The sequence below is a fragment of the Camelus dromedarius genome, chromosome 1 (assembly GCF_036321535.1).
Source record: "Camelus dromedarius isolate mCamDro1 chromosome 1, mCamDro1.pat, whole genome shotgun sequence".
NCBI lineage: Eukaryota > Metazoa > Chordata > Mammalia > Artiodactyla > Camelidae > Camelus > Camelus dromedarius.
In genome coordinates this window covers 52,801,509-52,862,456 of record NC_087436.1, presented here as the reverse complement: position 1 = coordinate 52,862,456, position 60,948 = coordinate 52,801,509, and the positions used below count along the sequence as shown (strand labels likewise).

The 60,948-nt window shown below is 40.1% G+C and overlaps 1 protein-coding gene across 1 annotated transcript; it reads left to right on the top strand.

The window, feature by feature from the left end:
• Nucleotides 1–830: 830 nt before the first annotated feature.
• Nucleotides 831–19,918, top strand: LOC116156332 (uncharacterized). The gene is made up of 5 exons (XM_031462452.2): nucleotides 831–1,112; nucleotides 14,269–14,410; nucleotides 14,569–14,614; nucleotides 18,040–18,126; nucleotides 19,368–19,918. The coding sequence occupies exons 1-5, from the start codon at nucleotides 831–833 to the stop codon at nucleotides 19,498–19,500; spliced, it is 690 nt and encodes a 229-aa protein (XP_031318312.2). The 3' UTR covers nucleotides 19,501–19,918.
• Nucleotides 19,919–60,948: the final 41,030 nt, after the last annotated feature.

The following is a 60,948-nucleotide window of genomic DNA, read 5'->3' as shown; positions in this document are numbered from 1 at the left end:
TTTGGGGAGTATGGTACCTCACTAGCAGTTCCTGAGGGATTTGGGGCAAGAGCAAGTTTTTATAGAGCATTGGAAGAAGGAATTCAGAAACAGGAGGTTGGGGATTTCCTGGCAAGGCCAGCAGGCCCTATTTTCTTAGCTGAGCTTGCTAAAGCTGAGTTGCAGGATGGTGATCATCATACGCAGGGTTTCCTTGACAGGGGTTTTCCGTAAGTGCAGGTTCACTTAGGTTTAGATTTGTGACATGGGCCGGGCCCCTGGGGTGACCTCCGTTTTGTGGGTCCGGAGGCACAAATCACTTCGTTTCTATGTATTGAATTTATGTATGACACTTGCTTCATGATTTCTAGCTTACTTTAACTTTGCTTTCCACTTTTCCTTGGTGTTCACAGTTCGTTTTCTTCTGATTCATCTTTTAATCCTATCTTTTATCTTACGTTTTTGAGCAAAACCACCTCCTTACTATTATACAACTTTAATTCTAACTGTTACTAAAAATGTAGAAGATTCTAGTTAGTCACCTTTTATATTTATTACTTTGGTAAAAACAGCTTTTTTTCCTGTTTTATTTTCCTTCCTGTGAGGTAGTTTGACTTGGGTTGTTCAAACTGAGGGACAAGGGAAATAAATCTGGGTGTTCAGCATGAAAAGAGCTAATGAAACAGCTCTTTTTAGGGAAAGGGGGCTTTTTGTCCTTCCTAGGTTATTCTTCATGTCTGTTTGATATCTCTGTTCTCTGGTTCTTATCTTTAAAAGACAGCTGCTTTACCCCAGGCATAAATCAGAGGAGAAAAACCAGCTACCCAGTGAAGCTGGGGCCTGGAGGGAGGATGAACGGGAAGAGGCATCCGCAGAAGGTAGGGGCGGAGAAGCAGGGGCCCCTGGACGGTAAGCCCTCAGGGGGCCAAACACGGCAAACAGACGTCCACTACCCAACCACTCCCGCCAGCGCGCAGGCAGAACAGAGACGCCAACTGGGGAAGAAAGAGGTGAAGGCTTTGCTGTCTCAGAAGCAGAAAAGAAGACCCCAGACGAGTGATATGTATGCCTTGGGAGCAAATCTGCCCCGGAAGAATAAGGTGCACACTCGGGATTCGTGGCACACATGGGAGGTAAGGGCTCAATTCCAGAACACAGGACCGAACCGGAAACGAGGGAGAAACGCTGTCAATCGTAAATGACAGTTACATAAAACAGAGACCACACTGTGTTTTTCCACAATGCTCCAGGTTTAAGAGTGTATAGATGAAATATTTCAGTTTTCTTGGAAAATATATTGAAGATAGATTTATTCAAGATTATATGCATCAAAAAATTTTCAAAATTTATATGTACACACAAATTTGGACTTCCTGAATTAACCTGTTAATTTATTTGAAAGCAAGCAAACACATAAAGAACTCGCAAAACAAAAACTCATTAAAATTTAGTTGATTATTTGATATCGGAGAGCTAGCTTTACATTTTTCCACTTTTTAGTCAGCTGCTAGAAATCAAATATGTACAGTCTAATTTATACAAACTTAGCTGGAAAATTAGAGGACTAGTATAAATTTCAGTTAATGTATAAAAATTCAGTTAACTTCTATCTTGAAAATTTGTTTGGTACCGAAAATTTAGAGCTTAAAAAAAATTGGAACTGTGAGAAGAATAAAAATCTACTATTAGACTTGCTTGCAATTAGTGTTCTCAGCTCACTAATATTTTGACATACTGTTACCCTGAGGTATTAGTGGATTATTTAACCACAGGTAAATAAAAGTGATGGGGGCTGCAGAGGTGTTGGAGGAGGGAATGCCAGAAGTTTTGTGATGGGAAAGCAAAGAAAACGTATTTATGAATAGATGAAAAAGTGCAAATTCATTCTTATTTTAGACATCTACTGTAGCTAGAAATACAACTTTATTTTTTTTTTATTATTTTTACTTTTGTGTTTATCCACTGTTTTTATTTCTTTTTAGCAAGACCTTCGGTCAGTTTACTCATAACATACTGCTGGATATGGAGGGCTGTTGCTTTTATTTTTAATTTCATTATAATCAAGATCGTTCATGAATATTTTGTATTTTTATATAAGTTTAGAGATCAGGGCCATGTGGAATGAACTTTAAATAAGTGCAAAATTTTACTTAAACTTTTTTCCTTTTTTTTAAAAAAAATGAATTTTAGCTATTTTACAATGTTGTATTAGTTTCTGTACAGCATAGTGATTCAATTATATATACACAGATATATATATATATATATATATATGTATATGTACACACACACACACACACATATAGAAATACAACTTCAGGATCTTTAATGATACAGGTCTCGATTTGTATTACTCCTCACAGCTCCATTTAAATCTACCACTCTGCCTCTCTGCATTTCTTTTGTCTTAGTTGATAGACATTGCACACTTGATAATCCCTAAAGCAAGAAACCAGAAGGATGTTTAGAGAGCATAAAACTTCAGCTCCCAGCTGTGAACTCACACACACACACACACACACACACACACCAGAAACCAAAGGAAGTTAGGGAGAACCTGTAATGTACTCACAAGAAGAAAAGCTATGGAATATGTTAATGTAGGACTCAGTTGTATGGAATATTCTTGAACAGAAACTATTGTAATTTATATGAAGATTATAAGACTATAGATATACCCTCACATATCATGTTTTTAAAAATTAGTTTAAAAAAAAAACTTTTACACCATATGCATATGGTGCAAAATTCAAGAATTGCGTAGTAAGAGGCAGCCTACAACTCCCTAGCACTGGCTCCTACCCGTGACTCCTAACCCACTCCCCAAAGCCTCCTTGTCAGACACAACCACTGTTATCATATCTTGTGTATTGTCCAGAGATATTATGTGGAAGATTTTAAACTCTCTCTTCTATCCATTAGTTGAAACATAAGTAAGAAGTTCAGTTTTCCATTGACTTACAATCTAGTCTTTGATTCTGACCTGAAAACGACTTCTATGGATCAGTCCAGATCACTGAGAACTTGCTGGATATACCAGGAGTGGACCTGATCCTGCCTCGGGAGAGGGCTCTTTTCTCTAACGACAAGATAAGTAGATGATTCCTAGGAAGCTGTCCTCCCTTAATTGGCCTATTTCATTAATTCATTGCTGAGTAATTACAGCTGAACCCAAATGAAAATGTAAAATGGCTGTGATTTACTTGTACAGATTGAATGGTATGGGTGGCCTGGACTGTGAAAAGAAACAGATTACTCTTTGTTTTTTGTTGTTACATCCAAGCTTTCCTATCTGCTTTGGGTGAATTATCACCAGCCACATGAAAATTCACTGATGAAAAAAAAAAGACTGGGAGAAACTACACATCTCCCTCTTGTGCACAGTGCTGATAAATTTATATTGTCTGTATAAAATACTATCTTGTCTTGTATCTAGTCTGTATAAAATACCAATTGTTAATAATTCAGCAGTAGATCTTTTGAGTTCTCAGCACTTTAAAATTGATATTGTCACCAAAATACCTATGATTTGCCACTATTTAAAACTGACCAGAATGGTACAGCAGAAAGTTCTCATCAAAATATCCATGGCTCTTGGCATTTATAGCTGAGTTAACTAAATGCCAGCACGGTGTTAGTCCTCATTGCTATAAATGTGAGATTAAATCGGAACAATTGTGACAAACATGCCACGATGACAATGAACGATGAAACACTCTGCTCAAACCTGAATTGGTCCATGTAGCAGCCGGCAGGTGGGCTGCTGGGTGCAAGTAGGACTCTGTAGCTAGCAGCACCGTTTAATTTTGGCAGAACAGTTACACAGGGATGGTATTCAAGATGGGACTGTCGTATCTCGGAAAGTATTCTAATAGTATTGCTAACTGTGACTCGTTATATCCTTAGCATGTGCCAGTAGGAAGTCACAAGCGTCTAAACTTGTTCAATACTTATTTTCCTAGGTCAACCCATCAAAGAAATATTCATTTGTCATTACTGATAAATTAAATTGGAGTCTCTGAAGATAAAGTGATATTTTTCTTCTTTTTAAACTCAATTTTTATTTTCAAATCGATACAGAAACACAGGTTCATAAAAAATCAACTTTTTATGAGGCTTATAGCTCAAAAACAGCGCTCCTCTCCCGCTTCCTTCTGATTATTGCTCTTCAGAAGCCACTTTCAACTTGTAGATTTTCTTCTGGCGTCACCGCTGTATTTCTAAATAACAGTCATTTAAGGCTGTTTTGTTCAATTTATACACTATTGATCAATTCCTGTTCCTAACCCCCGCCCTCCTGCCCCTCAAACACAAAGTTACCCTTTCTTCTTTCTAATATAACTACAGCTTCATCTTTGACTAAATCAATATTCAGTTTTCATTATTACAGCCATTTAAATATTTATCACAGCTGACCCCTGTAGTCTATTGTAGGGGGAGAAAAACTTTTCCTTGACCCTTTTCAAGTCCTTGGTTGAGTCTGAAAATTGAACTCACAAAGACAGACTAATAGGAGAAAAAGCATGCAAATGTATTACATGTTACCTGACATGGGAGCCTTCAAAAGGAAATAAAGACCTGAAGAAATGGTTAAACCTGAGTGTTTGGATGCTGGGTCTGATGAAGAGTAGACAGTGGTGGGGAAGCATGAGAGGACAGAGGGTGGGGGTAAGTGTAGTAACTGGGGGAAACTGAGCCGACCTGTTCACTTGGATTCTGGGTCTCAGAGACAAGGATGCTCCTTTCCTGCAGGCATAGGGAGGGCGCCTCCCACATGGGGGTCTCATCACCTGCTTCAGCAGAGAAGGGCCGGGGAACGTCAAAGAGACTGTCCTGCTTCTTCTGTTTTCTCAGACTTTTTTAGCTTAAAATATTCAATATGCCCAGGTGCCATATTTTGGGGTACCCTGTCCTGAACTCCATCAATATCATGATTATAATTCCTTTCTCCCACAACTTTGTTGTCTAGGTAGTTATAATTCCATCTTTTTTTCCCTTTTTGGCTTAGTTCTCCATATGCCCATGTCTAATTCATCCTGTGCGTCTTCACAAAGTATTACCTTCCTCTGAATATAGTCAAACACTTTGGATAACCTCTCAGTTTCCCCATCCTCCTGGAGACACACTTTCCATTCTGCTGCTCCACCTTGACCTCTCCACCTGCCTCTCAGTGGCCTTCCTGGGATTTCTCATCACATCATCCTGGAAATTCCCTCCGCCTTCCTCCTGGCCTGGAGCTTTCATTCTCAGCCCCTGAGACATCCTCCTTCTGGGCTTACTCTCCTGTTCTGGGAGAGCACATCCTCTAGCAGCTGCCTACGTGGTTGCATGAGAGGTAGACTTCCAGACCTCTGAATATCTGAAAATGAAAGGGTCCTAATTCTTCCATCACACTTGTTTTATATTTAGACTTGGTGTAGAATTCTAGGTTTCAAATAATTTATTCTTAAAATTTGAAGAGATTGTTCTAGTGTGCTTCAGGTAACAGCTTTGGGGCTGAGACATCTGGTGTACTGTGATTCATGCTTCTTGGTATGTGACCTTCTTTTCTTATTTACTTTCTTCCCTTTTTTGTCTCCTCTCCTCTTTTCTTTTCTTTTCGTTACATCCCTCTCTGCCCTCAGAAATTTTTAGATTCTTCTTTTCTGTAGCCACTGTTCTGAAGTTTCTCAGTGATTTATGTATTTATGTAATTTTTTTTCTTTCCCTTAGAGCTAGACACCTTCTTTCATCACAGTGTGACCTTTCAGTCTGGAAACTCCTGTCATTTCAGATTTGGGAAATTTTCTTGGATCACTTACTCATACTTTTCTCCTTTTCATAGTCTCTTATTTCTTTATGGAATGCCTATTATTTGGACATCAGATTTCCTGGAAAGACACTCTAATTCTCTTTTATCTTTTTGTTTTCCTATCTTCTCTCTCTCATTGGTTTCCTGCCAACTTAATGGGGTTTCAGGAGGGAGCATACATGATTATATATTTATTGCTTGATATTTAACCATGAATCTGACAATTAGGAAGGAGCTGAAGTTTTGCAGAAAACGAACTGCTCTTTAAGAACTAGTGGCCAAGCATTAGTGGCTGGTAATTAAACAGGCAACGGATATGGGATTACCCTTTTCATCATTCAAATATGAAATTAAAATATGAAATTGCCTTACATGAAAGTACCTTTGAAGCTGCCTGACTAAATACCTATTAAATAGTCCAGAAATGCACCCACATAGTTTAAGATAGGGAAATGATTTCAATCCCCAAGGGAGAGAACAATAAATAAATCCCTTGTATGAAATCTCTACCTTGTCCCTAACATTAAACTGGTCTCAAGTATCAGTGTCACTCCCTTGTAAAAGTACCCAACAGACAAAATACAAACATGCTGGTTTTGGTAAGATGAGGCTGGAAAAATATGAAATACAGACATGTCCTTTTTACTACTGAACCAATTTTAAAAATACGACGGTCACTAGAATTACTTAATTGATAGGAGAAGAAAATGCCAAATTTCATCCTAGTTTGGACTTATGTTTTTAGCCTTCTTTCTGTACAATTATGATTGAAGGGGCACTCATGAATGAATGCTCCTGTAACTGGCTGTTGGATTTCTCTTTTAGCTAACAGGGGTTTTCAACATTCCTGGTATGTTCCCCTAAGCTTTCACTCCCCCGATGTTAACCAGGACCAGGCTTCTCTGCCACACAGACACACACGTGGGTTACAGACGCTGTTATCAGCTTCCTCTTCCAACAGGAAGACCACATCTGTCACTCAGGAAGTCTGTGCAGAACACCTCCCATTACTCCCGGGCTGAACACTCTCAGGAAGGGTGAATACATAGGATCACGTAGGAGACAGGGCAGCAGCCAGGAGAGAAGGAGGCACACACTTCATTGGAGAAGCTGCACGTCCCCAGGATCTTGTCTTTTAACTCCAGAGTATCTTTTCCCTCCCATTTACCTGCTGATTGGTTCCTTACTAGAGTCGAGGATGTGAAAGGTAGTAGGATGTGAGTAAGGGGTTAACAGCAGGTTAGGGCTGATCCAGGCCCGCCGAGGGATGTCTTCTCACAGCACCATTTCCTCGGCCATGGCAGAGTTAACACAAAATGTGGACTGTTGTGTCTGTCTTGCCTTATTTACCCTTGGTCTGTGCAGCTGCACCTGGGCAGGGGGTTCTGTGCTTTGGGCGGCAGACTTTAGGCTGATGTGACTGGAACAGTTTAAAAGGTGGGAAAGGGAGGGCGATGTGGCCTGGTGACCACACACACCTGCTCTGTGGCGGCCCGACACACTGCGGGTGAGGGGTGGCTCTGGGCCTCCGAGGAGACGCGGGAACTGTACTCACTGAATTTCCTGTCCCGTTTCCTTCCATAAAGCTGAGCAATATGCTGTTAGATTTCAGCCTTTTAGTGGCTCACGAGCATGACTGTCGAGTTGGACTAGTTGGACCAGCAGCCACGGTGGCACTGCAAAGGCAAAGGCGAAACTCTTATCTCAGGTTGTTACGTGTTTTTTGTAATTGAAGCTATTTTCATTTCATACATTACCAATGTATTTTACGCTTTTGTGTATTTTACATTTCTCAGTAAATACTTGATTGTCATAAACTGGATTCCCTTAATGGAAGCTGAGGACAAACTAGAGATAACCGGTACATTTTGTAGATTAAGAATTTGCCCTCTGTCTCCTTTTCCAGCCTCATCTTACCAAAACTAATCCTTGCTCTTTGATACAAAAAAATGAAGAAATGAACCTCCTTATTTTACAGTTTCCCTCTAGTACTTACCACAGTTATAATTTTACTTCCATATGAACCCAGATAAAAGAGGGACATGTGAAAAAATTCAAGTGTCAATCAATAAAGGGGAAATACAAGAAAGTAGCATTTATGTGCCTACAAGAAGAAAATGGAGACTTCTTAAAATGGAAAAAAATTGAAATGGTCATAGATTTATTGGGGGAAAGACATAGACTCATTGCTTTGAATTGATGGCATAAAACTACAGATGACAGTGACAAAGCCACAGTTTGACTTTGATTTATCAATCTTGCCATTTGGGTATGCAGATTGTGGGAAATGGCGTAGGTGTTCTCTATAGGTTAACCTGCATACGCTTTTGATCCAAATGAATTTTACATCTAGAAACAGAAAAAGCTTGCAGATGAGATTAATAAACCAATTCTCTCTCTCTTTCTTTCTTTTCTATCTATTTATCCATCTATCTATCTATTTATCTATCTATCTATCTATATACATATGTATATACATATCTTTAAAGAATTCTGATTTATTCTATGTTTAAAAAAATTTGGGGGGGATTAGTTTCAAATCTACAGAAATGTTGTCAGAATAGTACAAAAGCTCATTGTCTGGGTGAGTGGTCAGATAACTCTTCACTGTATTTGTTCTCTCTCCTCTCTCTTTCTCCTCCATTGAATTGATGCCCCACCACTTCCTAAATACTCCAGTTATATGTCTCCGAAACTGGAATACTCTGCTACTGTAACAACAGACAGTTCAGCCAATGAGAAAATCAACATTGACTGAACATGGCCAGGAAGTCTACAAACTTCATGTATATTCTGCCAACTGCCCCCTGCCATGTTTCTTTTCCCTTTTTGGTCTAGTATTTTGTCTAGGAACTTGCATTACATTTAATGGTCATGTCTCTTTGGATTCCTTCAATCTGGAACGGTTTTGGTACTGCACTATCTCTCAAGACCCTGATTTGTAAAGAATATGTGACTTTTATTTTACAGGATGAACCTAAACCTGGGTATGTCTGATGTTTCCCCGTGACCAGAAATGTCTGGTGTTGCATTCTCAGCAGGAACATCACAGACACGATACCATGGTCGTCTTAGTGCCTAATATCAGAAGCCATGCAATGTTGATCTGTTCTACCTTTTGATCTTACATTTGTGTCTACTGATTTCCACTGTAAGGTCCTCAATTTTCCTTTAATAATCAAGTCACATTTGTATGCAGGGATTCTAAGATTCTACACTAATAGTCTGTTCTTCATCAGGTTTCCCACATCAGCCTTAGTATTTGTTTGTAACTTCTACCTCAGTCAACCATCACACTAAGGGCTGCCAAATGGTGACTCCTTATTTGCATCACTCTTTTTACATTTATTAGTCGGCATTCTCCTGTAAGGAAGAGATTTCCCTTCTCCCTATTTGTTTGCTTCAGGATGGACTCATGGATTCCAATTTTAGTTAGTGGTTTTAAATCTGATCATCTCATTATTTGTTGTGATGCAGAAATGGTCCCAGATGTGGCCAGTGGGACTCCTTCTTCTGTCTTCTTCAAGCTGTCTTCTGTATCCTTTTGACATGTGCCCATCATTTGCTAAACATTATTTTCAGGGATAACGATACACTCCATATTTTATTAATCCCATATTCCAGCCCTGGAATTAGCCATTTCTTAAAGGAAACTTGGTTTCTTCAGGGGAGGATAGTATTTAGAAATAAATATCTGAGTGCTCAATGTGGATGTTCAATGTGATCATTACTACTGAGATGTCACTGCATCCAGGCCTTTTCAGTGAAGAGAGCTAGAAATTTATGCATATATATATATATATATATATATATATATATATATATATAGGCATATACATTACAACTATATATATACACAACTATACAGCTTTACAACTATATATATATATAGGCATATACATGTGTGTACACATACACATACAATTATAACTGTGTGTGTGTGTATGTGTTTTAAACTTGATTTCAAGTTGAAATTTTAAGTTCAATCCTATGCCTTGGAATTCTTTCCAGCAGGCTGTTTATATGTTGTAAATTCCTCTTTGACAGTAAGAAATGTGGTTTTTGTTATCTTCAATATATTTCCTTATATGCTCAATGCTTACAATGTTTCCTCATTTTAACCAATTTTCTCATTGCAATCAATTTTCCAACCATTCAGTAGCCTCCTCTGCGCCCACCCCCTTACCACTGGTCTTGCTTGGACTCTGGACTCACTGACATCTCCAAGGTGGGAAAGGATGGGAGGGCAGGGAAGAAAAGATAGGAAAAGGAAGGGGAGATGAGAAGGAGAGGGAATATCCAGATAAGATATTTGATAATTCACAGAACTCCTATAGCTGGAGTTTTAATAGCCCAATTTTTTAATGTGACATGATCTGTCCTTACTGGATCTTAAAGCAGCAAACTCATTGGCAACTAACACCATTGATAAAGGTAAAAAAATCAAAGCCACTTGACCACAGCAACTTTAAGTGAATTTCTGATTTATTGATCATGATATTTAGTGATCAGAGTAATCAGAAAGAGTGGTATTACAACATGGGTTGTAAATGCTTAAGACAAGGAATTAGTGACCATATGTGCCAGCAGTGCACCCAAATAAAATTGCAGACGACAAACCTTGTTTTTTTTTTTCTAAATGGAATAGCTATGAGATAGATTTTAATAGATATGATGTAGATATGTTGCTTTTGATTTTTAACAAATGTCCAAGCGTCATGTTTGGGAGACAACATAGAGAAATGTAAGCTGAGTGTTAGAACAGTTAAGTGCACTGCGGGTGCTGATTTAACTATACAGAGCTTTCAGTAAGTTCAGGGAATAATCAAAGCACAGAATATGAAGATACGAGATGCCTCTTTCCCCCACACTCTGCCCCATCTCAGGAAATAGAACTGCTATTCACCCTGTTGCTCAGGTCATGCACCTTGAGATTATCCTTGATTTTTCTATTTATCTTACTCTTTGCATCAATTCATCAGTTAGTTCTGAGGGCCCTGTGAAGATCTATAGAGTCTGAGATTTTACCTGTGTGTAAGATAACAAGTCAACCTTCCACAGTTTCATGGATGCTGGCAAAAGCCATGAGGCTGTTGGGTCAGAGATAAAGGGCTGTTTTTTACAGCGATAGCAGTATCCAGAGTATCAGTATTTGCACCAGTTTCCACGGGGTGATGGCAGTAAAGTCAGGTTACACTGCACGTGCTGCAGGTCAAATTACAGCATAGGAACCCTGATTTGGGGGAATCCAAATCTTTTATAACAAACAGTAAGCCTGCCTAGCCTTTGTTGTGGAGGGTGTCTTTATTTCCCAGGGCAGCCGTAATAAAGGTTTGCCACAAACTGAGTGGCTGAAAACAACAGAAATGTATTCTCTTACAGTTCAGGAGGCCAGAAGTCTGAGATTAAGTCAACGGTAGGTTTGGTTATATCCAGGGGCTCTAAGGGAGAATCCACTCCATGCTTCTCTCCTAGCTTCTGGTGGCTCTGAAAATCGCTGGTGTGAATGAGGCTCTCCATATATTGTTCCTTGAGCACAACTCCCTGAATACAGTTTCTATCTGTGACCTATGAGACGATAGAGACAAGGCATCTGACTCCACACATCCAATATGGGTGGGACGGGCATGGAAAACTCCCATAAACATTTCAGTTCAAAAAGGGGGAAACATGGGAGCCACAAAGGAGTTCTCAGTCCAAAGCAGTTCTGAGGTCTAGCCAGGCAAAGACTGGAAGTTCCTTGGTTGAGGTCTGGGGATGATTCTCCATGGCTTTTGGGTCCATCCTCTGTGCTCTTGGTTCCACTCTCTGATTCATCCTTCCTTTCTTCATGACAGGTAGCATGTGTTTGCAAGTGAGTAGTTTTCTTAGCCTGCATCTTGCAAGTAGGAAACTGGGGGTCCAGTGACCTCTTTTCATTTTGTATCATCTCTGTCCCTTTGGGTTAAAGCTGGCAGTATTTTTTGCTGATATACTTCTCTCAAATCTTTCTGGACATCCTGTGATGCTCATTGGGGTTCACACCATTAGACAGAGCTGCAACCACACATCCCTTTTCTATTTTTCTTGGCTCACCATTTTCATCCATCCTTTTAAAACCTGTACGCCCTGCCTTACATCATTCCCTAGTCTCCTTCTGTTCTTTCCCTGTGCACTTATTACCATCCAATACATCACATTTTACTTACTTTTAATTTATTGTCTGTTCCTTCATTTTCCACCCTAAATATAATATAAGCTACAATAGGCCAGTGAATTTTGCTTCTTTTGTTCACTCTTTTATTCACAATGATGAGAACAGTGTCAGACACATTCAAAATAAATACTGAATAAATTAAATAATTTCAAAAAGGATTTGAGGAGTTTCAAAACAGACACTCATCTGCTGTGAAACCTTGTAACATATAGAAATATGTGCAGGATCATCTGTTCATGAAGCAGAATCAATAGAGATGATTTTGGATGCCCTAATAAGAGGATAAAAAATTTAAAATGCCCCTTAAGACACACACATACACACACACACACACACACACACAAAGGTTGACCCGAAGACTTTGCCATACGTTCTTGTGAATGACCAACAACTCCCTAATGACAGAAGAGACATGTTGTCAAAGTTGAAATTATATTATGGAAATTATTTAGAATAATATATAATATACATAATAATATATAACTTGTAAGTATGAAGTTATAACTTATATTAATTAATATAACTTATATTAATTAATATGGACAAAATTATAAGTTATAACTTCTATTTATAACTTATAATTTTGTCCATATTGGATTATGCTATTTTCTTCTCTCTTGTATCTTCAATGTGACAATAAAAATATTTAATGATCTTTGTTTCATAGTTACAGTGATTCTAAATTAAAGTCTGCAAAACCCCTTCTGTTCTTCAAGTCTTCAATCCCTGATGGGTTTGTTTGGCTGAAAGAGTGAAGTTAAAAAGTCTGTTTCCAAGCTCCTCTCTTGGTCTTGGAATCAGTGATAGAACTTTACCTTTCACGGCAGCACTGGAGAGCTGGGGTTTCAGGTTTGAAGCTGCACTCTTATCTTCTCTTAGAAGCAGAATCACATCTGAAAGGGAAGTTGTCAACCCCACTGTACTTTTTTTTCTCAATGTATAAGCTCCTTCCTACTCAGCTGAGTGTGGCCAGGAGATGGCCTGGGGCCCCTGCACCGTCCGTGCTGCTGGAGCACTTTGTGGTCTTGCTGCATTTCAAGTCTGCCCCACAGGATGTAGTTCCCTGTCAGGCATGGATACCTGCTGAACTGACATCTCAGAAAGTGTTTGCCACGTTTCTGGAACCAGTAATGGCCATGCTGATTCAGTTGTTGGACAATATAAACTTGTTTGGGCATCAATCCATTCCTGGTGTATAAGCTACTGATGGGAAAGGACTTCACTTAGGAGGGCTTCTTGAGGAGAGCTGAGTGGCATGTTAGAGCTGCTAGAGAATATTGATGTCAAAGCTCCTGCTAATGCACCAGTTCTTTCAGAATCTATCCCCCTACTGCCAGCCTAGGCTACCGATGTGGGTTGAGTTTTGTCCCTCCTAAACTCATATGTCAGAATCCTAACCCCAAGTACCTCAGAATGTGACTGTATTTGGAGACAGGATCTTTACAGAGGTAATTAAGCTAAAATAAGATAATTAAGGTGGGCCTTAATTCAACATGATTTGTGTCCTTATTAGAAGAGGAAATTTGGAGACAGATGTGCAGAGAACAAATGATGAGAAGTGACAGGGAGAAGACAGTCATCTATAAGTCCAAGGGAAAGAAGAAACCAGCCCTGCTAACCCCTTGATCTGGAATATCCAGCTACAGATGCGGAGGAAATCAAATTCTGTTGTGTAAGCCACCTGGTTTGTCATATTTTGCTATGGCAGCCCTAAGCAAACTGTGAGTTCCCAACTTCCTTCATCTTCTGAAGGCCCGCTGGCTCACCCAGACCTCTTTAGGGAGGAAGCTGGAAGTACCATCTGACGGTCTTTCACTTCTGTAGAATCAGCTGAGAGTATTGCAAAAATGGACCAGGGCTATGGGTTCTCCAGACCGTGGCAGAGCAGGGCAGGACCTCCCTCCCATTTTAGAACTGCCCCCATATTTCTGCCGAAATGGCAAACATATTCTATTTTCTACACCCTCTTTTGTTTCTGTCTCCATTTTTTCCCTTTTATAAACAGCCAAGATCTTATTGGTCAGCTTGCAATCCTAGTTAATTACCCAATCCAGTTATATTGCACCACTCAGAAAAAGTACATGTCAGAATGACTGAAAATAAGTTAAAAGACTAGTGACAGTACATTTTTCCCCTATACAACAGAGACCTATAAAGGACACCCTTCATCTTTAAATCACATGCATCTCATCCTGAAATGCCTTTCTCATAGAATATACTCATTCCTCCTACATCTGAACCATATCTGAAGTATATCCTCACACTATTTGTCTTCTTCTCTCTCTCTTTTTTTTTTTTGCAGCTCTTGGTCATAATGGGAAGCGTCATTTCTCTGCTTTACATCTGGCTGTTTTCCCAGAGCTTCCATTTCCATGTGGCACATCTTTATGCTCACTTTGGGTACCCCAGTGCTCAGCATATTGTTGGCCAGAGATACTTGAAAGGTAACTTCTTTGTTCCTCTGGTGCTCATTCTACTAGTTGAAAGGGACAGGGAGGGGTTTACTGGTTAGGTTTCTGTATCTATAGGTTCATAGAAGATTTTAGTATCAAGCAGTTAACTGAGTCCCTTTTTTTCTATGATACTTTTTGGTTTTTCCCAGGAGCTGGTGTGGTGAAGGATGAAGAGATGGCAATGCATTGGTTTAGGTAAGAAAGACGACATTTGCCAAAAGCAAAACTCTAGAGCTATCACTTGAGAAAGTGCTGAAATACAGAATCTTATGATTTTGGTGCTTTTCCCCTATAATAAAAATAAGGTAAAGTTTCTTAATATTAAAGTCTTGGTAACTTCTTTACTTTTTCCACTTGATGGTGAGGTAAGAGTAGTGATGCAGGTGATGTGGCTGATGCATTTAAAAGAAGCCTAGGAGTTTGGGGTTTTCAAGCATGAGCCACCCATTCTTCTTGCTTAGCCCTGCAATAAACCTTCTTCTGCTCCAAAAAGTAAAAATTAAAAATAAAAGAAGTCTACACAGTGTAAGCAAACAATAGATTAGCTTTAAAGGAACTAATTTGGAGAATATGTACCGTCTAGGTCAAGATTCAGAACATCAATAATTTAACAGTGCTCTGTATTAGCATTACCTTGTTTATTAAAGTTTTGAGCTCCTGTGATCATAAGAGACATATTCACATGAAATTTAAAAGTAGAAATACATCTTACCTTTCATTTATTCCATCTTTTGCTCTAAATTTTATTCAACTGATTTGTATTCAGTGTGCAAAATTTTCCCCAGGCAGCTTCTGTGGCTCTGATTGTGTAGCATCGGCTTGTTGAGTCCTCACAGAAAAATAGTTCATATTATATCTGCAGTTTCAGAAAGTAGGAATAACTTTGGAAACATACACTTGAACACTCTGTCTGACACTCCAAATGTTAGAGAATGGAAATAAATAAGCTCTGAGATGTTAGAAACTCCATTCTACATGGAGACTGTGGCAGAAAGCAAGGACAAGTTAGGTCGAAAGCCAAAGTCACTTAATATAGAGAGCTGGCTTTGGGTTCATGAAGTCTCAATTTAATCAAAAGTGGAAACCCCCAAGGTGGCATTTTGCTGCAGTGCTCTCTAAAGCTATATTGTCCAATATGCCAGCCACTAGTCACATAGGCCACTGAGCACTGGAAATGTGACTAGTCTGAATGCAGATGTGCTGTGCATGTAAAGTACATACTGAATTTCCAAGATTTCCTAAGAAGGAAGGAATATAAAATATCTCACTAAGAATTCTTTATATTGATTTCATGTTGAATGGTGGATATAATTATGTGTTGGATATATAGAGTTAAATAAGATATATTACTTAAATTAATTTTAGTTACTTCTTTTAAAACTTCTAGTGTGGCTATCAGGAAATTTAAAATTACACACAGCTTGCATTATATTTCTGTTAGGTAATGCTGATACAGAGTCTCATGATTCTGGGAAGTGTCTGGTTATCTGCGAGAAAAGTGAGCACGGCTATGGTTTTGGCATTGCCCGTGTACTGACGAGACCATCCTTCTCAGATGTTCCCATTTTTCTCGCTAGACCAGTGGGTGACACACTTGGCTACACAGCAGAATCCCCTGGGGAGCTCTTGAAACATGCTAACGCCCAGCTCCAGGTCGGCTGAATTGTGCAGAAAAAGCTCCTCAGGTGACGGTGCTGTGCAGCCAGGTCCAACCACTACTCTAGAAGTCTACACTGGTTTATAAAGTGAACGCAAACCAGCAGAGGAAACTGTTTTAGTAACACACTTCAATATGAAGTTTGAAATGGATATTCTGATCAAGATCACCTGCCAGCAGAAGAAGTACCTTTGAGAATCATGGATGGAATGACACAGCTCCAGAGTGGCTACATGAGGTTTGTGCTCACGTGTACCTAGCTGAAGCCCTTGCTGCTGAGTGGAGGCCACACACCTGTGGCACTGGCTTCCCCAGGTGGGCACTGGTTAGAAATGCAGCACCTGAGGCCCTACCCTGGCCCTACTGAAGCAGAATCCTCATTTTAACAAGATTCTGCATTAAAGTTTTGGAAGTGTTGCCCAAAACAGTAATTTGTAAGCCGGGCCTTCCTTACATGGGACCTTACAATTAAAGAGCAGTTTGAAAATTGTTCCATCTTTCAGTGATGGATTCCACTGTCAGAAATGGGGTGGGAAAAGCATCACAAAGGCAAGATCCCCCCCCCAGTGTATTTTAAAAATAGATTTTATAGTTTATGACTTATAAAATAACTTATGCCTAATGAGGAAAATATTGAAAACACCAAAAATCACCTGAATCATAGCACAGTAAAAAATACTTTTGACATTTCAGTGAGGATTCTTGTAGACTTTTTTCAATTAATGTATGTATAATATACCTTAGTTTCCTTGAATATTTCACTGTTTTTGCTTAGTCCTTTTTCTGGTTTCTTACTATCACAGACTGCTGCTGGGAAGAGCCTTTCATATACATCTTTTTGCACATCTGATTATTTCTTTACTAAACAAAAAAATCACTAAAAATGGAATTACCAGGTCAGACAAGCATCATTTCTAAAGCTTTTGATATGTGTTACCAAACTATCCTGAAAATTGTCCAATTTCACTCTAGTATAAATGTTCATCAGCTTATGAATATTATTTTTAATTATTTGTTGTATTTGCCAACTCAAATAACAACAAAAAGTGCCTCATTCCATTTTTTTCTTGATCAGTTGTGAAGCTTTCTTTTCTAAATATCTATTGTAATTTAAATTTTTTCTTTTTCCTGCAAAAAGCCTATTCATGCAGTCTGCCTGCTTTTCTACTGGATATGGTTATGTTCCTACTCACTTTTCAGAATGTTTGTGTGTTAAAAATAGTAAACTTTGTACATTTTTTTTGTATTTTGGGCAACTTTTTTTCCCCCAATTACAATTAATAGGAAAAGAACTGCAAAGTAACAAGGCAATAATTATATAGTTTGTACTGTCTGACATGATGGCCATTAGCCACATGTGGTCATTTAAATTTAAATGAATTACAATGAAAAATTCAGTTCATCAGTTGCACTATCTGCATTTCAAGTGTTCAGTAGCCCCATGTGGCTAGTGGCTACTGTATTGGGCAGCACAGACATAGAACATTTCCATCTTTGGGGAAAGTTCTGTTGTAAAGTTCTGGCATATTACATTTATAGTTCAGCAACTGGAAATAGTGCTTAAGAATCAGCTACATGTTACTGAATTCTTAACATTCCCAGATGGTCCTCTGATTTCCTGTATCTTTTGGAGAGAAAAATTATTCTAATATTTGGAAAAGCTGATGAACAGGTTTGGAACAAATAAGTGATTTAAGTATTCTAACAACATCAGTTTTTTAAAAAGTATTGTATTTGTTTCAAGTAAGATACATTGTTCTTAATGAAAGAGGCCTATTAACATTTGTCCAGATATATGGTATGATGGAAGTAATGGTTTCCAGTAATGGTTACATATCTGTATTGGCACTGCCCTTGGTTTTATTAAGGGGGTGCATCTTCATAAGATTATTTCCTTGTTTTTTACTGCATACTCCTCCCCAACCCCATCACCACTCCCCTTTCCTTTTCCTTTCTTTTTCAGACAAGCCTCCCAGCAAGACCATCCTCATGCTTCCTTTAACCTTGCAGTAGGAAAACTGAAAAACATGACTGGATCCATGGCAGTAGGGTAAGGAAACTAGCTGTCTTCTCCCTTCCAGCTGAGATGACATTCTTTCTAAACCTGCCCCCATATGTTACCTGCAATTGACAGACAAAAGCATTTTATATATAGTTCACTTCCCACACTTGCCTTTTTATCTACTTATATGGCTATGAGTTATAATAAAAGTACAAAGCAAATGAATCCAAGATTCATGCACATGCATAAAGCCCACTGAATACATTCTTAAGGTCCACAAGCACGAGATGAAAGGCCAGGTTATTCCATGATCCTTACGGTCTCCTGTGAATTTCTCAGCTCCCTGGAGTACCATCTTTACAGCCTTAGAGCATTTTCTTATAAACAGCATGGAACAAGTAAGAATATGAAGATGGACAGCCCTCCTTGGGTACAAATTCCCCTTGTGTTTGTTGGACTAATCCTCTTCTAATTACTCACAGTTATCAGGAGAAATACTTCTATTTTCTCTGGGGAAGTTTTTCTTAATGTTTTCGAATAGTTCATAGTTTGTGATATTTTTATGCAGCTATTTTGAGTCAGAGACATTTGATAGGGCCCATCAAATAAACCACTAAACCTGCAGCTTGTTTTTTTAAGCAATGTAACTGACATATACTCCATTGCCAAGTAATGTGTACAACCCCCTCCCGCAACTCCATCCCTTAATCTCCTTCAAGCTGAGGAGGAGGCAAGGTTCAGAAAGAGGGAGTCTCGGTGAAGGGCTGGAAGATGGGGTGAGTCTTGGAAATTGGTATAATACTCAGGGCTATTGGTTGCATGCGTTACTTGGTAATGAAACTTTGAAATGACCATTTTGAAACCACCAACTCAAAATGGTGCAGTCAATATGTTCTCTTTTACAGCTGCTGGTTGGCAGTTTTACAACTGACTGATGGTAGGTTGAATGGAGCCCCTCTCCAGTTACCAACCCCAAACCAAAATACAAAATTTGCTTGCAAGAGAGGAGTGTGTCAGACATTACCTAAGAGTCTTGGCTAGGAAAACCTTTCCTAAATAAGGCAAAGTGTCCAGCTGGACTCTGATGTTGTAATACAATTTCTTAGGGTAGCTTTGATTTTATTATGAAGACATTCATGATGAAACCCAGGTGAAATGGCATGTGTTTCCCTTAGTACCTTAGAATGAGTCTAAACAGGTGTTAACCTGGCCCTTAGCCTAAACACTTGGACATGCAGGTTCTTTTGGTGTACTCTTTCTTTACACTACTAAGTAACTGCCTTTCCTAGGGACGTAGAGATGCTCCTTAATGTTGCTGCAAGACAGGGGATCCAAGAAGCCCAGGAACTTCTGGAGAATGTTATCGGGACAAAAAGCAAGCTCTTGCCAACTAAAAGAACGGGGAGTTTTTATAAACACTAATGTGTATCCTGCATACTCTTTCTGGAATAGAAAATGTGACTCTCACTTGTCCATTGTGGTCCTGCACTGCTTTGTGGAACTGTCAGTGGAAGTGGCTTTTAGTTAGTTTTATACGCTGCTGCGCCTTCAATCGGCTGTTCAAAGTCCTTTATGCAAGGTGTCGTTTACATGTTTTCCTGAGACCCGAGTTTGACCTCTTCTGGATGGAGGAGTATTTTCTTTGGATTTCGTTACTGCTAAGTTTCAAGCCAGTAAGCATTCTCTGAAGTGGTGGGAGGGAAAGAAGGAAGAAACCTGTCACACCAGAGATCTGGCTTCTTGGATGTGAGAGTTGGCACCCACAGATCCCCTGTGAAGGAACTAAACTCATCATTAGCTTCATCATGTGATATTCTGCTTAAAATAAACTTGTTTTCATCTCTCCACATTTCAATTTTCTGCTCTATTAAGTTTCTATGGTATTTTATTGTATGCATTTTTTTTTGTCTTACAGAAAGGCTTTTATGGGCAAAAATTAAAAGGCTGTGAATATTATCAACAAAAGGGAAAAGGTTGAAGTATTAAGAGCTCACAGTTATTGAGCACCTGCCCTGTGGAAGGTATTTTCCTAACTGCTTTACAAGTATGTCAGCCTTCACTCGTTGTAAAAGCCTTATAAGGCGGGTAGTATTATCATTCCCATTTTACAGATGTGGAAACAGAGGTGTGGAGAAGTTAAGTAATACGTGCAGGGTCATAGAGTGAGTGGTAGAATAGGGTTTTGAACTTCTTAACTAGTTTGTCTAACATTATTCCCCCGAATCATTAATATCTCCTTCCTAATAAATTCAAAGATGCTCCAAGAGCTAGTACATGGGTTTGTTACTAGTACACAGTGAGAACAGCCCTTACCCAACAACTCAGCCCTAATATTATTATTATTTTTTTAAGCACAAGCTACATACTCTTATCCTTTAAAGGGGTATTTTTAACCATAAATATAGTGAGCTGTATTTATTGCACTTAGGTTGTAGCAAAATTCTCTCCTGGGAATATAAATTCAGAAATAATGTGAGGATGACAAAAGTGCCACATTAAAATTCAGCAAAATGATTCAGCTGTGTTTAAAATACTTGTTTTGCTTTGAAGTGTCAAGTTTACTCTATCTGCACATACACGATGACTGAATCTCAAGCTCTTTGTCCAAACTTGAACACATAAACTTTTAAAGGGTGTAGATAAAATGGTCAAAGGTGTTTTTTTCTCCTGATTTTATATTTTATGAGGCAATTTGAAACTCTTCAATGTAGAAAATCCCAAATCCACAAACCAAATTCTTCACTGGGATCTTGGTAAGTATTCCTGTCAGGTTCCCCTTACATATTCCAGGACGATGTAGTTGTCATTTCAGCCTATTTTGTTTGAGACATAACTTTGAAAATTTTATCTTGAGCCATGAATTTGCATAATATTAGGACAATTTCGACCATCATGTAAATGTGCATTTTTTACCTTCACAGTGATACCCACTTTACTGCATTGCATTCTACAGTAATATTTCAAAGGCTTCTGACAGTGACAAACAAAACCTGCCACTGTGAAGATATATCATAAAAATCACCTCTAAATTAGCATTAATTTATTTTTCAAAAAAAAACTTTCAGATGACTTCTATAAGCATCTCCAACTATTATTGATTTTGTTTACATTAGAGTGCAAATAATGTCTTTTAATAGTTCATTGTTGCTGAAATAAAGCAAGTAAAATAATTGAAAAAGTGTAACAATTAGAAAGGCTATATAAGGACTTGCTATAAAACCACTTTTATTTTGACTTTTACATCACTTGAGTGTTAGATAGGACCTGACCGGCCAATCCATTAGGGTTGAAGTCGAACCCTTCCTGCAAAACCAGAGAGAAGGTAGGATCAGGAATCCCCTGAAGCCAAAGCAATGCTCTACCTTTCCTTTCTGTAGCTGGGGAAAGATTCAAGTGGGAAAAGCAAGAAACAAGCAAGGGAGAGAGGCAGGTAGGGAGAGGGAGTGAGAGAGGGAGAGAACTTGTATATTTTTGTTGGCTCAGAGACACTGTGACTCTACTGACCTCCTTCCTTCTTCCTGTATGCTCCAATCATAGTGGTTGAAACTTTGCTCCCTTCTAGATGCTCCCAGATTCCTTGTTTAGCTGTTTTGATATCTTGATCCTTTTTCTCTTCAAGGCAGGTCTTGTTACAGAGCAAGGGACTGTTGCCCAGTGCACACAGAAGCCAATACTATGCCACTTGCTTTTGAGAAAAGAAAGAGCTTTATTGTGAAATTGACCAGCAAGAAGACAAGAGGCAAGGCTCTCAAATATGTCTCCATAACCCAAGGTTCGGGGTGAAATTTAAAGGGTTAGGAGAATTTCAAACTTGGAAGCTGACTGGCTAGTCTTGAGTCTATGAACTATTCGTGCTGCAGGAAGCCAGGTTTTCCTTACTGAAGAACTTCTCGCTTTGTAAAGAGTGGCAATACTTCTATTCTTTAAGCTCCATAGACTGAAGATTCTTGGTTCCAGGGTCATCCTGGAGACAAGGGTACCCATCTTGCACATGCACGGTGGTGCCTCTGTAAAATAACTCAGAGTTTGATTAACCTATCAATGTATTTTAGGATGCAAAACTAGTTTAAGCTGGTCAATGTTTTTAGTGCTGTTTCAGTCTGCCTTGTTGTCAATATAAAAAACATTTCAAAGTATACATTTGTGGTACATAAATCTTAAGTCTACAATCAATGAATTTTACATGCAGAGCACCTGCCTAGCCACCACTCTGTTGAAGATGCAGATTTCCTTCCTAGTCAATACTTTCAGGTAACAGTATTATCCTGTTCTCTCTCACGCAGAGTAATTTTACCTGCTTGTGAATGCTGTCATATTTGCTTGTAAATTTAGTGTAAATATTATGCTATATAATCTGTTGTGTCTGCATTCTTTCATCATGCCTGTCTGTGAGATTTATCCTGTTGTTGCCAGCAGTTGACCAAGTTCATTCTCATTTCTATGTAGTATTCTATTGTATGATTATACCACAATATACTCTTTCTATTTTTGATGGGCAGTAGTTTCTTTCCAGTTTCTGGCTATTATGAAAAAAGTGCCTATGAGCATTCTTGTACATGACTTTTGATGACTGTAAGCACTCATTTCTTTTGGATGTTTGCCCAGGAATGGAGCTGCTGGGTTATACAGAATATATGCATTTAACTTTAGTTAGCTCTGCCAAACATTTTTGCAAAGTGGCTGTGCCAATTTTACATTCTCCCCATCAGTTTTTGGGAGTTCCGGTTTCTCCACGTCCTTGCCAACACTTGGTTCTGTCAGTCTTTAAATTTAAGCTCTTCTAGTCAGTGTAACAGTGCTATCTTATAGTAGTTTCATTTTGCATTTCTCTGATGAGTAATAATGGGGAGCACATCTGTTTGGAAGTATTTGTGAAGGGGTGTTGGGCACCTAATGCGGCATGTACTGCACTTAAAGCCCCCAAAAGAGCCTGTCTGTGATTTCCTGGAGGTGAACTATCCCATGTGGCCACATTCTCAGAGGGATTTAGGATAGACTAATAGCACAAGTCTAAACAGTAAATAGGCAGCTTTCAATGATCCAAACAGAGCTGGTCAAACCAGAATGGCTTCTGGGAAAACTCCAGCTGCCCACTGTGATTTGTGCAGATGTAAAGCCAGAGGCGTTGTCAAGCTTTTGAGTGTGTGAGCAGTATCCGGCCTCAGAAGTATGTGAGTAGTGGAGGACTAGTTTTGATATGTACTGAACTGGATGCAACTGGTAGAAAATTCTTTTAAGCCCTAGAGCTCACATTGAAGAAATGATCAAAGCTTTGATCATAATCCTAAAAATTCATGGATAGTCACCAATAATGAGGGTCAAGCCTGAAAGCTTTTCTAAACTATCAATAAGGTGAATTTTGAACAATCCTGCTTATAGAGATACTGAAGTCCTTCTATTTTCTCTATGGAAATCATAAAATAGTTGTCATACAAAAGGTGCTTCAAAAGTATGAAGTCCAAAAAATAGAAAAAAAGGCTAACAGAAGTATGTCACAAAGTCAATATAATTATGTTATGTTTTTATGGATGCTTATGCTATGCGTCAGTTTCTAGTGTGTTACTTGCGATTTTCTTTCTTATTTGGTGATACATTTTTAAATTCATAAGTTTGAATTTTTCTTCTAAAGGAAACCCTCAAATTGCACAAGCTTCTGGGGCACACTGCCAGAATCTGTCCCTCTTTGTGATCATCTACCTTGTGACCAATGACCCAGAAGGACCTTGATGGAAACACCTCAGCTTGTGGCTTTTCTAGGCTGCGTGCCGCAGCACCATGACCCCGTGCAACCGCGGGTTCTGCATGCGCGCATAAAGAAGGCTGACTGTACTACGCCTTTCATGTAAGGCGTATATGAAAATCCGCAGATTGTGGTATCTCGTGGGGGGCCCTGGAGCCAGTCCCCCGCAGATACCAAGAGACGACTGTATTTGTAGGGACAGGATTTTTAAAAACTTCATTCTGCTCTCCCATTGCTTCAGTTCCTTTTGGCAAGCCATGAGTATTGGCTTTGCGTGACTAAGGGAGAAAATAGAGGTTCTTAGTCCCCTTCTTTCCCTGTGTAATCACACGGAAGACTTTGAATCTATAGATTCCTAACCATACGTAAAGAGATGACAAACTATATGTCAGATAAAGGGATCATACCCCAGAAATAAATTGGAGAGAGTATAAGATAATCATAATTACTTTATGGGTAAAGAAATGGAAGCATCAGGAGGTCCCGCCGATTTATCACGGACACACTGACTGCGATTAAACCTAACAAACTTGCCTCTCTAACTCCTTGCTACCTTGCTAAACGATTCACTTCAAAAACAGGAGCAAGAAAGATTTACCTTGAATGTGCTTAGATATTGATGTTTCCTTGGCAACAGATTCTAAATTAAAAGCAAAACAGTGATTGAACATATGCACTTTTGTTCAAAAATCGTAGGCGCTGAAGCAGCAGTCTCAGAAGCCCTTTCCCATCCTTTGTTAATTGAGAAGAGAAGTTCTTTATCTCGGATGCTGTCACGCGGCAGTTGTTTTAGAAAAGCCTGTCTTCTAGACATAAAAATAGGAGGCCATTTCCCTTTCCCTCCGAATCTCCCTTGGCTTTGGCCTTTTTTTACTTCCTCACAGTCACTCAGAGCCCTGTGTGTAATTAGCACTTCCGCCCACCTCACTGAGATCTAGGCAGCAGTACCAGTCTCTAGTTGAAGTGATTAGTTACAATTTTGTTGCAATTAAAGACAGACTAGTAGGAACATGAGGTATGTATATTATTAGTCTATTATTACCTATTTTTTTCTCTAGATATTTTAAATTCCTGGGTTAGGATAAACCATTCCAGTCTGCATTCCTTGTATACTTCTGTTGTTAAAAAGAGATGCTTTTATTGAAATGCTTTGTTCTCGGTCATTCCCTTCTTTAAAGGGGTTCTGTGTGCTAGAACCCCTCGAACCTGTTGGTATATGGTTCCCTACAGCCTTACCCGTCACAGTGTGGTCTGGGCCAGCAGCATAGTAGCTCCGGGGAGCTGGTGAGAAATGCAGAATCTCAAGCCCCAACCCAGAATCTACTGAATCAGAACTTGCATTTTAAGATTCCCAGGTGGTTTACATGCACACTGAAGTCTGAAATGCACTATTCTTCACCGCTTGGTCTATTTTCTTGTGGACTTACAGGGAAATTTTATCTAAGATGTAGCAGCCTAGTGGTTAGTCCCTGGGCTTGAGGTAGGCAAGGAATTTACTTGATCGGAGGTTGCCAGCCCTTACCGATGAGATGATTTTGGGAAATCTGCTTCAATTCTGTAAGGCCTGGTTTTCTTCTCTGTAAAATGGAGACTATAATAGCACTCATCTCGTGGGGTTATTGTGAGCAATAGATGAAAAACTATGTATAAACCAGTCAAGCCCATATTATAGCTGTACATGATAACCAATAAATATTAGCTATTATTATCATTACTCCTACTACCAGAAGTTAATTTTTGTTTTTATTTTAATTGAATGGCTTGTTTTGTCTTATGGGACCGTATTGCTGGTGATTTTTTTTTTTTTTTTTTTTTGGACGGGGGAAGGATTTGACTGCTAGGAAGTATAGAGCCAAATTTACAGCCTTTTGCAACAGGTATTTAACTTTTTGACTGCCCATACCTCACCTTCTTATTTTTTGTATTTATTCTCTTCACTCTAATTTCATCCGCTTTTTACATTTTGTTCCATTCAATATGGTATCTTTGTAAGCCACTTCAAAAGCATTTTCTATTGAGATATGACATAAGAATTGTCATCACCATGAATAAATTTATTAGTTCACAACTCCAAATTATGTTGACAGCCTTGCCTTTTTTTTTTCTCTCTCTCTACCAACTTCTTGTTATAATGATGTTGGTTAACCTAGACCCTGTAAGGCAGGGGTGCTTAAAACAATTTTCAAAGCATGTTCTCCTCACGTTATCTTCTTGTTTACCACTGCATCTCCAGTCTGGTGCCTGACACATAATAGGTGCACAATACATATGTTATTAAGTGGATGGTCATGTACAAATTTACATCTTACCTCACTTACAGATTTACATCTCTTCATGTTTGCTATTGCGTTCAAACCTGGAATGGGCTTTCTTCATCCTTTGACTTATCCAGGACAAAGGACTCAGATCAGCTCCCACCTTGCTGTGAAGACTTCTTTGACCTTTCAGACCAAACAGGGGTCTCTCTCTTCCCCAAACTACGGGACTCACTGTCTTACCCCACTGGCCCTTGATATTCCCTCTTATGTTGGTAGCTCTCCTCGATTGATGGCACAAGCTTTGGAATCAGGAAGTCATAGATTCAGTTCTGCTTGGGCCACTTACCAGCTGTGTGACTTTAGGAACATGACTCAGTTTCTCTAGAGCTGTCACCTCACCTGTGAAATGGGAAAATTACTGTGTTGTATCACTATAATCGATAATATATGTGGGTGATTAGGCTATTACCTGGAGATACTGTCCTAATCGTGTCTTTTTTCCCAAATTAAATTCAGTAATCCTCTCTTGTGGAATCAGCAGGAAATTGTCCTGGGGCTTATGGGTGAAGCCGTATTCTTATAACTCTGATGGATTCTTTTTGTCTTGGCCTCCCGGCTCCCAAGGCTGACAGAAGCTGCCAGAGTTGTGTCTGTTGATGATTCGTGGTGAATGTGGCTGTGATTCATTATTGTCTAGGTTTCCTGTCTAGGTTTCATGACTTGTCAGTGGTGGCTGAGGAGGAAGGTAGGAAATATTTACTGTCACCTAGGGATCACTGCACAACAGTTTCAAATACTCCTTGAATTCCCTTTTGTTGTTTTTCTTTATTTCCCCTCTTTTTATTCTGTAGCATTATTTCCCTATTTCTCTTCCTAAGAATAAGCTGTAGATATCAGAATTAATTTATTTCCAAGAGAGTGCTGTGGGGTTTTTTGCTGTTTGTTTTTGGTTTTCTTTTGGAAGTCTTTAAAATAATCTCTGCTCTCTTTGAGCTCTAGGCAAGGCATATTTTTCGAGGTTCTGAAATGCAAAATGCATGAGAGTCAAACAAACAAATCTTTTAGTCTAAGAATTCTGAAAAAGAGATTAATTAAAACTGTTCTCTTATTAAGAGACTATACCAAGTTACATGAGATGCTTTTTCTATCCACAAAATCCTGGGGGGTATGGGTGTTCTACTATAAAGTTGATATGTACATTTTCAGAATTTTCTTTATTATAAATACCTACTTAAGAAAAGAAGAGGTCTTTGAACAACAAAGAAGCTGGTGCATCAGACCAGTGTGCTCATTATACTTTTGATACGGGTCTCTAACTATTCTAGTTCTTTCTCCATGTGGCAGCAGCGAAGACGTCTCAGATTAAATTTGATCATCTTACTTTCTGATTAAAGTCCCACTGGCTCCCTGTTGCCTGCAGTATTAAATCCAGTATGAAAAGCTTTGCTTATTTAGACTCCAAATAACCTTCCCCACTTCTGCTTTTGCCCGTGGAGCGTGCACTCCCCGAGCTCCCACCACAAAGGTCTTCTTACCGTCACTGCCTACAGGTGGCGCTCTTTCCCAGCTGGGACTGCGCAGGCTCTATCTTCCGGCTCCTCTGTTAAGAAACAGTTCACTGTGACCTGACTATACTTAAATCGACAAAAAAGGAGGGGGAGGGGCAGGGAGGAGAGGAAAAAGGAGAAGAAAGAAAGAGAAAAAGAAAGAAAAGAACCCGTTCAAATGTGCTTTGCATTCAGAAGCCTCCCTGGAATTCCCTAAACAATTATTCTTTCCTCTTGGGTCCCCTAACAATTTATAGATTACATTTACATAGCACTTATTATGCTGCCTAGTAATTTTTCTGTTTACAAATCTCTGATTAGTTTATGGGCTGTTTGAAGGTGGAGATGTTACCTCTTTCATTTGAATCACCCACAACATCCAACACATGTAGAAAATACCCAATATTAGTTAGCTGTTTGTGGACACATTCAAGTATACTTATGTATTTTAAGGAACACTATGCATTCTGCTTCTATCAGGTTTAATTTAATTCTGTTAATCTTATATACATGTGATGAATATCAATGCAAATTACCCTTCTATACATATTTATAATGAATACTTTATCTTCTAATTTTTAAAATAAGCCAAAGTTCACATTGATTTTTACAATTGTAAGTATTGGAATACACATTTTTCCCCTTCTGTAGACCTGTTATGTGAAGCCATATGTCAGCTCCCAGATGTCTCAGGTTGCCTGCAAGCTCCTCTGCTGTTATCAGCATGTCAGTGCAGCTGCAGTTCAGAATCCCTGTTGGTCACTTAGCTGATCTTTTTGGTTGGGAAGGGACCAAGACTACCCACAGAACTCTGTAACCATGGTGATAAGATGCCCTATTTTAACTTTTCAACAGAAAAGATGAGATGCTCTAGCACTTCTGTGCCTATGCTTCCCAGTGGAATTTTGGGGAGCCATTCAAGCAGTTAAGCTACAGAATCAGACCTTGAACAGATAATTACTTTTTCCTTTATACTTGGTACCTTTTAAATTAGGGATGGTGACTGACAGCACATACAGGCCATGACCAGGCAAATGTGAGGTCTAGGGCAAATGTGGGAGGCTTGTTATTCTTATAATACACCAACTGGGAGAAAGCGCCTTTTAAGCCAAGGGCTTTACTTTTTAAATAAAATTGAAGTGCTTACCAAAATAATGACTGTGTGCTTTTTCATGGGTGATGAAATAAAACTATTATGGAAGATGGATGTGATTCTTGTAGAAAGTCAAAGCGTTCATTTAGACTATGTTTTCCAGCCAAGATTAGTCTTAGACCTTGTTAGAATGGGCAGTTCTGTGCATCTGAGACTTAGGGGGCCCTGAGAAGGTACAATGTTCAATATCCTCCCCTTTCTTTAGTCTGAAAATCTAACTTGCCAGAATTTTTCCCTTTAAAGGTTTACAAGCCATTATAATATAAGTATTTCTGGGAAAGGCATTGCAGTAAAGGACAGGCTGAAATTCAGTGGCCTATGCAATACAACTGGTTTATAGCCATATTTATTTGGCCAGAAGATTGTTTTATATATTGTTTTGAACCAACATTTAATCATAAGAAGACTTCACATAAAAAATCCTACACTACCCTATTACCATTAAGCAACAGGAAATGCACAAAACTAAATTCTTAGAAGGCTGGAGATGAACGGTGGCTGTCTTATTTAAGGGAGCCAGATTCTCTCTAATTTGTCACAGCCACCATTCCTCCCAACTTATATTCAGATACAGCTCTGTAGTCCTTCTTCACTCACTTACGTTCCTGGCTCCTGTTGGTAAAACACAGAGTAGCCTCAGTAACTAACCATTTGGGGACTGACAATAAAGCATCTGCTTTGTGTTTGGCTTAGGATTGCCTTCATCTCAAAGGTATCTGTAAGAATATTAAGACTTTTCCATGCCTCTTCCCTGGTGGTGTTCCTGCTTGCTCTGGACTAAATGTTATGTACCCCCTCCAAATTCATAAATGTTGAAACCCTAACCGCCCCTGTGATGGTATTTGGAGATGGGGATCTTTGGGAGGTAATTCGGTGTAGATGAGGGTGGGGCCCTTATTATGGGATTAGTGTCCTTCTAAGAAGAGACCTGAGAGCTAGTTCCCTCTGTCTGCCTTATGAGGACACAGCAAGGAAGCAGCTGTGTCTGCAGACCAGGAAGAAGGTCCTCACCAAGAACCCTACCCTCATCTCAGGCTTCCAGCTCCAGAACTGTGAAAAATAAATGTTTACTCTTTAAGCCATTCAGTCTATGGTATTCTGTTACAGCAGCCAGAACTAACATACTGCCCCCATCCTCCCCTTGGGATATTATCAGAAAACAAACAAACCAAAGAAAACCAACAAAATATGCATTTCTAATACATTTTCCTTCAAGCATTCAAAGACTCTTATTATTTATATTCCTAGCACAAATACATACATACGTACCACACACATACATAAATGTGCCAGAAAAATTCCACTTTTACCTGAGGCTGACTTGAATTGACCGAGTTTTCTCAAACTGTTGAATATTACCTCAATTGGGAACATATTTTAGTTGTACCAGAACAGCACAGCAAATTTGAGTTGAGGCATGGAACTTGGTCTTTAAATTTAATTGGTGTGAAGAAAAAGTTGAATAATCTATTCTGAAACCACACCCTCCACAAGACTGGCACTGTTTAGGTGGGAGGTTGGCTTGACCCTACTGCACAATGCACTTGGTGAGTGAGGGCATACTGAAGAGCGTGCGAAGGGCAGAAGCACGGGGAGATGGCTGAGGCTGGGAAGGGAAATATGGGAGGATGCTTGCTTTCTTCCTTGGCAGTCTTTAGGGTCTTAGGAGTTGATCAAAGGCCTCTGATTTCCTTTGTCCAAATTTCTCACAGGTTTGATGATTTCTGAAATACAATGTTTTATAATTTGTAATAAAATATAAAATGCAGATATCTGTGCAAGAGTTTATAAGCAAACATCCTTGGAAGCATAAACACTTGGAGTTTTATAGTCATTTACATTAAGCTGTATGTGGTGGCCATGGAGGTGCACTGCTCCAGCGTCCTTTTCAGAGAATCTACAGTGGAGAACACAGTGAACTGACAGCCAGCTGTTACCTTTGTTTGTTTGTTTGTTTGAATTTTATTTATTTCTGTGATTTATTTATGTATGTATTTAAATTTTGTTGGGGGGGGGTCATTAGGATTATTTATTTATTTATTTAATGGAGGTCCTGGGGATTGAACCCAGGACCTTATGAGTGCTAGGCATGCACCCTACCACTGAGCTATACCTCCCCACCAGCTATTATCTTTGGATCCGCCTTTACCAGGATGTGAGGTTGCACTTTCCCCAGGCTGCTCGCCACCAATCCCCAATCACAGTGTATTTACCAGAGCTGGCCCGAATTCAGCTGGGGACACCCATTGGCTGGCTGAGACTTTGAAGAACTGTGCTTCTATATGAGGCTTTTCCTGCCCCATCTCTCCTTCCCTTTCTCTTCACAATGTCAGACCTCTGTCATGGTCTGGAGGCTCCCCCTGCCTTCTCTTGCTTTTTTCCCTTCACAGACATTTCCTTCAAGAAATCTCTTGTGCCTCTATCTTATTTTGACATCTGCTTCTCAGAGGATCCAACTGACACTTTATAAATGACTAATTATTATTGGCAGAGTCAAAAGGAATTATAGAGCAATATCACACGAGAACCTGAGGAGAACTGTGTGGGTGCCTTAAAAAGAGCACAAAATGATCAAAAATGACAAACTCTCCTATCAATCAGCATGGATATTACGTCTCTAAATACTGTGAGGTTCCAAATACATTTTAGAACAAGATGCTGGTTACTGCTCTTTGGAAATGGTAGCAGAGCTCAAATCTAGTGGTACATTTGAATGTATTGCTTTTTAGTGTTTAAAATAGAATTTGTAAGTTTGACTTGGCTTTATTATTATGTAAAATGTATAAGCATAAGGAGTCTATACTCATTTTCACATACAATATGATTCACCTGTGAGTGTTTTCAGCCTTTCTCCGGCCCTCCTCCCCAAAAGGGAGAGAACTGTGTGCTCAGTTAGCTTCCCTCTGCTCCCTCCCTGGCAGTCCTGAGGAGCACCTGCTTCTGAGCCAATAATTGGAAAAGAATCTCATGGTAGGTGAAGCCCAGCTGACTTGGGAGACCCCAGTAGACCTCTGGGTATGAGAGGAGCCCCAGTTGGAAATCATCGCCTGCTTTAGCCCTTGACCTGGGTGCTTTTGGGTCATCTACAGACTCCTCAGCCATGCTGGCAGTCTTGCACAGGACCCCTGACTTAGTTAAAAAGAGAAGGGAAAGGTTCTTAGTGAGAGCAGCAAAGTCTATATAATAAAGAGCAGGGAATGAAAAAAAGAGAGTGGAAAGAGAGTTTTGGGGGATTTGCTTAAGAAAAAAGGTATAGAGTAGTTTGAGGAGGCTAGAGAATTTGGGAGCAAAGCCATCTGAGAAACGTTTCTGGGGATTATAAATAAGATTCTTTCAGTGTCTTTCCCGGAGTCACAGGTAAGTTGGAATTCCTTTTTCAGAACTGTGAGGAGGAAGGCCTGCACAAGCTTTATGGCCAGGAGGGAGGGTATCCTCAGGGTTGGGTCTTTTGATATCCCCACTGATGGAGGACGCTGATACGCTGCTTCCTCTAATTATGGACCAATTGAGTTGCAGGAAATTTCTCAAGGACAGACCTTACATTCAGAGGGAGGTATTGAGAAAGGAAATAGTCTCTCAAGTAAAAAGGCACCCAGCCCCAACCCAAAGTCTGAGCTGCTATTATTGTCTGAAGTAGAGGAATTAGCATTTGGTTTCTTTCCTGCTTTGCCTGGGGAGCTTACCAGAATAATAAGAGAGGGTACATCAGTCCTGAGTAGCTCCAGGTTCATAAATTCTTCAGGGTCACAATCCTCCCACTGCATTAGCTCAATGGAGTTTTACGGTTAGTGCTGTTCTGTAGGAAGAAACCCAGGCCAGAGAAGGCACTGAGCAGCCAGGTGAAATGCAATTAGCCCAGCATGAAAATATAGGAGCATGCCGTCAATTGTGCATTCCGAAGAGCTCTTGTAGCTGTGCATTTCTCTCCATCTCCAGTCTCTTACCTCATCTGAGTTGCGGTCATAGTTTTTCCTAGGAACCTGTGCTTCCGGAGATGTGTTTTCCGTGTTTATGTCCGCTCCTGGAGTATATTGCAGCTCGTCGGCGCTCCTACTGGCCGCTCGCGCGTTAGATGATACGGTGAGGCCCCACCAACCGTCTCTGCCTCCGCGTGGGGACAGAGAATTTATTTTTTGATGAGAGGAGGTAATTCGGTTTATTTATCTATTTGTTTATTTTTATGGAGGTACTGGGGATTGAACCCAGAACCTCGTCCATGCTAAGCACGACTCTACCACCAAGACTTTAAACGAGTAACCATTCAAACGCTGAGTGTGATAGGGCTTCTGGGATCTCAATACATGGGAAGGAAAGTGGGAGCTCAGAGAAAGGCAGCATGAAGAGCCCAGGGGGTCTCTAACCTAAAGCCAGAAAGACAAGGAGGGATTCACCAAGCAGAGGGCTGGCAGAGGGCAGTGGCAAGAGAATGTTCCCAGCACCACCCAGGCAGAGGCGGGCTGGTGCCCAGCAGACAGGAGAGGACCGGCATTTAGGGGTCAGGTGGGTTGGGTGGGAGTTAGCCCCGGTGAGGTCTGGCCTTAGCCTTAGAAGGGGCCTGGAAACCAGAAAAAAATTTGCTTTTTTTTATTCCAAGAGCTGTTGGAAGGCAGTTAAGGTTTTTAACCTGGGAATGATAAGATTGGCCGCAGAGTGGGGAGTTCATTCCAAAAGGCAGCTAATTTTTGAGCGCAGTCTGATTACGTCACTCTTGTTTTAAAAGTTTTGGTGACTTAATGCCATCAGAATGATATCTAAATTTTTAATGAGATGTGCAAGGCCCCGCCTGAACTAATTTCTGCTACTTTTCCAGGCTCATCCTCATTTCACTGCCCTCACCTCACCTCCCCCGACCTCTGCTCACACCACACTCCTCCGGCTCTAGCCTTTCATGCTTCAGTAACCTTAACCTAGTAAATAATTGTCAGCGTTTGCACTGTGATCCAGTAAACATACATGCACACATGTGCATAATATAACCGATAAAAATGTTATGGAAAAATGGAAGATACACACTAATATTTCCCTTCTTTTTTTCTTTTTTTTAATAATGTGGATTAATATGCATTACCCAGCTAATTTTATGACCCCTAGTTCCTCCGTGAGCCAGGTTCTCCCTCTTCTTGTGGGACTTCACTTCCTTCTGAGTAAAGCGTTCTCTCTTACTCCGTTTGTTCCCTGGGGCTGTCCTACTCTGCCTTTCCCATCTCAACTTGCCCAGGGAATCTTGGCTGACTGAAGTCCAGCTCCCGAAGTCTTTCTTAGACCTCTCATGGCCCCCTCTCTGCCTGCTCTTCTTCCCTCCTTCCGTTCCTTTCTTTTCACAAATATTTAATGAACGCCTACTGGATGCTTGGCACTGTTTTAGGCATGGGGCGGGGGCGGCCTCACACCCTCTGAACTCAGCAGGAGTCCCACATTTGGCTGAATCATTTTCTTTTTAACAAGGAACCCCACAGTTTCATTTTGCACTGGGCCTCACAAATGATGTAGCCATTCCTGCATGGGGGTAACGAACAAAACAGACCCAAATCCCTACCCTCTGAGAGTTCACGTTCTAGTGCCCACTAGGAACTGACTTTCTACCTTAGCAGTTGTCACTGCCTCGTGTTTGCCTATTTACCTGTCTGTTGTCCCAACTAGACGTAGGCTCCTTGAGGGTGAATACTCTTTCCCACCACTCTCTCCAGCACAAGTCACACTGCCTGGCACCTTGCATTCATGGAAAAATTTATGTAGAACAAATTAATGAACATGCATCTTGCGCCCAACCTTTGTCCCATAATTCATGGTTCTCCTGATCAAGATTATCTTTGGTATTTCTTTAAAAAAAATTTTTAACAATGTTTTCATTTAATCTGATATGCATAAAATATCATAATTTCTATTACAATATGCAAAATATGAGACAATTTACAGTCCTTTTTCCATACAAAATCTTTGAAATCCAGTGTGTGCTTTACATATGTAGCACATAGTTGATAATCCTTTGATAAGAGTTCCTTTGTATTAAAGCTCCTTCACTGGCTGTTTGCACATCAGCTCTGATGTGATGACTTCAGAAGAGTTAAAATTGGGAGTACATTAGTGAGCTTCATTTACATTTATGAGTATGAAGATTTCACCAGGCAGATGATTTAAGCCAAGATTTGGAATCCAAGGATCATTTTCAAAGTGAGCAGAGGACCTTTAAAAATGTGTTTTTGAGCTGATTAATGACTTCGATTGGAAATAGGATGAGGGCAGAGGAAGAGCATCCAGGGTGGAGAACTCAAGGGAAACTGAGGTGGAAAGCTTGCCATAGACTTTTGAATTCCCTTTAAGACATAACTTAGTTACTTTATAATTTACTTGTAATAATATTGGTTCAAACTTTAAGATAGAGGTATAAGAGGCATGGAATCTTTAAGGTGTCATCATCATAAATTGGGCATGGAAAACACTCGAGGAAACCAATTTTAGTCGAAGAATTCTAGTATTTAGGAGTTTTTGTTTGTTTCTAGATCTAATTCTAAGAATAGTACCCAGGTTATATTCAACCACTCGAAGCTTCGTATATCTTAAAACACTTTTAAGGGCTTTTAAGGATCCGTGAAAGACATGGCTTATCCTTATCGCTTACCTTTTACTGCCATCCTGTGGCCATTTCATTCTCTGGATAAAAATCCACTTGCAAAACCTATTTTCTATCTTTATCACAGATTCTGGTTTAGATTTTATCAGTCCTCAATGAACGTAGCTAAACTATAACACACATAGTAGCATTCTGCTGCATTAAGATGTTCCATCATGCAGTACAATAGAATCATTAAGGAATTTCAATGCTGAGTGAGAGTCCATGCAATGTTTTTCCAAAGGGCTCTCTTCAGACATCGCCATGTTTCTTTCCACCCCTCCTTCCTGCCCTGGTTTTCAGTGGATGCTTGGTAGCAGTTTGATGTAGTCCCAAGGACACAGTCCCTGTCTCTATTTGAAATGCAGATACATTCTTCTGGAATCCAGGTTTGAATTTCCTTTCTTGGATATCCCATATTCTGATTATCTAGACTTCTACTAAGTAACAGTGCCCTAAATCAATTTGCTCAAAGTCATATAGTTTGAGTCAAAATCCAGAAAAACTAATATATATGTGTAATAATTATCAATTCCTTCTAAATCAGAGCTGTTTAAAGAATCGCAGACTGCGGAATGAGCAGTCTGTCACCTCATCTTCGGGGTCTCTGGGTCTGACCGCCTCTTTTGCCTCTCTGCACGGGGATCCTGTCCCAGGAGCTAACAGCGCCTTTGTCCTTGAGCCATGAGATTGATTTTCTCCTCCTCCTTTAAAGTGTCTTGACTTTCCCTAAAGATTTGGACTCTCTGGCTTGAAACCTTTCACTGTAACTTTTTTTTATTTCCAACTTTTAATTGTAAAACTTAACACATAGAGTAGTAGGTATTTTGTACAATTTGATAATGTTAATAAAATGAATGCTTGTGTCCCCACCACCTGTCTTAAGAAAAAGAACATTCCAGTGCCTTAGATGTGCCCTGTGTGCCCCTCCTTAATGCTTTCCCCTCCCCACTACCCACCAGAGGACACCAGTACCTTGAATTTTGTGTGAGATGTTCCCTTGCTCATCAGTGTAGTTTTGCCAGTATGTCAGTCAGGGTTTCGTCAAGAGGCAGATCCACTGTGAGTGATGCGGCGTAAAGGTCTCTTATAGGAATTTCAACTTTTCAGTGCCAATCTTCAAGGGGCCTTGGGAGAAATGGAGGAAAAACCACTAAGCAGCCTCCTGAGGCACTGTGGGCCTGGGCAAGCTAGACCGCCAGAAAATCTAAGGATCCAAGATGTCCACCAGCCATAGCGTGGGGCCACAGAAAGAGGGCTGGAGGCCATTAGGGAAGTGACTGCCTCTGCATAGCTGCCCTTCTGTGGGGCCACAACCCACTGTCTGCCATGGTTCCCACATGAGCAGTGAGAAAGAAGGGCTGGGGGCTGAAGAGAGGAGAGCAAGTGTAAGTTGGGACTCCTTCGTCCCTCTGCTCTGTCCATCACCACATCTGACTGCCTACACATGTCTATATACAATAGAATACTACTCAGCCATAAAAAAGAAAGAAAGTTTTGCCATTTGCTGCAGCATGGATGGACTTGGGAGACATGCTAAGAGAAATAAGTCAGAGAAAGACAAAATACTGTATGATAGCACTTATATGTGGAATCTAAACAATACAGCAAATGAGTGAATATAACAAAAAAGAAGTGGACTCACAGATAGTGGTTCCCAGCGGGGGAGAGGGGCAATATAGGGAACAGGGAGTGGGAGATACCAACTATTGGGTACAAGATTGGCTACAAGCATGTATTGTATACACAGAGAATATAGCCAATATTTTGTAATAACTGTAAATGGAGTATAACTTTAAAAATTGTATACAAAATAACTCAAAGTGGCTGGAAATAAACTTTATAAGAAACATTAAGAAACAAGAAAGAAAGAAAGAAAGAAAGAAAGAAAGAAAGAAAGAAAGAAAGAGAAGAAAGGAAAGAAAGAAAAGGAAGAAAAGAAAGAAAAGAAAGAAAATGGGTTGCTGCTTTACTTCTACCTCCAACATTTTGCTCAAGTGCCTCTTTTAGCCAAGTCTAACCTTAAGCCATACAAGGAAGGGAACTCTGTGATTTGTAGTTTCTAGCTTAGTCAAATTGGCAACAGAAGAAAACAGCTCTGCCCCCTAGGAGTGACTCCTAAGACAATACACTGTTTAGTTTGGGCTATACCTTATCGTAATAGGAATCACGCCGTATTTTTTTTCTATGACTTCCTTTGTCTTTGTTTTGTTATTGTTGTTAACATCATTTATGAAATTCCTTTCTGTTGAGTCTCTCACTTTTAACTACTATATATAGAATTTCAAAATATGAAAATATAACTTATTTATCCACCTAAATATTATTAGCTGTTTATTTTCTCCTCTAGACTTTGCTCTTATAAGATGGTTCTGTGAATATTGTATGCGTTTCCTAGTGACTTTCTCCAGCGCATATACCTAGGAAGGGAATTGCTGAGCTAGAGAGTGTGACACGGGCAGCTTTATTACGTTTTGTCAAATTGTTTTCCAAAAGGGTTGTGCTTCCACTGGTAGTGTATGAGTGTCTCTGATGCCGAATGCCTTCATCATGAAGACATCTGGCTTGTCAGATACTTTGATATTTGAGAAATCAGGGAGGCGTAAAATGCCATCTGATTCTGATTCCAATTTCTTCCCCTAATGACGAGTGAGTCTGGACATCTTTTTATATATTTATTCATCATAAGTATTTCCTCTTCTCTTAAATACCCATTTGTGTCTTTTGTCATTTTTTTCTTTGTAGTAGTTGTTCATAAATTCTAGATAACTATCTTTTATTGGTTACTTGCGTTGCAAAAATTCTTTCCCAGTTTGTGGCTCATAACCAGTTTGAGCCACTTCTGCCTTGCTGTTCTATTCCATTCATTTATATTATGATCCTTCTCCCATTTCCATACTGGCTTGCCTTGTGCTCTTTGTAGTGTCTTTTGATGAACAGAAGGCTCACATTTGACTATAGTCAAGTGTGGCCTTCTCCTCCCACCTATGGTAGCTTTGGGTCTTACGTAAGGGATCCTTCTTTTCTTCCAGATCGTAAAGATACTCTTCATTGCCTTTTGGAATTGTTTTGGTTTTGCCTTTCACATTGAAGTCTTTAGTCCTCAATTTTCTACAGATACATAATACATACTCACTTATAATTGAGTTTCAGTGCATGTGTGGGTTTGTTTCTGGCTTCTAGTCTGTTCTGTTGGTCTTGACATCTGCAAGGCAAGTGTCCCCATCTTAGTGGGGTTTTTTTTTTAGCATTGTTTTAGCTCTTCTTATATAGAAAAACTACTTACATTTTTGTGTACATTTTAGACTCAAATTATCAAGTTCCCCCCAAAACTCTAGGGATTTTGACTAGAATTGGGGGAAACTGAAATCTTTACAAGCTGCTAATTTGTTCTTACTAAGTCTTTCTTCCTACTCACAAGACACTTCCCCTTCTCTGCGGCTGGTGTGGGCTGTGTGTGGTAGAGTTCCTGCACACTGGCTGCTGCTGTTCCCTATGCTCTATCCATCCTCTTTGCAATGTAACTTTGCCACTTCTCCTTTCAATAGGTAAAGTTTATTTCTCCACCCTTGGAATATGGGCTGGCCTTATGCTTGCTTTGCCTAATAGAATGCAGTGGATATGATCCTGTGTCAGTTCACAGACTAGATCTCAGTAGATCATCATTCTTTCTTAGATTTTTGCTGCTTACTGAGAACAAGCGCAGGCTAGCCTGCTGGATGGTGAGAGACACATGGTTAGTCACCTCACCTCTTCATTTGGCAGTCAGCCGACCTCAGTAGCAAAACTGCCTAGTTGACCTGCAGTTGACCAACGATGCATGAGAGAGTCCGGCAGAGGCCAGAAGAGCTACCCAACTGAGTCTAGTTTGAATTGTCAACCCATGGAATAATGAGCTGGATGAAATGGTTGTTGCTTTCAGACACTGAATTTTGGGGGTGAACAGTTTCTCAGAAATAACTAATGAATACCAGGTGACCAAGTTTTCACCCACAGAATATGAGCAGAAGCGACACGTACACATGTCACTAGCTTTCCCCTTTCAAGAGGCTGATATGGAGATCACCTCACATGGACCAGGCAGATGTGGGCAGGACTCCAGGACAGCTGGTCTCAGGGTGTGGCCAGCAGACTCCTGCAAGTCTCCAAGACACGCTTGAGGGTCTGAGAGGTCAAAACTATTTTACTAATAACGTTAAGTTGTTATTTGTCTTTTTCCCCATGTTGGCATTGACACTGATGATGCAAAGCCAATGGTGGATAAAGCTGCTGTCACAGACAGGCAGTTTGCTGTACTGTACCAGCAATCATTCAGCTTCTCAGCACCCTCTGGCTGTGAAGTGCCAGTGTCACTTAAGTTTGTCCTTGAGGAAGCAGTAAAAATGATTAATTTTGTTAAATCTTAATCCTTGGGTACAATCACTTTAATAATCTCTGCAACAACATGGCAAGTACACATAACACCTTTCTGCTGAACACCTAAGCTCGGTGGTCTCAGAACTCCTGTGCAACTGAATGGCTGAGCTTGCTCTTTTTTTCCTTTCCTTTTTCTTTTCCCTTTTTCCCCCTTTCTCTTATGTGTGTTTGTGTGTGTGTGTGTGTGTGTGTGTGTGTGTGTAACAGCATTTCTACTTGAATGGGTAGACAGAAAAACTATGGTAATTTAGACTAGGGAATTTTGGCAGACATTTGTTTGTATTCTTTTCTGATAGGTCAGATGCGGTCACAGAGAAGACAGTGGAGAGGCTCAGGGAAAAACAAACTAATTATACTCATAGGCCCTCGAAACATGGGGCACACCAGGCAGAGCCACATGGGAAAGCCAGCAGGATGGTCAGGAGGCAGAATACAGGAGCCAGGGAAGGGCTTAGATCATGGCTTTCATCAAGGTGTCCATGGAAAAAGGCAGGCAGGGCAGGGGAAAGATCGGCTAGTTTGAATGACTTCGAGGAGTCTGGGGCTGTGGGGATGGTCCCTCATTGCGTGGCACCTCGCCTGGGATTTTTAAGGCAGAGGAATATTTCCTCCTGGCATACACAGGTCAGACAGAGGAGGCGTGGCTCCAGACGGAGGCCTGCTGCTGGCTGGGGACTTTGCTGTCCCTGAGAAATGTCCAGCCCCAGAAGGGGCAGTCTCTCTCCAGCCAGAAAACTTTTTTAAGATGTTGCAACATCTAAACATACAGCAAATCAAAAATATTTACAATACAACTGTAAAAAAATGAACATAATTAGCCAATGATACATTTGAGTGTTCAAGCAAAATAAGAATTTTGGAAAACTTGTATTCTACTACCATGAACTCCACAGCTTTCCAACACTTAAAGACTTTTTCTGATGGTGTTGGCAGTGTATTCATTAATATGTTTTTAAAATATTGCATAATGAATTGTGTCAATGTTTGGAAAACCTGCTTTAATTCAGTGAACCAGTATTTTCCATTCCTAGTGTATGCTGTTACAAAATCTTGCGTAGTCAAAAGACTCATTCAAGTCGCAAGACAGACCAATGGATTTTTTTTTTATTTAAACATTTTTTAATTGAGTTATAGTCATTTTACAATGTTGTGTCAAATTCCAGTGTAGAGCACAATTTTTCAGTTATACATGAACATACATATATTTATTGTCACAGTTTTTCACTGTGAGCCACCGCAAGATCTTGTATATATTTCCCTGTGCTATACAGTATAATCTTGTTTATCTATTCTACATATACCTGTCAGTATCTACGAATTTTGAACGCCCAGTCTAAAACAGACCAATGGATTTTAATGTAACAGAATATGAAAAGTTCTTTAATATCAGGTTTCAGGTTCTATCCTTCACATAATCTTTAAGAAACTATCGCTTGTCAAGTTTTAGGATAATATCAAACAAGAATAGGCCCAAATATCTAAAAAGGCTACTAAAATAACCCTCCCTTTTTCAAATACAGTTCTGTGTGAGACTGGATTTTATTTGTCTATTTTAATGAAGATAACATAGTGCAACAGATTGCATACAGAAGGAGATACGAGAATCCAGTGGACTTCTGTTAACCCAGATATTAAAGAGATTTTCAAAAACCGAACAATTCCACTTTTCTGATTAAATTTTTGTCTTAGTAAATAGAGTTTTCCCCTGGCAATATATGACTTATGTTTACGTATAAATGGGCTGATTATTGTTGTCTTTAAGTGAATGAATAATATTATACAAATTCCTGTTTTAATTTTTAATGTAATGAATATTGAGAATTACATAGCCCATAAAATGCAAAGCTCTCTGGAGTCCTCAAGAATTTTCTTTTTTACACTTTATTTTTCAGAGCAGTTTTAGATTCACAGCAAACTGGGCTGTGAATCCAGTGAGTTCCCATGTGCTCGCTGCCTTCACACATGCATGGCCTCCTCCACTGTCAACGTCTTGAACAGGGTGGTTCATTTGTTTTAATCCATGAACCTACACTGACACATTGTAATCATCCAAAGACTTTTTTCATTAAGGCTTATTCTTGGTGGTGTACATTCTACAGGCTTTGATAAATGTATAATGACACATACCCGCCATTGCAGTATCACGTAGAATAGCTTCACTGTCTTAAGCTGCCTCTGCTTTGTCTATTTACCCCTCTCTCCCCACTAACCCCTAGAAACCACTGATCTCTTTACTGTCTTAATAGTTTTGCCTTTTCCAGAATGTCATATAGTTGGTAATTAGGTTCATTTATTTATTTACTTTTGATGGAAGTACTGGGGATTGAACCCAGGACCTCGTGCTTGCTAAGCACACACTCTACCATTGAGCTACACCCTCCCCCACAGAATGTCATATAGTTGGAACAGTACAGTATGTAGCCTTTTTAGATTGGCATTTGTCAGTTAGAAATGTATTTAACTTTCCTTCAAGTCTTTTCATGGCCTGAGAGCTCCTTTGCTTTTAGTGCTGAATAATATTCCATTGTCTGGATGGACCACAATTTCTTTATCCATTCACATACCAAAGGACATCTTGGTTCCTTCCAGGTTGGCTTTTGATTAAAGCTGCTATAAATTTAAAGCTGCTATAAATACGTGTGTGCAGGTTTTTGTGTAGACATAAGTTTTCAACTTATTTAAGTAAATACCAAGGAGCTGAATTGTATAGTAAGAGTGTGTTTAGTTTTTTTTAGGAAACTTCCAATCTATCTTCCAAAGTGGCTGCACCATTTTTGCATTCCCACCTGGAATAAACGAGAGTTCCTGTTGCTTCACATCCTAGCCAGCATTGCTGCTGTCAGTGTTTTGAATTTTTATGAGTTCTCCACAATTTTTAAGTATAATTTTTAAGTATATAAAGAGGATGTGGGACAACAGGTTTGAGAACGACTGCCCTAGAGCATCTCGAGCATCAAGGTGGCAGGAACCTGAGTCCTTAATTAGTTAATCAAGCAAAGTAGCCTCTGCAGTTCAGAAAAGCCAAGCTTCAGTCTTACTTAATCTATCATATTTTAGGTCTCTCTGTTACAGATGACTGCACGAGTCCTACTAGAATGGGACTCTTCATGCCTTGGCTTCAGTTGAGGCACAAATATAATAAGTATTGATAGAAAAACTGAGTGCGAAGCAAATCTGTAAATGAAGAGTTGAGTAAGAGAAATCTCTGAGAACCAGTTCCCTGACTTAGCAGATCAAGGATATAAAAAGTATTGAGAGTAGGAGAAGAGAGAGGAGATTGCCAAAGAAATTTATTTAGAGAGAAGTATTTTCATGATCTGAGACTGCATCACCTGCCTTTGAAAGACGATGGCAGGGATTTCCCATCCTAACCCAAGCTTAGAAAAACAGGGTGGCTCCTGGAAGGCTTTGGGATGTGTTTGCTTAAGTTGTGAGACGTAGCGGATGGTGCCCGTCCCCTGTCCGAGAAGCTGCTGCTTTTTTTTTTTTTTTAATTAGGAGTGTACTATTTGTTTCTCTTTGGTTTCTTAACACAAAAGACATGCATTCTATAAATAAAAGGAATTAAGTTTTCCTGGGAAACAATAAACTGGGGTGGAGGGAGGATCAGAATTCCTACATACTCACATCTCTGTGGCCTTAAGTTAGAGACATGGTGGATGTGCGTGTCCCTTGTTTGAGAATCTAGAAGGATCTGTGCTCTGGGATTTGATTCTTACCAAGAAAGTGTCGAGGGAGAGATCAGGGCTGATGACTCACTGTGATGGTTGCTGCTGCTTTGGGATCGGCCTGCCTCCGAGATACTGTTGGGGCGGGGTGCATGAGTGTCTCCCCAGATGTGGGCTGCACGGGAGCAATCCAGTGTGAGTTCTACAGCTGTCCAATAGGCCTCCCAGCGTGGGGACGAGTCCTCAGCAGAAGGAGCCTGGAGGTGCACCTGAGAAAAGATGTGTAGGTGACCACCTGGAAGAGAAAGGCATCCTTCTGTGTCAAGGGGATGGCAGGAGGGAGGGACCCGATAGGAAAGCACTGAGGAACCCACTAAAGCCCCGCCACCAGAGAGAGGGGTCACTTCAATCGCCCACCTGGACCAGGGAGTACGAGGCTGGCTTCTGATAAGTTAGTGCCTTCTTTCCCCTTTCCTTCCTCCCTCCCCTGAACCAGACCGGAGGGCCAGGAGCTGCATAGTTATTGGCTGGGGGAAGCAACACGGACAGATCGAAAAGAAGCAACCACATGCACCCAGCTCATGGCAGACTTCCAGCCTGAGCCGGAGCTGCGGAGGGAAGGAATAACAAGAAGTCACTTTTGGAGTTTTAATTATTATATGAGACTAGACCTTTAACATTTGTCTTGAGACTTTTTTGTGTGATTTATAGTCATTGTATGTTACTGAAGAGTGAACTGATAAAAGGCCCTGAAGCTGCTATAGTTTTTCTCCTGGGGTGGAGATTGCCGAACTGAATATATTTTAAAGAAAGGACAGGGAACCGAAAGTAAAGTTGCATTTTAAATATGTCATGCTTCATGTGTGCCTTTTCAACATACCCAATATTAAAATAATTTGTTTTGCATCTCCATATTTTGATTTTTCAGATTTTCTTGAAGAGGGGACATTTATAACAATAAATAATAGTTAAGAAAATGGCTCAAATGATTTGTAGGTTTGTGGGAAAAGTAATTAGTTTAGAAATACTGGTTTTGTATTATCTGACTAGTGGAGAGATGGATTGGTTTTTATATAAAGTCTTATAACAGTGTTGAACAGATAGTAGAAATTATGTAATTTTTAGCTATGCCAAGAATGATTATTTTGGATGTAAATATCTGATGTAAGCCTATTCACTTCTCCATCCTTGGGCTTGATGGTTACATCCAACAACTTAAAGGGGAGCAAAGTAGGCAAACAAAAATCCCAGTTTTCCTAACTGCAATAGAGTGTATTTTCTCATTGTCATCCCACCTGGGTTTGAAGCATTAGATTATAGAACCTTCGAGACTGTAAATCCTGACTGTATTTCTGAGCGCTGCAGATGTCAATCACTGTTCAGAACACTCCTCTGGCAATTAGTGGAGCTTCCTTCCCAGTAAATTATCATCTAGTTCCTTTTATATGAAGTATACTTTGGTGGCAGTGACATTATGTAAATTGTAACTTTATTAACTTAATATATTTTGACTTTGGTGGTACTGCAAATTAGAGAGTGATTTAAATGTTTTTAAAAACTTTATTATGCTGTACTTTTGCTGAGTACTAAAGCATGCAAAATGCATTTGAAGCACATCGTTGAATAAAAGTGTAGTTATCTCCATTTCATTTATGTTAATTGAACTTTATTTTCTGGAAAACATTTTCATATTTTGATTGGATTGTTTAAAAACAAGTTTAGCAAAAATAAAAGGCAGTTAATTTTCTTGGAATATCATTTTTATTTGCAAATTTTATATATAGCAACTTAAAGCACTCATTAATTCTTGAGTAACTATGTAATAAAACAATCTGAAGAGTTGAAGTTCCAAATCTTAAAAGAAATAGCATTTGCTTTTGGCTTAATTGACCCATATTATTTTATAAAATCATCATACACTTACCCATTAATAATCTTTCACTATAAACTGTCCATAAGGGAAACAAAGTGTTTTTTCTTTACTTTTCTCTTTTGATAAGCAGGTTCCCAAAGTAGTACAAAATTAGGTTAAGTCATTCATCTACTCAATAACAGCTTGTGAAGTACTGATCATGGGCTAAGTGCTTGTCAAGATACTGGGCTTATTAAAAACAACGACAAACAAACCACTTCCATGGACTTTATGTTCTTGCAGGGTAAATAGATAAAAGCCATCTAAATGAATAAATCAATAATATGATTTCTAGAGAGTGGTAGTGCTATGAAGAACATAAAATATGGCAATGGGACAGAAAACAACTCTTCCATCATTAAGACAACTATTTTTCTTTTATTTCAGTTGGAAAAACTTCTATCTCATATCATTAACAGCTGTCTTGAGGTTCAATAATAATTTGATAACATTCATTGAGTTTGCAATTTGTACAAGGCACTCTATCAAACAGTTATATGCCGTATATCTCAATTAATCCACAAAACTCCCCACAGAGTGGGTGTTATTAATGTCTGTATTTTCTACACGAAGACTCTGAAAGCTTAGAAAGATTTATTGTATTCCCTCAGGTTACATGGATTATAAAAGGCATAACTGAGATTCCAGTATAAGTCAACATGACCCTAGAGTTGGGGTGTCTAATATGGCAGCCATATTAATTTTAAACACATGTGGCTATTAAATTTAAATTAATTAAAATTTAAAATTCAGTTCCTTAATCACATTAGCCACATTTCCATTGCCCAGTAGCTAGGGGTTACCATATTGGACTGTACAGATATATAACATAGTTCATAATCTTCCATTACCACAGAAAGTTTGTATTGGAAACACTGCCTAGTTCCTGGCTGTTAATCACTTGGCTCTATGGCTTCCCTCTCACTAAATGGAGAACTATTTAAGGAAAGTGTCTAAGGTTTTAGATCTTGACTTTCAGGAGAATAGTAGAAATATTTCTTTAGGGTTTTGCATTGGCATCAAACATTTACTGAATAAATGCCTCTTATGAGATTTTTCTATATACAGCCTTTCCTTCTCAGGAGGTGGTGCTTTCCTTTCCTTTGGAGAAATCTGAAATTTTGGTTTTACTCTATTTTTTAGATGCCTGCCTTAGGATACTCTAGTGTGACAGGTCATATGCTTCCCCTGCTTTGCCCTCAGTACTACCCAAGGGGCAGCATCACAAAGCACAGTGATACTGCTTTTGCACCGGAGCCCGGGGTGGGTGAAGGGGACAACTCATGTCCTCTAACCACCCTCTTCCTGTAGAATTCCTAAAGCACTCCCTGAGATTGGAAATTTCTTTTTTTTTTTTTCCTACTCTTGCTAAACTTGGAGGTTAGTTATTTCATATTTAGATATCAAAATTTGAAGCTAGAAACTCTCTTAAAATCATCACCTCCAATCTCTCTTTTTTTTAAATGTGCCTTATTTATTTATTTAATTTTATTTTTATATCAGCTTCATTGAGGTTCAATTGATACATAAAATCGTAAGATATTTAAAGTGTACATTGAGGTAGTTTGATAGACACATATACATTGTGAAAGGATTCTCCCATCTAGTTCATTAACAGAACCATCACCTCACATACTTATCTTTTTGTGTGTGTGTGAGACCATTTAAGTTTTATTCTCTTAGCAAATTTCAAGTACACAATACGGTGTTATCAACAATAGTCAGCATGTTTTACATTAGATCTTCAGGCCTTATTCATCTGATAGCTCAGTTTGTACTCTTTTACCAACTTCTCTGTATTTCTCTCAGTACAAACTGATCCCCTCTACCCACTGCCCAACCCTTGACAACCAGTTCTCTACTTTCTGTTTTATGAGTTTGATTTATTTGTTTTAGAGTCCATGTATAAGTGATACCATGCAATATCTCTTCTTCTCTGTCTGACGTATTTTATTTGGCATAATGCCCTCGAGGCCCATTCATGTTATCGCAAATGACAGGATTTCCTTCTTTCTCATGGCTGAGTAGTATTCCATTGTGCTTTTATATACATATACACACACACACCATATGTTTTTTAGCCATTTATCTGTCGATGGATGCTTAGGTTATTTCTATTTCTGGCTATCGTGAATAATGCTGCAATGGACATGGGAGTGCAGTGAGATTGGGAATTTCTGTATCAGAGGTGAAGGCAGAGGGAATTATAAAGTAGAAGAGACAGTTTAGCTCAATTGTGCTTTGTCTTGAATCTCAGAAGGCAGCACTCCCTGAACAACCCCAGTTGCCAGAGGATGGCTCTCTCACCCTCACAGTGTGGTACTTTATATTTTTTGGTCATTGTTCCATGAAGACTACCCTTTTTAAAACAAACTTCTCATTCTGAAAATCTGCTACCTACCCCCACACCCCCGCCAGTGCAACACCTCGGGGCAAGCTTACCCTCTGGGGGAAGATGGCAGGTGTGGGCTTGGGGAGAGGCGGGTTCCAGTTCCCTGTGGGGAGCGGCCCAGCAATGTGAGTTTCCTTCTTAACATCCCCCAGGGAGACTGCAGGCCTGTCGGCTCCTTCACTGGCCAACCTGTTAAGTCAACAACACATTGGACAAACATTCCAAGGACAAACATTAATTTTCTTCTCAGAGACAGTACAGTCCAAACTGATACTGAGGGAAGAACACTTGTCCATCAGTGAGAACCCTGCCTTGACTGGCCCTGGGAGTCAACAAGTGACAGAGGAATGCAGAATGGTGGCTCTTTGGTCACTCAGAGATGGGGGCATTCAGCCGTGGGGGCTGTGGCTGTGGACATGGGGAGAGGGTGACTGCTAATTCCTCTGGCCAGGTAAAAATGACACGGTACTGCACTCCCAGCCTGATAAGAAGTCAGGCAACAACCATCCACACAAAGAGATGAGCTGTGCATCAGTTAGACAGGAGTGCCCCAGGGGTACAGAAGAGAAGTTCCTGAGCTTCCTTCCTTCCTGGGGTTGTCAGAGGGGGAGCTTCAGAGAAGTCTTCACTAGGAAGTGACATTTAAGCTCAGCCCTGAAGTAGATGTTTTGGCTGAAAGACTAAGGTGTGAGTGGGGAGGAAATGGCACCAAGTAACGGAGAAACTAGTCTTAGAGAGTTTTCTCAGCTTATAAGATTTTTTTTTTTACTTAGACATGTGTTCACTGGCTTTGGACATGATGTTAGTAAAGAAATATAAAATTTCACATTTATCGCCTACCTTATTCATTGATTGCTTCTTTCTCCTTCCAATTTCCAAAAATATGTAACAAATACCCACTCCGAACAAAACTACCCAGTCTGTGTACTGGGGTGAAGGCATCACAGATCAGACAGGCTTTGCCGCGTGCTGGCGTGCTGTCTGACCTTAAGCAAGGCGCCTGGGCTCCCACCTTCTAATCACCACCCGACAGTGTTATTATAAGAATTAAATGGCTTAACACATAGAAAGCACTTTGAAGAGGGCCTGGCACATAATAAAGACTCTCTGAGGATTAGATTATCATTATGACCCAAAAGATCGCACATACTGGGCTAATATGGAAAATAACGACTTGCCTGGAAGATAGACCATGTGATGAGGGTTGGGAAGAAAGGGCTGGGAGGGCAGGAAGGAAAAAGATTGTGGATCTTCTCAACTGCTAGCCTCAGAAATATGGATTTTTACAGATTTACAGATATTAGGGAACCATTGAAAGTTTTGAGTGGTTAAGAGGCATGATCAATCTATCCGTATCTTTAGATAAATTCTCACATTAAAATGTCTACTGTAATTTTACCAATCTCCCCACAAGTTACTCATTGAAGATACAGTTGATGGAAAGGAATCTCAAAGTGTTTACTTTGGGATTTGAGTAAGTGAATGGGTTTGTTTATACTCACACTTGGGAAGCTGTTGCTTTTGCAACAAAAGCAGAAGAATCTGTGATGCACCTTATGTTTGAGAATTTGTCACCTTAAAGCTGTCTATTAAGCAGTGTCGAAGATATACCTCCTTGGTCATTGCCTGGAGTTGTGATAAATACTCCATGTGTTTATTTTTAAAAATACACACACACACACATATTATATATATATTCAATGGATATATATAATATATATATATATTCAATGGATATTTATTCTATCTGCATTTTATGCAAAAAATAAATGAGTAGAAAACCAGTCCTTACTGTTTTGAAGCCCGATAGTCCACTGGGCCATACAGACAAATAAAAGTCACCTTCATAATGCAGCATGACGAATGCTATACAAGAGGAGCTCCTGCTGGACACTTGGATTTAAGAGATGAAAACACTGAGGTCTGCCGGGTGAGTCAGAATTTTCTAGGCAGAAGGAAGCTGTGGGTTTCAGACAGAGGGAACAGAATGTGTGGAGGCCTGGAGGCAACAGAAAGCATGAGGAAGATTTTACCAATATGTATGTTTTGGTGGAAATACCATTCACCAATACTAAATTTTCACTTCTTGTTCCTGAAACTGTATGTGAAACAGTGTCACAAAGCCAGGTGAGCTGCATAAAGCTGGCCGCTGTGGGATGCTTATCAATTAGACTCTGATCTGATCAACCTTTGGGAGGGGAAAGACACTTTAGAAATAAATCACTGAAAACCTAAGGAGGTAGCTTAGTTCAGAATTTGAAATGCAAGAGAGGAGAGAGGGTATCATGGATGGCATATATCAAGATTTGGATGTGGAAGGGAAAGAGCTCAAGCAAAAGGTTTGAGTTGAATCCTCAACCAATTCACGAGTAGAAGATTCTGTGTACTTATTTTTATATTTATATATACATATACTAATATTTATACATACATACACTGCCAGACACAGTGAATTTCAAACACAGGGTGCTCTAGTGTATTTGGTTTAATGTTACTAGAATAACCTCCTATTCCCTACTGCTTTATTTGGTTGCCTTTGCCTGCCATATAGTAAACACTCAATAGATATTAGCTACTATTATCATTTCATCATTATTAAGAATAATATATCATTCAAAGTAATTTAACAATGGAGTTACCTAGAAGGCTGCAATTGGAAAACACAACAGATATAGTCAACTCTTGATCCTTTTTCCTTTCTCTCATAACCATTTTATTATTCACGGCTATTTCTATACAAAGGGGATACAGAAAGATGTAACTGAATTCTAGTGACAGATTAGTGTTGGAAGTTATGCACATTTGATTCCCTGAACCAATTCTACCATGACCTCTAAGCAGGGAGTGTTGGTGAATTGCACACCAGGGGATTTTTCAGTAGAGCTGAGGACAGGGGGCTGTTCAAGTTAGAGAACTGAAACCGCTGATCTGTATTGTTAGAATTAGATCCGATTGGCTCAAATATTAAAGCAAGGCTGCTACTCTGATCAGAGAATATTTCAGAAATATATCCAAGAATGAACCAACGTGAAAACATAAAGCTAGCTACACATGCACTTGGGATGGATGAGAGCACACCTGGGCTTGTTAGAAAGACTGAAAAATAGAAATAAAACCCCCTTCACTCTCCCACCCTAAACTCAGCAGTACAATCACCCTAATCACACTAGCCCTCAAGTAATTCAAACTTTCCAGATTATGGGGAAGAAAAATTTTGTATTTTATTTTCATTTCGTATATAGCTATCATGTAGGCAGGTGTAATGGAAGAAAAAGTTTGTAATTAGTCATATATGTTGTATTTAGCATAAATAGATTCTTTTTTTCAAGGACGGTGGCACCGTGTTTGGAAAGCAGAAAATGTAAATGGCATTAACTCATATTTACTGCGCATCTTCTCAGTACTAGGTATGAAGCAAGAGACACGGGACACTGACGATGCGGCAGTGAACAGCAGACAAGCTGACCTACTTTCTAAAGGAGGAGACGAGCATGAATCAAACAGCCACACATGTAAAGGTCAAAATGTCACGGTGATAAGTGTTACAAATGAGAAGCATGTGCTCCTCTGAGCTCAGGCAGTGGCACATTTGACCCTGTCTGTGTGGCAGAGCTCAGGGGGTGGGGTGAGCACAGAGCAACGTGAGGCTACGGAGAGGGGAAGAGAGCAAAGATAAACCCTGAATTTTAAGCTGGTACATGGCTATTTGGGGAAAAGCTCAGCTCTTGTGGCTAAGTTTCGGCCAAGAGGATGTAAGTAGAGATACTAATTGCAATTGCTAAAAAGTTTCTTTAAAATGAAAAGACATGCTCTTTCCTATTGTGTCCTCCTACTGAAAGAAATTTGGATAAATTAGCCATTTTGAGACATGAACTGCCCTTGGGATAGAAATCCTGTGCATAGCAGAGCAACAAGATGGAAGGAAACTAGGTCCTCAACACTTCTGAGCGTCATACCAGACTGGGCTTGACTACCTGGATTTCTTAGAGAGAGAAATAAAAATATCCTTCTCTCTGTGTAAGCCACTATTACTCAGTTTTTTCCTGTCACTCACAGATGTTCTAATTTTAACAGATAACTTCAGGGTTTCAGAAGTCTAGAACTGGCCTAGCTAAATCCATAGGGTTCTTCAGTTTTAGTGTACCCTACTGCTGCGTTTCTTTGTGAACAGTTAGAGAGGGGAAAAGATTTCTAGCTAACAGGAAATTCATCTGGTTGCGGGTGGCTTCACTTCAGCACAGCTGTGAAGCAACTGAAACATCTTTCCAGGGTAAGATCCTTAGAAAACATTTAGTCAAAGTGTGAAAACTGAACCATGATCTGCTGAAGTTAAAAAATATTTCACTTAATCAATGTATGTCTTTCATTTAAGTAAAGCCTCCTTTCCTGAGAAGAAAACAGGGTATTTTGGTGGAGTGGATGTCAATCAAAGGGGAAACAGAACCCAGGAGACATTCTTTCTCTCAAGTTCCATGCCCTTCACTTGGTGTAGGTAGATCCTGGGGAACTATGGGCTGTACTTTAAAAGGTAGAAAGCCCTGGAGAAAACATATGCTGCAGAGCATAATTCCACGTTCCCTAGGCTGTGCCAGCTTGAGACAGTGTTTTTCAGATTTTCTGTAAGCCATGGAACATTTTATTAAGTAAAAGCTTACTTGGAAGTTTTCTATGTATAAAGCTGGCCCCACACAGCTGTTCTGATTGGTGGGGACGTCAGGGATACAGCGTCTTGTCTGCAACCCCTCCAAACCTCCCTCCACTTGTAGCTCCAAGATGTTTTTTCTCTTTTCCTCCAAGAGAGATTTTAGCAGAACACCTGAGGGTGCCAGGGAACAGTGTTTGAAGAACGATTCTGAGGAAAAGGGGGCACAGTAACAGTTACAAAATAGCATTTTTCTGGCTCCACCCTGACTTCCTCTGGAAAAAGCCTCACTCCAATTCTCCCCATTTGTTTTTTCTGGGCATTTCTGAATGTTATGAGCTAAAATGTCACCTCCTCAAAGAGGTCGTCCTTGATTACCTTTTTGGTAATGAGTGGCACCCCTCAATTGCTCTTTACCACATCACTATGTTTGGCATTTATTTGTGGGGCTTTTTACTCTCAGAGATTTCCTTGTTTTATTCACCGTGTATTATCTCCTTCCTCCTTGTATGATGCGCTCTATGAGAGTGGTGTCCGTTTTGTTTAGTGCTCTACGCCCAGTACCCGGCATGGTGTTTGGCATAGTAAATGTGCTCAGTACATTTTTTTTTTTCAAATGTATTAGTTCCTGGGATTGCCTTTTAAAGTTACCACACACTGTGTGGCTTAAAACAGCAGAAATCTCTTCTTTCATGGTCCTGGAGGCCACAAGTCTGAAATCGAAGTGTCGGCAGGGTTGTGTTCCTTCAGAGGGTCAGGGGGAGGGTGCTTCCTTGCCTCTTTCAGCTCGGTTGCTTAACTCCAGTCTCTGCATCTGTCTTCATGTGGCCTTCTCTCCTCTCTGTGTTTTTCCTCTGTCTCTTATAAGAACACTTGTCGTTGGATTTAGGGCCTACTCGGATAATCCGGGATGATCTCATCTTGACATCTTTAACTTAATGATATCTGCAAAGACTTTTTCCCAAATAGGGTCACATTCACAGGTTCGGGGGGTTGGACACGGACATGTATTTTTGGGGCCACCGATTAAGCCATTACACCCAGCACACTTGAAGGATGCATGAATGAACAAACAGGCCCCTTGGCTGCCTGTGTTGTCTGTCATTTTCCTCTTCTACGTTGGCTATTCGAGGTCATGTTTCCTGTCACCGCTGATGCCCAGAGTGATAGCTTGAACTCCCATGATAAGCACAGGGCAGTTGGCAGGGCAGCCAGAGACGCTGAAGTTACACGTGTCTGAGGATGGCACCCTTAGTGGCTGTGCGGGGGCTGCTGTCTCCCCGCACTGCTGAAGCTGTCTCTTAGCAGATGTCACACCCGGTGACTCGATACCTCCTCTCACTGCTGTAGGACAAGTTAATTTGGGGCCTCATCATTGTAAGCAAAGAGCTGAGGCTGGAGGGCTGAGCTGCAGATTTATCTGAGTGACAATGACTAGGCTGTGTTCAAAATCACCCCACTCACCCCTCTTTGAAAAACTTGTATTTATTCCCCAGGTCTTTCCCCAAAAGGAAAGGCGCCTACCCAGGAGTGTCTTGGTACTTTATGTACGTAAATCCCTCTTGGGCCATCTCTGTTCTCCAGACATGCCTGGAGTGTAGGCTGAATCATTTATTATTTATTTCCCAGCATTATACAACTTTAACTGCTTATTTTCACCAGGGCTAGAGGAGTGAAGACTCTAGAGGAAGGAGAAATGCAGATGCACAACGGTTTGTTTACAGGGAGGACACCTTGACTTCCTGCTTGTTTCTCTCCCTGATTGGAGAGGCTCTAAGGAGGGACCCTGCCGGGGGTCCCAGCGATGCTGTCCTTAGCAAAGGGAGGCTCGGCGAGGACTCGCTCGGCTTCCTTCATCCCCGACAGGCTTGCTCGGCCTCCTGTTTCCCCCCAGCTGAGGATTACAAAGAACGTTTCAGACCCCTCTCCCATTTGAAGCCGTCTTTTGATGCCCGTGCCGCATGTAACGCCAATTTCTAACCCTGAGGCTGGTTCAGGAGATATTGAAGTAGTTGCTTTCTCACCACTAATCTCCCAGGAAAAAACCAACCCTGATGACTGGGAAGACAAGACAAATACAATCGAAGCACAGGTATCTTCCCTGAGGCCACAAGCTTCATTTTTGCAGAGAAACCTATGACTCCTGATGACCACTGGGGGTCCCCAGCAGGCTTTACCAAGACACCGGAGGCACCGCACCCGTCATCCCTCCCATTCCTTCCCACGGACGCCCGCCGCCAGGGGCAAAAGCAACTCTCAGTGCGACGCCAGCGGCGCGGGAGCCACGCTGTGGTTGTGCCCGTAGGTACAGCTGAGCCTCCGAGGAGAGGGCCCTGGTGCTTTCCCTGCCTGCCCAATTTGCAGCTTAAATCATTGCCCTGATGTTATTTTAACGTGCTCTGGGGCCCTGGTGGGTAGAGTGGGTGGCGGGGGAATAGCTTTAATTTCCTTTGAATGTTGGAATGTGCCTGACACTTCTTGAGTACTTGGGTGAATAAAAAAGAGTCTATAATCCTTGCAGTAATGAGCAACTTCGGTGCCTTTTTTTTTTTTTTTTTTAATGGCAAAGTTAAATTTTTTGCTAGGGGAGAAGGAAAAAGGAAACGGGCATTTATGAAATGCCGCGTATGTACCATGCAGTTTACATTCATTATATTATTTAATCATCAAAATAACCTCATGAGTTTGGGGTTATCGTTCCCAGTGTGCAGATCAGGAGGGAGACATTCGGAGAGGCTGCCTGTTGTTCTGCTCATCAGCCGGCCAGTGGGCCGCAGTCCGCGTCCTTTTGGACGCACGGAGTGTGCTGTGCTGTTTGCCGCACTATCCCTCCACCTTCTGGAATGACCGAGAGGGCTCTCGCAAAGCCCTCTACTCAGTTCTACCTGAAGCTTTCAGAGTACATAACCAAATCCAAAAGGTGAACTAGCATTTCTGGATAATAAAATGAAAGTATACATTTAATCAGGCACTTGCTTATTATTAAACATCTTTTATCCACCTGGCCTTATGTCTGCTGGAAGTTCTGTTGAGGGCCTCCTGCGCTTAACTCAGCATAAGTAAAAAGCACAACTCTTGGAGGAAACGTGTTATTTTGACTGGAAAGACAGAGATTGGCTGTGTCTGCAGGAAGTCCAGAAAGGGAAGGCGTCAGTGATGTGATGAGTTGCTGCCGAAGAGAAACTCATAATTCTTTCACTGCAGCACCAAACCAAGGGTAGCTTGACATATAAAGAAGAATGACCAGGCTCAGAGCATGGGGAAAAGAGCTGGGGTCAGTGCTTGGAGAAAAAACATAAGGGTTTCTTTTAATCTACTCTGTCACAAGGCCCAGCTCAGTGCCATGTGCAGAGTAGGCTCTGCATAAATGTTGACTCAAAGTTCAATGATGTTTTCAAAAGTCCTGATGGGCCCGCAGTGTGTCTCCCACCCACCCTTCAGCTGAAGTCACACTCATGTGGACTCCATTCAGTCTGCCCTCCGAAGGAAAGCTGAAAGTAAAAACCAAACTTAAGACTTCAAACACCACAGCACTTTCTTCTTAGATTTCTCCCAAGTTATTCACAGAGTAAGGTGTTTGGCTGCGAATAGCCACCCAGCACTTCTGCTTAGATATTTACAGGAAATATGCCTCCTCTCCAAATATTACACTTGCCACATGATCGAGTTTTATCACGCAGAGATCCGGAAGGTGAAATGACTCTGAAGTCCCTTAGATGAGGCATCTTAGAAGTCCCTCTTCTGGAATTTGAGGGAGCTGAATTAGAATAAGAAGCGTTGATGGGTGAAGTGCATGTTATGTAATTTTTAGTCACTTGCACATGATTGAAAGCTTCACCATGGTCATCTTAGGAGAAAATGGTAATGATGAAATTTATTTGTATTTATGTTCCTGTCTCTCCACTGAAGGCCTTTAAAATTAACTCTTGATAGTGCCTGTAAATAAAATAGATAAACAGTAGGGTTTTTTGCAGAAACATGAATGCCTCCTTTGCGAGAGAAAATAAAATGTGGAAAGGGGAAAAAAAAGATCTGGAAAGGAAAATTCAAGGGCAGGGTCTTAACTTCATCTGGGCTCACGGGTGATAAGAAGTGACAGTATTTGGTACATAAGATGCTTCCAAATTCAGAATCTTGAAAATAACAGTGTCAATCTTTTCTCCTTACATTTTTTTTGTAAAAGGGGAATAGTAAAATTAAAACACTGACCATTTATTGGCTGCTTATTTTGTGCCAAACACTGATCTGACCTAAACTCTAAAAACAATTTCTGTTACTCCTTAGAAGTTATTATCCCATGTGTATGAGGAACAAGTGTAGAGAAGTCAAGCACCTTTGCTTATGACCTTACAGCAAGTGAGTTCTCATGGTTCCTTGAGCTGTTGGGAAGATTTGCTATTACAGGTGGGCTCACTGTGCTTTTTCATTGGGGTACATGGTTATGGTAAGTAAAGGTGACCTTGGCCTTGGGTTGACAAAAATAATAGCTACTATTTATTGAAAGTCTACTGTGAACCAATCTCTTCACGTAGATCATCTGTGAATTTTCACCAACACATATGCCAGAAAGGCTTTATCTTTTCTTTGTCACACAGGAGGAAACTGAGGCTTATATTGCTAGGAAGTGTTGGAACCTGGAGTCCAGCCTAGCTTTGTCTGGCCTCAAAACCTGACCTTCCACCTTCCAGGCCAAGTTCCTCAAGAGGATCATCCCAAAGGCTCCACCTGCTTACACAGGACAAACGCTCCCTGGTGGAAGTGAGAGGGATACACAACCAATGCCCTTGGAGAATCAAGCCCTCTTTCTGGTTTCAAGAGAGCCCTCAGTCCTTACTTTTTTTTTTTTTTTTTTTTTTCCGGTCATCTCCCGATCCTTAGCCAGAGACCCTAAATATGCATCTTCTATTTGTGACTTACTCTGTTTTTCTGTTTTGCTCATTATTAATAAAAATAGCTCACAAAACAAACAGTAGGACAACCCACAAAATATGAATGAACAACACATACCCACAGGCTCTCCTTTTTTTGTTTTGTTTTGTTTTCTTTTCTTTCCCATTTTAGACACACTGGGTAGTTAACAAAATCTACCCGAATATATCTTACTTGTTTTCAGGATCTGTCAGAAAATTGTTATGTTGTCTTGGATCTTGGGCCTGCTTTGCAGCCCACACCCTTGTTGGGCATGAGGTAAGCCCAGGAATAAGAGAATAAACAGTTGCTTGTATAATATTTCTATACAGGGGAAGTTATTCTGTGTCACCCTAATGAAGAAACTCTTCTTAATCCAGGATGCTTGAGGATGCCAGCACTCTGCCCTCTACTCTGCAGTCATGAGGCTGCCTCCTCTCACTGCCTTGGGCACCCTGGTTCTTCCTTTAATGTTATGAGTTCATTTGTTTAGTGTTTTTCTCTCCCATTACACTGCAGTAAGCTTTATGACAATGAGGACTAAGTGTCCTGTTTTAATTCTTTCTAGCAATAATTGGTGTTCAGTCAAAGGTAGTGGAGTAAATATTAAGAAGTTAAATAAATTGGATATGAGTTCAAGGACCTAACAAGGAATTTTGACTTTATCTTGCAGCCCAGTGGTTCTCAACTTCTTTTCCCTACACTAGCACTCCTCCCAGGAGTTCTTATTCTCTTCTTGAAGGTTGTGTGTTGCAGGGGTGGCAGAAAAGAGGGCAGGCAGAGAGCAGCTATGTAGTTAGAATCTCCAAAGAGAGGCATTTTTTTGAAAAAAAAAAACCTTAGTTTAAAAAATTTTTTTTATTTTTTTATTGAAGTACAGTCAGTTTATAATGTGTCAATTTCTGGTGAACAGCATAATGTTTCAGTCATACATACACATACATATGTTTCTTTTCGTATTTTTTTCATTATAGTTCACTACATGATATTGAACATAGTTCTTTGTGCCTTACAGTAGAAACTTGGTTGTGTATCTATTTTATATATAGTAGTGTGCATCTGCAAATATTGAACTTCCCATTTATCTTTTCCCACTCCTCCCCTCCCCCCTGGTAATCATAAGTTTGTTTTCTATGTCTCTGAATCTGTTTCTGTGTTGTAAAAAAGTTCATTTGTGTCTTTTTTTCCCTCTTTTTAGGTTCCACATGAGTGATATCATATGGTATTTTTCTTTCTGTTTCTGGCTTACTTCACCTAAAATGACAGTCACCAGGTCCGTTTATGTTGATGCACATGGCATTATTTTATTATTTTTTATGGCTGAGTACTATTCCATTGTATAAATATACCACAACTTCTTTAGCCAGTCATTTCCTGATGGACATTTAGGTTGCTTCCATGTCTTGGCTATTGTAAATAGTGCTGCTATGAATGTTGGGGTACATGTATCTTTCCAAATTAGAGTTCTATCTGGATACATGCGCAGGAGTAGGATTGATGGATTATATGATAAGTCTATTTTTAGTTTAAAAAAATTCCTTGTTAATTGTGAAAACCTTCTTCCTAGCCCCAATCACAGGCAGTGAAGAGAGTGAAGAGGCAATGAAATTTTTGAATCAAAACATGGAAAGATGAAGATGCATCTTTGGAATGACAGTGTTCAAGTGTCCTGGGTTGGGGGAGGACATGAAATCAGAGACAGAAAGAAATCATAGCCCATTTGTTTGAATGCTGTGAAAATATGGACTATATTGTGGATAAAGGCCTGAAGAGGAAGGGTGAAGGTGAAAAATCCTTTAAAGGAAGAATTGATAGGAAGAAGAAAGTAAAAGTTACAACTAGATTTGAGAATTTGAGCTTCACTGATTGAGGAAGAGCGAATCTACTAACAAAACACTGTAGGAAAATGAAGAAGCTCATTTAGGGCAAAGAAATGATGACTTTTCACTTATTTTTCCAAGTTGGTATCAGTTAAAATTAACTATTGTTTAATTTTCACTTTTGTAAATAGTTTTGCAGTTGAGCATTCCTCTTTACAACTAGTTTTGGAGGGTGTTTAGTTTGCCAGGTGCAGATAATTTGGTGGCACCAAAACCTATATTTACACGTATTTCTTTCTCTCTGAACCAGGACCCTTTGTTTTATTTCCCATGTAATCTTTCTCTGTCAATGTTAATACGTGAGAGCTTCTACCTAACAGAAATACTTGTGAGTGATGACAGTTTGAACAGGTGGAATTAGTCCAATTCCCTTAAGGTCAGATTCATGTCTTTAGAACAGTTTTTATAACTCAGATCACAGTCCTTTCTTTTATGGGAAAAATATTCCAGGGCTTAATGTGGTTGATTCTCTTCAAAGACAGCTGTTAACAAATCCTCCCCTTTATCTATGCACAGGCCACTTTTTCTATTAAGAGGTGCATTCTGTTTCCCTTTCCCTGAATCTCGACTGGCTCTGTGACAGGCTTCAACTAGGATGTTTAGTGGCAGAAGTTCTGGGCCTGGCCCTTTCCAGCCAGGCAGCTTCTGCTTTTGCTATCCTGGACCCCAGCTCCCATGCTGTAAGGTTCTCTAGGCCATCCTGCGGAAGATGAGAGTCATGAGGAAAGCCTGTCAATGATCAGAAACTGTGTAGAAAGAAAAGGCATGTGAAGGAGAGCCAAAATGCCCCAGCCAAGAGCCAGCACCACAACCCCTGGAGATGATAGTAGGGCCTTCTTGGACCTTTCAGTCCAGCCCCTCCTCTGCAGATACAGCTGCATGAGTGACTCCACCAGGACCACATGGAGCAGGGGACTTGTAGCAAACGGACAGAACTGGGAGCCAGAGTAAAGCATTGTTTAAGCCACTAAGTGTTAGGGTGGTTTGTTACACAGCAATGAGTAACTTACATATTTGCATACTTGAAATTCCTTTTTATCATGTAATACTAAATAAATAAGAATAAATATATAATCATAATGTGTAGAGGAGGTAACATTTCTCCTCTCTTTTCTTTGGGTTTCTGGCTGGGACTGACATAAGACATTAAAAGGAGAAAAGCATACACATTTTATTTTTAAAAATTTTACATGGACATGGGGTCCCCACAGGAAAATAAAGACCCGAAGAAGTGGCTAGGCCTAAGTGGTTATATACTAGGTTGAACAAAAGGTTTCAAGTGTGGAAAAGTAACTAAAATATATGGGAGGACTAAAAGAAGGTAAGTTGTTTTAACAAGGTTTGTTTGTACCAGTTTCTTGGCTTCGATTCCTCACCTCGGCTGATAAGAATGTTTCTTTCTTCCTGGTTTAGGGAGGGTATCCTTCACATGGGAATGTCATCTCCTGCCATTGGGAAGGGAAAATGAAGGTCGGAGCACCCTTCTTGCATCTGCTGTTTTTCAAGTGCCTTAAACTCAAAATAATCAGTAAGCCAAAGCAGCGTATTTTGGGCTTGTGTGCTCTGAACCCCTTCAAATGCACAATAAAACAAGCACGTATACAAAACTGCCCCATAAGAACCAGAACATTTTCAAAACCCTTGAAGCTAAATCTATGACCCAGTCAGAGGTAATCACTATCCTCAATTCTGTATTAATTATCTCTTTGCTTAAAAAAATAACATGGACATTTATCTGTTACCA

What these genes read in the sequence shown, in the direction of transcription:
- LOC116156332 (XM_031462452.2), top strand. Translation starts at nt 831, where the DNA reads ATGAACGGGAAGAGGCATCCGCAGAAGGTAGGGGCGGAGAAGCAGGGG. An exon ending in ATGGCAATGCATTGGTTTAG is followed by an intron (nt 14,615 to 18,039) that starts GTAAGAAAGACG and finishes TTTCTTTTTCAG; the next exon opens with ACAAGCCTCCCAGCAAGACC. An exon ending in ACTGGATCCATGGCAGTAGG is followed by an intron (nt 18,127 to 19,367) that starts GTAAGGAAACTA and finishes TGCCTTTCCTAG; the next exon opens with GGACGTAGAGATGCTCCTTA.